Source organism: Carassius auratus, chromosome 41, assembly GCF_003368295.1.
Source record: "Carassius auratus strain Wakin chromosome 41, ASM336829v1, whole genome shotgun sequence".
In the NCBI taxonomy this organism is placed as follows: Eukaryota; Metazoa; Chordata; class Actinopteri; order Cypriniformes; family Cyprinidae; genus Carassius; species Carassius auratus.
The window spans coordinates 25,087,238-25,159,326 of NC_039283.1; the positions used below are offsets into that span (position 1 = coordinate 25,087,238).

General features: G+C 33.5%; 6 protein-coding genes and 1 pseudogene across 6 annotated transcripts in view; 4 read left to right on the forward strand and 3 right to left on the reverse strand.

Annotated features, from left to right (window-relative positions):
* The first annotated feature begins 311 nt into the window (after positions 1–311).
* On the forward strand, positions 312–4,272 carry LOC113059687 (Krueppel-like factor 10). The gene is made up of 4 exons (XM_026228228.1): positions 312–358; positions 1,140–1,262; positions 2,357–2,825; positions 3,923–4,272. Exons 1-4 carry the CDS (start codon positions 338–340, stop codon positions 4,186–4,188), a joined length of 879 nt encoding a protein of 292 aa, XP_026084013.1. The 5' UTR covers positions 312–337; the 3' UTR covers positions 4,189–4,272.
* A 790-nt stretch (positions 4,273–5,062) lies between these two features.
* On the reverse strand, positions 5,063–12,430 carry LOC113059382 (antizyme inhibitor 1-like). The gene is made up of 11 exons (XM_026227847.1): positions 12,242–12,430; positions 11,077–11,235; positions 10,823–10,996; positions 10,523–10,695; positions 9,522–9,656; positions 8,451–8,532; positions 8,281–8,355; positions 8,022–8,187; positions 7,723–7,841; positions 6,499–6,698; positions 5,063–6,421 (listed from the first exon to the last, which is right to left on the reverse strand). Exons 2-11 carry the CDS (start codon positions 11,182–11,184, stop codon positions 6,307–6,309), a joined length of 1,347 nt encoding a protein of 448 aa, XP_026083632.1. The 5' UTR covers positions 11,185–11,235; positions 12,242–12,430; the 3' UTR covers positions 5,063–6,306.
* Positions 12,431–17,514: 5,084 nt separating this feature from the next.
* LOC113059383 (V-type proton ATPase subunit C 1-A-like) lies at positions 17,515–24,421 on the forward strand. The gene is made up of 12 exons (XM_026227849.1): positions 17,515–17,659; positions 17,947–18,014; positions 19,735–19,820; positions 19,894–19,988; positions 20,170–20,261; positions 21,136–21,234; positions 21,689–21,757; positions 22,255–22,347; positions 22,438–22,531; positions 22,614–22,711; positions 23,685–23,811; positions 23,895–24,421. Exons 1-12 carry the CDS (start codon positions 17,528–17,530, stop codon positions 23,991–23,993), a joined length of 1,152 nt encoding a protein of 383 aa, XP_026083634.1. The 5' UTR covers positions 17,515–17,527; the 3' UTR covers positions 23,994–24,421.
* Positions 24,422–24,812: 391 nt separating this feature from the next.
* Positions 24,813–27,092, forward strand: LOC113059606 (brain and acute leukemia cytoplasmic protein-like). The gene is made up of 3 exons (XM_026228157.1): positions 24,813–25,023; positions 26,344–26,468; positions 27,009–27,092. The coding sequence occupies exons 1-3, from the start codon at positions 24,813–24,815 to the stop codon at positions 27,090–27,092; spliced, it is 420 nt and encodes a 139-aa protein (XP_026083942.1).
* A 3,147-nt stretch (positions 27,093–30,239) lies between these two features.
* Positions 30,240–45,008, reverse strand: LOC113059688 (protein spire homolog 1-like; annotated as a pseudogene).
* A 5,843-nt stretch (positions 45,009–50,851) lies between these two features.
* On the reverse strand, positions 50,852–63,636 carry LOC113059384 (tubulin polymerization-promoting protein-like). Its single transcript, XM_026227850.1, has 5 exons — positions 63,469–63,636; positions 57,324–57,407; positions 56,045–56,377; positions 52,435–52,588; positions 50,852–51,181 (listed from the first exon to the last, which is right to left on the reverse strand). The coding sequence occupies exons 1-5, from the start codon at positions 63,519–63,521 to the stop codon at positions 50,975–50,977; spliced, it is 831 nt and encodes a 276-aa protein (XP_026083635.1). The 5' UTR covers positions 63,522–63,636; the 3' UTR covers positions 50,852–50,974.
* Positions 63,637–69,385: 5,749 nt separating this feature from the next.
* LOC113059385 (protein naked cuticle homolog 2-like) overlaps positions 69,386–72,089 on the forward strand; it is a 35,039-nt gene continuing 32,335 nt past the window's right edge. The window contains exons 1-3 of the mRNA XM_026227851.1: positions 69,386–69,615; positions 70,432–70,458; positions 70,569–70,654. Coding sequence (XP_026083636.1) covers positions 69,591–69,615; positions 70,432–70,458; positions 70,569–70,654 — 138 coding nt within the window. The 5' untranslated portion in view covers positions 69,386–69,590. The remainder of the gene's footprint in view (positions 69,616–70,431; positions 70,459–70,568; positions 70,655–72,089) is intronic.

Below are 72,089 nucleotides of genomic sequence, written 5' to 3' on the forward strand. Positions count from 1 at the left end.
AATCACTGAATGCACATATTAACTAAATGCTAAAGAGTAAACACGTGAGTAAATGCCCGAGCTGAATCAGGTTCAGCAGGGATCATCTTAAATATCCGCACATCAGTGTCATACACACAGCTGACCGTCTGTGGACCATCCGCACACACAGCGCCGATCAGCCGCTGATCACGCAGCGACGCGCGCTCCTGATTGGCCCACGCTCTGCACACCTTTGACGCTGATTGGCTGGAGGCGGAACCACGACCTCGACGGCGCGGCTCGGTTTTCTGAAATATGTGAATGAACCCAAGACAGACACAGAGTTGATAACCGAGAGAAATCATGCAGCATCAGAATGGCATCCAGATCTAAATGTGTAAGTAAAAACAACTGTATTTATGCATTTAAGACTTTAATTTGATCTGCTACAAAAAAAAATTAAACCCGCTTCTCATATTAATGCCTTCTTTTCGTCATGTTTCCTATTATATTTTTTAAACATGTTTTTAAAAATCTGAATTTGAATAATACTGGTCAAAGCTATTGAAAAATAATAATTATGAATAGTAGATAATGTACAAACGAATCAATTGATTGAGATGATGACTTTTATTCATTATTTAATAAAACTACATTTTAAGCATTGAAAATAAAACAAATTTTTTCTGTAATTTATATATTTTATACCTACTATCCTGCTATATATATATATATATATATATATATATATATATATATATATATATTATTATTATTATTATTATTATTATAAAAATTTTTTGTGAGATTATGCAAATTGACATTTGACCAATTATCATTATATGTGTGTGTTTGTGTGTGTGTGTGTATATATACATATAAATACACACACACACAAAATTCTGTTACTGATTTTAAATTACAGGACACAAATTTTAGCCATGTAATCTAATCTATTCAAATTTTAAGTCTACTTTTAGATTATTTTGATCTAATTTGCTTATCACATTGATTTCAATAGGATAATCCTTGTACCATATTCATATAAAAATACACAAAGATGACACAACATGAAGTACGTTAAACATTAGATCAAGCTTTCCTAAACTGAGGTTTGTGAAGGAACTGCAGGAGGTTTGTGTGTTTGACATGAATTAGATGTGCTTGATTTGCTTTAGCCTGTGAGGTGCTCAGTCTCAGACCGGAGATATTCAGAAGCTGTGGAAGCGCTGATGTCCATGAACCTCCAGCAGAGAGTGTCCTCTGATGTGTGTGAAGACCCCCTGCAGTCCAGCACACAGGTCAAGCTCACAAACAGATCCAGGTCATGTCCCAAACAACAGCAGAATCTAAACCTCAAATTCTATACCATTTAAACAGATGCATATGTTTTTGCACTGCATTTAATTTGTGCATATTTAAATTAAGACATGCACATTTTTTTTTTCATGCACATCCAAAATATATTTTAAAGTGTTTATTTTATTGCATTTATTTATTTACATCTGTAAATTTCATTTCCAAATCATATCGTTAAATGCAGTGAGTTTGTATATAAACATTTATGCATAAAAACATGTTGAAAATGTACAAAACATATATTTTCAGATTTATGGTAAAAAAGATAATTAAAAACATTCATCCTGGCTTCATCCAAGTGTTCAGATTGATTAAAATCCTGAATTGTAACAATTTTTATAAAACTGCCTTGATTTTTAGAAAGGTGTTAAACATTAATTATTGTTATTACATGAATAATATAATAAAATAATTTTTAAAAGTATTACATTTTGAATTTCTACTTTTGTGAAGTCATGAAAAAATGATATATATGACATAAAAATATTAATAAAATATATATTAAAATCTTGGTGTACAAATAGATAAAAACTTGATGTACTAAAATATCTAAAACTGAAAAAAAAATATATAGACATATTATAAGCATTCTAAATAAGTTAAAAAAAATCATAAAATATAAAAATAAATACTTATTCAAAATAATAATAAAAAATAAAATAACGTGACATTGATGAAAATATTCAGGAAATTAGTGCATATTTAATTAGATGTCTCATTCATGATATTGCAATTTTAAACAGAAATCAGATCTTATCAGCTATAGAGAATATGTTGAGAACTATAAGTTTGATCATCTATTAGTGTGAGGTCCATTAGTAATTTTACCTGTGTGCCGTAAAACTCATTGTAGTACAGTGATAAGATAAATACAGTCTTAATTTCAGTTCTCTATTGAGATTGTTACTGAAATGGGCAAAACTCAAAACTAAGACATGCATGAAAATAATAGCACAATATGACCTGAAGATGTTTTTAGTAAGATTCATCCATAAAGCTGGTTCATTAATAGACATGAACTGGTTGTATTTTCCAGGTTATGTCATGCATGACTCCACCGTCCAGCCCCGACAGCGATCTGCACCTGGGGTCAGAGGTCACGGCTTCACCCGAGGCCAGATCTCAAGCGGTCAGCGTGATCCGGCACACGTCAGACGCCGACCGTGCTCCGCTCAGACCTCCAGCAGATCTCCCATCAGCCCCTGCTGCAGTCTTCCAGATGCTTCCGGTGCCAGCGAGCTCCGGATCTCCTCCGGCGTCGGTGCTGTTCGTGGCCGAATCTTCAGTCCTGGTGATTCTGCCCCCTAAACTAACATCCACAGCACCTTCAGTGGGTTTGAAGTTCCCCGCCATCGCTCCGGCTCCGGCCCGAGACTCGTCCGCAAACAGAGCCGCGTCTGGAGCCGTCCCATCACGGCCCCGCGATCACATCTGCACCCATCCCGACTGTGGGAAGACGTACTTCAAAAGCTCCCACCTGAAAGCACACCTGAGGACACACACAGGTACAGAGAATATCGGCTTCTTTTACACTGACACACGCGCAGCGCTAGTTTCACTGTTAGCATGATTTAGATCAGTGCTTCTCAGCAGATTATTACTTTGGACTGAAAACAGGGTTTCTGCAGGTTTTATGAAATGCAAGACATTTGTAGAGACTTTTTTGTAACACAGTAAATAAAATGTAAAATAAATAAATATATACGGATTGAAAAATACAACAAATCTCCATTTCTTTTTATTTAAAAAATAAAAACAATAAATCTGTATATATATATATATATATATATATATATATATATATATATATATATATACATATATAATTAATTATTTATATTAATCAATTATATTAATTATTAATTAATTATAATTATTATTAATTAAATATATATATTTCATTTAAATAAATTAATATTAATTTTTTTTTTTGCTTAGAGGTTATTCTGATTAAATAAAAATAAAACATTATATATATATATATATATTTTATTTTATTTTTTATTGTTTTTTTTTCTCGCTCAGATAGGTTATCCTGGTTAAATAAAAAATAAAATAATTATACATATATATATATATATATTTTTTTTTTTTTTTCGGGGGGGGGGGGGGTTCTAGAGATAACTTTATTACTGTACCTTCTGAACACACACTGCAAAAAAAAAACAGGTTCAAATATCTCACGATTTCTAAATCAAGATGACATCAGAAATCAAGTGAGTTTGCGATTAAAACAAGATCAAACATCAATCAAAAGGCTCAGAAAAATCCACTTGATTCAAAAGTAAAACATCATTCTCTGGCGCAGATATTTGTTCTCGTCTTCTGCATAAATTCACTTGATTTGTTCAGTTTCTCAGAAACAAGGCTCTGTGTGTTCAGTTTGCATTTCAAGTAGATATATGTTGATTTAAAGATGATTAGATATTTGCTTTGGAACACAAACCACTTACTAAGGAGCAAGATATACATTTTTGCAGGTGTGTGCAACATCTAACACCAAGACTGTATGAATTGAAGACGTTCTGCTTTATTTGAGGACGAGCTGATGATTTTATAAGACCTGCAGAAACAAAGTGAGAGTCTGGTTTACCGTTCTCAGGTGAGAAGCCGTTCAGGTGCTGCTGGGACGGCTGTTTACGGCGGTTTGCCAGATCTGATGAACTGTCTCGTCATCGGCGCTCTCACACAGGAGAGAAGCGCTTCTCCTGTCCTGTTTGCCACAGCCGCTTTGTGCGGAGCGACCACCTGGCAAAACACACACGCCGCCATCTAACCGCCCGGAGAACACCGCTGTGGCAGAAGGAGGTTTACCGTCTTCACAACATCAGAAACCTGCAGCCTCTGGCTCCTAAAACTGAGAGCTGACCCAGTCCTTCACAGCTTCACCTTTAACTGTTTATACATATATATGCACTGCTGTTCCAAAGTTTGGAATCATTAGGACTTTTTTTTTATTGTTTCTGATATGTTTGCTGCATTTGTTTAATAAAAAATACAGTAAAATCAGCAATATTGTGAAATATTATTAGAGTTTAAAACAACTGTTTTCTGTGTGAATCTCTGTTAAACTGTAATTTATTTCTGTGATGCACAGCTGAATTTTCAGCTTCAGTCTTCAGTGTCACATGATCATCAGAAATCAAAAATATATATTTTTGTGGAAACTTTTACTATTAAAGGAACAGCATTTCTTCGAAACCGAAACGTTTGGGATTTCTGAAGATCATGTGACACTGAAGACTGGAGGAATGATGCTGAAAAAAAACTTCATTTAAATTGTTATATTTCACGACAGTACTTCAGAAATCGTTCTAATATGCTGATTTGCTGTTCAAGATGCATTTCTTATTATCAGTTTTATCTTCTTAAATGTTGATGTTTAAATTGGTTTGGATTTGTGCCAAAACGAACAATGAATGAACATTTTATTAACTAATGTTAACAACAGTTCATAAATACTGCAACAGTTGTACTGTTACCTAATGCATCATTATAAAGCATCACTCTTTTGTTAGTCTCTAAATGCCTTTTTTTTTGTTGCATATATTAATAAATATATTTTTTTTAAATAAAAGTTTTCATTTTCAATACTATGAAGAACTCAGATTCATTACTCAGTAACCAATTAGCTTACCAACTTTTTGTAAAACACACTGCATTTGTTTCTAGCTATCGTTTGATAGTGAAGAGTAAATGCAATGTTGTAGCAGACATTAAAAAGGAAATACGACTCCACATGGCCATTAATGACATTTTATTAACAGCAAACCGCTCCGAAACTGAACAAACATTTCTTTCGTCCAATTCTTGTTCCTTGTTGCACAGTGTATTGCTTTCACCTGGATCTTGCAGGTAAAGAGCAACAGAAGAGCTTCCTCTCACTTCAACCAGCAGCACTTGCTCCAGCCGTCTTCAACACATTCTCAGACACTTAAGCAGACACTTCCTAATTTTGTGCATTACTTCATTATGAAATGCAACCGCACTTGTCATCTTTCATTTAAATGCAGAAACAATGCAATGCAATGCAAGTATTTACAACTGGATCAGATCTTTGCACTTACTGTTGTCTGCATTTGCACACTTGTGTTAAAAAATTAGGTTGAAAGCTTTGGATCAGTGTCTCAGCGATGGATGCTCTGCAGTGAATGGGTGCCGTCAGAATGAGAGTTGATAATAACATCATAATAATTACAAAATCAAAGACATTTTTAACTTAATTTCTGGCCATTATTACAAGTACTCTAGACTTAATAACACTTCCTCCAGTGGAAATGTTTTCTCACCTGAATCAGGAGAGAAATATGCACAGATGAAATCATTTTAACGCTGGATTTGTTTCAGTTTTTGTCTTCTCCAGATGTTAACTGGAGTGCTTGGAGATTATTGTGATGTTTTAATCAGCTCTCATTCTGACGGCACCCATTCACTGGTGACTAAGTGATGCAATTCCTCCAAATCTGACGAAGAAACAAACTCTTTTATAACTCGGATGACCTGAGGTCGGGTCCATTAGCAGCAGATTCAGCGTTTTTTCGATGAACCATCCCTTTAATGTGCATCCTGGGCATACGATTTCAACAGTTTATAAAGTTTCCGTTGTATTTTGTCACAGTGTTTCGCTGAACTATTCCTTTAACAGTTCAAACTGGACGAAGATCACAAGTTTCCAGTTCATAACACAAACAACAAAAAACAAGTGCATGTTTCTTTAAAAGCATCTCATGAAACTAGACTGGAGGTTTAATAAATAACTTGGTACATGACTGATTCCTTTAGTAAGAGGAAATATTATGTGTATATATTAATAAAACTGACTTCAATATAATTAAATGCATATGTGTAGAGATCTGTTAAAGCTGATGGCACCCATGGTCAATAACACTTCTTTCCAAACTTCTTCAAAGCAGCTGAAGCTTCATCAGAAGAGCCCAGGTTCTTAAGTGCTTAGTCGAGATAATGATATTAATAAGTGGCTTTATGTCACGCCGGGGTGGAAACGGACGCCTGGGATATGTTTGGTTGCGAGCAGCACAGTACCAGAGAGAGGTTCTTCATCCTCACGTCCAAAGTGAGGCCGCAGTTATGAACCTGTAGCCTGCAGCAGGAAAACAACTGGATTAAGAACCAGAACCAATGCAGTGGGTTCCTGTGACACTGAGATTCACTCTGTACCAGTCAGATTCGGTGATGCTGTAGAAGACGGGTGGTTTGTGTTCCTCTCCATTAGTGAATGTGGCCCCTGTGTTCTTAAAGAGCAGCCAGTCTCCGACACGGAGCTCCGGAAGCAGACATCGCTCCAGCACGTGATCCAGATCGTCATCAGACGGACCCCACAGACTGCTGGAGAACAGCGGCTCTTCTGCGCTCACCTCCTAAAGAGACCCACATTACACATGACCAGCTTTAACAATTCTGTCATTTCCCCCCACAAAATTCAAGTTTTTTTTTTTTTAATCCCGTTTTTTTTTTTACTGTTTTTTCCCCCAAATTCCGTGCCCCACCAAAATCTTGTTTTTGTTTTTTTTTTTGATTGTTTTTTTACATTCTTATTTTTTTATTTTTTCAGTTTTTTTTAACCCACCAAATTCCGTTTTTTTTGTTCTGTTTTTTTGTAATTCAGTTTTTTTACCCCCCCCAAATGTAGTTTTTTTTTATTCTGTATTTTACCCCCCCCCCAATTCCGTTTTTTTTCTTTTGTTTTTTTCTTATTCCATTTTTCTTAAAATTCCATTTTTTTTTAATTCCGTTTTTTTACCCCCCCAAAATTCCGTTTTTTTTATTCTGTTTTTTTTTTTTTTACCCCCCCAATTCGGTTTATTCCGTTTTTTTTTTTTATTAATTTTTTTATCCCCAAAATTTCGTTTTTCTTTTTAAATTCCGTTGTTTTGTTTTTTTTTATTGCGTTTTTTTTTTCACATTGTGTTTTTTTACCACCCAAATTCCGTTTTTTTTTTTTTTAATTGTATTTTTTACCACCCAAATTCCGTTTTTTTTTTTTTACCCCTAATTATTCAAATGCATAAAAACAACTTAATTTGTCAACTTAACTTTTTTCTTACAATAGCCTTATGAAATGTTTTCCCTCTTGGAAATTGTGTTGTGTATTTACATTTTTCTGGATTTCAAATGAACGCATAAAACATTCATTTAATTTCTCTTTTAATTATTGAAAATTAAGCAAACTTGATTTTTTGGTAAACAAGGGATTTACTATTAAAAATAAAACATGGAAGAAATGTTGTGTGATTATTCCTTAAAAAAATAATGTTTATTTGTTTTTAAGTAGTAGTAGGCTATGTGCATTCTGATGAACATTTGTGGCAAATACTTGTCTTTAAATTAAACCGGACTTTTATTTTGACGGGTTAAATATAAGGCAAAGAGTGAGATCTTCACCTTGTGTGCCGAAGGCATCGATATTGAATCTTCACACAGCAGCTTACTGCCAAAACTCCCATAAACCCCATCGTTCATGTAGTAGAGAAACTCAGGCTCGTCGTTCGCAGACAGTGCATCTGAAAAACACAAACATGCGTTTAATAAACACCTTATGATCAGTGCATCACCTACGAGACATGCAGTGGGATTCTATTTGATTTGGACGATATTGCAACATGAAATATTTAGTACTTATCCAAATATATCTCCATCAAAATAAAGCCCATGGTGCATCATAAATATTGACTAGTACTCACTGTGTGCTTGACCACTGAAATCACGAGCCACGCTCTTCTTAGCGATTATATTCACGGCCAGCGTGAAGGCAGACGACACATAATAAACCCCGGGTTCAGCGATGATAGACAAGCCGGTCGAGAGAGGAAAATACACGTCCAGCATGGGCTTCAGCATCTGCTCCACCTGCATACATAAACAACACTAGAAGCTCAACGGCGAGGGGAACAGCATAAAATACAAGAAATAGATTAGAAAAAGCACAGCAGAATACAGTACCTCGTCTAACTGCGCCTCACTTCCGTCAAATCCGCTTCCGACGTCCAGAAGATTCATCTCAAAGCCAAGCTCCTCCTAAGAGCAGATTCATTAAGAACACGTTTCTGAAAAAGGGGGAAATAAACACTAAAAGTGACATTTAGATAAATAAAACTCATTCCCTGACTCACCCCCATATCGAAAACACAGCGGGCGTCACAAACCGCACGAGAGAACGCTTGTGCATCCTGACAACAACTGGGAACGCTGAATCTGTGAGCAGAGCGTGAAATCAAAACATACCTCAGTGACCTCCTTTATAAATGTCTTTGGGTTAATTGTGCACGAGTCATAGAAAAATATCGTTCATTCTCAGAAAAGCTCTACGGACACTAGCTTTAATGTCTAATGCAATCACATGGGAGGTTATATATATATGTATTTACAGATTGCATTGCTTTATGATTTCGGCTTTGCTGTTATTATTGTTTTGTAAAGTGGCCAATCAGAGCCATGTAAGAATCCGCTCAACAGCGCTCAAAAAGCTTCGTGTTAGATATTTGTGCTTTCGACAACACATTTCCAGAGGCATTTTTTTACCTTTATAAGGGCCTTTTATATCCTTGTTAGATCTATGCATCATGTTTTGTGTCAAACTTTTACATTTAATCAAATTCAATTAGAATAATAAGACTCTATAGACTGTTACCAATCAAATGAATCAATATCAACAAAATCTATTTTTTTTAATTGGCACAGAAGCAGCATTGAATAGTATTTACACTGCACTTAAAAATAAAAAATGATATTAAAAAAAAATTATATATATATATATATATAAATTTTTTTTATTAAATTTTTTTTATTTTATAAAATGATATTTTATTTTAACCTAGAACTGCCAGTAGGTGGCAGTAAGTCAAAAAAAAAAATTCTAATACAATATTATTTTAAAAGCATTGATCACATAGTTATATTTATCCAAACAGTTTGCTCAAAGGCTAATTCGTTCCTGAACAAAGCCAGTGTTTGTCTTAACGAATGAATCACTGATCATTGCTGCTTTTTTTTTTTTTTTTTTGTTAACAAAAGTAAAAACAATATATTATCTTCTCGTTTACTGAACTGCTGTACTCATGTTTTTACTAAATCAGAGATATCCTCAACACTATTAAAACAATACTATAACTCACACTCCTACATTAGAAATAGGACCATGTCTAAACACTTTCTGAGGCCACTGTGATTTCTAAAAGACTCACTTGACTCCTGTAACGTGCAGACCGAGCTCTCTGGCTCTCTCCAGCAGATGTCTGCAGTCCTTCAGCGTGGAGCCGAACGGCATGAGCATCTCCTCGCGCTCGCAACAGCTCTCTGAAGTCAACAGCAGCAACACTCTGTTGCAGAAAACCAGTTCATAAAGATGAGGGTTAGTATCAATCGAATCCAGTGCATTAGTGCGAACGCAGCCAATCAGAGCTGCCGCTTTCGATGACATCATCAGCAATAAGACTACTTTGAGACAGTAAAAGCACTTTTTGCTTTCAATGTGCTTCTTTGTTCCCCTTTATGGCTTTATATTTGCTTGTATGTTATGAAGCTCTATTTAGTTTGTAACTGAAGCTTTTTATTTTTTTATTTTAAAGAATAAAAAAAAAAAATTCTCGCAAATCTATATTTATAACAGATATTATTCTAGAAACAAACTCCAGGAAAAAAAGAAGAAGAGAGAACGAATGTGAATATCTTTTTTTTTTTATACTTTTTTTTTTTTATATAATTTTCATGTTTACGATTCTTTGTTGTCGACTTTTTCCCACAATTCTGCATTTTCAGTGATCATTTTATCAGGACTTCAAGGACATTTTGCATTTAACTACAGCTGGAATGAAAGACAACAATCTTTTATATATATATATATAATAAGTAGGATGCATGGGAACCCTGTTCTGTTTTTTTCCAAAAAAAAAAAAATGCTACTTTTTATGTCAGAACTGATACATTTTTCTTTTATTATTGTGGAAAAGTCAGAATTGTGAGATTAAAACTAAGAATTTTGATTTAATTTTTTTTTTTTTTTTTATTGTAAGTCAAATATATATATTTATTTCTTTTTGGCAGAACTACGCTTTGTGTTTTAGTGCACCTATGATAAAACAAATCCACCAACAAACATATAAATCAAGTAATGTTATCGTAACACAGATATCATGTGAGAACTGTGAGATGTTTGTATTGTGATGAGCCTCTCGTAATCGCTCACTTTGCTTTGGGATGACATCGTGCAATCTTCCTCAGCTCTGCCTCGTTATCACACACCAGGACGGAGACGTTGTGTTTGACTGCGTGTTTGATAAGAGACAGCTGTTTACACGTGCCTCCGAGAACGATGTCCTGAGACGGGACGCCAAAGCCCTTCACTAAGTCCAGCTCATGCTGAAAGACAAGCACACACAAAGCTATGAATATAAGGAATAATAGATTTTATAAATACAACTGGAGTGCTATTTTAAGACACTGAGCACAGTAGAGAGGAGATGAGACTTATATTTGATATATTCACCTTGTTTGAACAAACAAAGCCTGTGCCGAGAGCCGCCAGGATTTCAATGACCACAGGGCTGCTGTTGCTCCTGACCGTGTAAAAAGGCCGAATCTGGTCCATTTTGGTTCTCCAGCGAACGTGCTGCCGCACAATCACCCCCAGGTCAGCCACAAAAAATGCACTCTTCAGTGCCTAAAGAAAAAACAACATGCATCATGCTTTGGTATAGAGAGAGAAGACACAATAAAGCAGTATTCCCTTGTTATACTCACAAGAGTTTGATCACGGATGTGTTTATCGATCACATCTCGGAGAGCTGCGCTTCCTTCCAGCAGCTCGACGGAAAAGCGTGGTTCATTCAGAGATCCCTTCATAGTCATCCGTAATCTGACGCTCTGACAGGCATAAAGCAGGTCACCTATTTATGACAACTGCAACAAAATAAATAAATGCAAGCTCATGTAAATGATAGGGCATGAGCAATTATTACATAACTGAACTTTTAAGTCTTTTCTTTAAATGTATAGAGGTTTTATTTGCTTATGCACACTAATAATAACATTATATAGCATCCTCTCCTCACATTATATAAAATTAAAAATAAGCATATATATTTAGATATTAATGCATAATGGAATCATTGTTTTAAGCAATTGTTCATTGTAGCCAAATATCATAACAATAAAATTAAAGCTTGCATTTTTACAACGCCCACCAACAAACAAATTTCTACAACAAAGTAGAAAAAAATAAATAAAAAATACTGTATATAATAATGAATTTTTATACCTAGTTTAGTCTATATTTTCAGGTATTTCAACTGTAGTATTTTATACATTTAGCATAATTTAAATATATTATATAAAACATTGTATTTAAATAAATTACACACACACACACACACACACACACATATATATATATATATATAAACCTAAAATTGCGTATATATTACATAAAAAAGAGGATAAGATAAATTAAAACATTAATTGACGTGTATGAGCTGTATGGATGGACTTACATAAATGTTGTGATGGATAGGCCTTAGAAATATATATTGTCATATATTTATGGATTTAGCAGACGCTTTTATAATTTTTTTTTTTTTTTACAATGAAAATCGAAATTAGACACTGAAACGAATAAAACGTGTCTTTTATATAACGTACATACAAAATGTTTACCATATGTTTTTTTTTTTTTACAAAAACTCCCTGATTTATTAATCAATAATAACATCGCTAGTATTTATTTAATGCTAACCGTCACCAGTATTCAAGTCAAAAGCTATTTATATTAATAACATTAAATCATAACGAGTTCGTTTAGACCGTAAGCAGTCAAGTATTCATAAACAACTCGAATATTTTTGTCAAATATAAACAAGAGGCTAACACGTACATGTTAGCTTGTGAACCCAGAGCTAACGTTACTTACACGGGAGAAAGCGCGGGCATTTGAGGTAAACCGTCTTCTCTTTCTCGGCCGAATGTTTACGAGATGATAAAAGCACAGATAGGAGACGTAACGTTGATGTTTTGAGTCATATATCCGTGTTTTAATCTACTGAGCCTCGGACCATGTGGACAGTTTCGGGTGCTGGATGACGTCTGTTGTGAAGGATGAGGGATGAAGGCGTGAAGTAGGCGGGGCGAAGATTTAAATAAAGCAATGAAGGGGCTGAAAGGGGCGGAGCTTCTGTTTCGAAAATTATGAGAGAGTGAGGAACGGAGGTTAATTTATGCGGTAAAGGGGCGGGGCTTCTGTTTGAATAATTTGATTAGGAGAGCGAAGACCGCGGAACAGACAGTTTTGTTTTGTTTTCCTAATCTGCTTCTTTTAGGCCATCTATATGCTAGTGCAGACATACAAAATATATATTTAAATGCTATCTTAAATTATTTCCAATAAAATCACAGTATAGCAATATTAATCAAATTATTATAGGTAATGCGACAATTTAATTATTACAAAATATACAGACAAATGCTTTACATAGATATTATATACATACATTTTTACATGAGTATTTGTTGATAATCTTCACACGTTGACAAGTGCATGCAGCTGCAAAGCATAAACAACAGCAAATAGAATCCGTTGTAAATATAACTTTTTTAATTTTAACTTTTCGTTTATGTTTGCTATATTCAAATAATGAGTAAGATGTAAGGTGTTCAATTGTAATATTTATATATTAATATATATTGATATTGATAAGAAGGAAGTGTGCCATCTCATACCTTAGAGCCTTCATCGTCTCTTCTACAAAGTTCCTGTCAGAGGATTGTCCATTTAGCACTTTTATAGCATTATTCCAGATAAAACATTATAAATAATTCTCAGTTTATTGACTGATAGAGTATCCTATCCTCAGTATTTTTGCTCTCGTCATATCGATGACCTGCTGTTTCAGTGTCCAGTTTCTGATGAATAGAATCTAGTGACCACACTATCATCCACAGTTTATAGAGGGAGGCGTGTTTACCCTCCTCTCTCTCTCTCTCTCTCTCTCTCTTTCTCTCTTGTTACTTTCCACTTGAGATGACTAACTGATGAAGATGCTGACTTAAATAGCACTTTTGAAATAGTAACACCAAGATGTAGAGATTAGATTTGGAGAAATGTAGCATTGCATCACTTGCTCTGCAGTGAATGGGTGCCGTCAGATTGAGAGTCTGATAAAAACATCACAATAATCCACAGCACTCCAGTTCATCAGTTAACATCTGGAGAAGACAAAAGATGAAACACATCCAGTATTAAGGCATTTTTGCTTGTGGTTTCTGGCTTATACAGTCTATAATCCATGATAACACTTCCTCCAGTGAAAAAGCCCATCTCTTGTTGTCTCTCAAATCAAAGTCCACCCACACCTTTGTTGTTTTGGACTTTTTAGGCTTGTTTTCTCCGTGCAGATCTCTCTCCTGATTCAGACCAGAACACTTTTTAACTGGAAGAAGTTTTATTATGGATTATAGACTCATATTTTAGTCTTATTTGCAACATCTTATTTGCTTCTTACAAACACAGTGCTGTGGAGTGCTGTGGATTATTGCGATGTTTTTATCAGACTCTCATTCTGACGGCACCCATTCACTGCAGAGCAAGCGATGCAATGCTTCATTTCTCCAAATCTGCTCCCATGAAGAGTCAACCTAAACATTTCTTACGTTACAGACACAAATTCCTCTTTTGTGTAGTTCCCTTTTCTCCGATTGCTGAGTCCGTTTACCAAAAATCGTTTCATCAGAATGTCAAATGAGCCAACTGTGCTTCACAATAGCTCTGTTTGTTTTAGTCACGTCAATGTTGCTCGGACTGCTACACTGTCAGTCAAAGTTTCTCTTTTGCGGCACACAAAAACAGTTCCGAGTTTTGTGCCTGCTCCCTCTGGACTATAAATGAGAGTATGGCATCTAATCTAACATCACATCTACAGCGGCTCGGAGTCAACAGAGCTGTTTGATAACCATTGTTCTTGGTATAATGGTGATCTGTGTCTGGAAGGACATGTGGTTCGCCAGTCGTATGCAATAACACCCTACTGCTGTTGAGCAACAAGATTTCTCCTAAAGAAGAGCTTTGAGGCCTAAAATACAAAACAAAATAAAGGAACTCTCCAATAATCTAAAGTATTTCAGATGAGCTGATTGGGAGAAAACATAAAAGATTAAGTAAATGGTAACTTCTTTATGACTTTGCCTCATTCCAACTATATTTAAACACCATTTTAATATGTTGAAAACATGTGAAGGTCATTGGCAGTGGGCTAAATAGATAGACAGTGAGTTCATAACAAAAACAATAGAGCTTATCTTCTGTTTTCTGCCTCTATCTGTCACCTTTCAACTCTCCACCCATGTACATCAGCACCCAAATGAACACCCATTTCCTTAAACCCTTTTCAATAAATATCCACCTTTATCTTGACAAAAAGAACATCAGTTGGATTTTAACTCGATTAGTCTCTCAGTTTGAATACAAAGGACAGAGAAGTTGATTTGAGAACTGTAGCAAAGTATGACTTCAGAAGATTGTTTATCGTTACAGTTCATTTGACAGTTACATGTTGTTTTTATTAATTTTGTAGCTTGTAGATGTGTTCCCAAATATAGGAAGCTCATTTCTGCCACAAAAAAACTTTTTATCTCACAATTCTGAGTTCATGTCTCGCAATTCTATTGTCAGAGTTATTTTCTGTTTGGCTTTAGTTCCGTGTCCCTTGCTTGCAATCTGACTTTCTTAGTTTATGTCTAACGATTCAGATTTTTTTTAAAGTACCAATTTGAGTAAAAAGTGTAATTGAAACTCATCAGCTCACAATTCTAACTTTTCTTTTCAGAATTGCTAGTTTATATCATGCAAACGGCTTTTGTTTTTGTTTGCATGTTGGGAAAGAATGATGAATAAATCATTCATAATATTTACATATATGCAGATGCTTTTATCCAAATCGACTTACAGTGCAATTAGAATATACATTCTTTTATCAGTATGTGTGTTCCCAGGGAATTGAACCCACAACATTTTGTGCTGCTAACGCAATTGCTCTACCACTGAGCCACATTATTTTTGGAAATCAAGCAGTGTTTCTTATTCCCCAGGCACTCGGGCCGGCGGGCAGGTGACCGATTAGAGCGAGCGTGCCCAGACATGTCCCTATCGGTCTGGCCACCGGCCCGTTAGCGGTCAGCCCACCCTGGTGTTTGATCTGGGTGTTTGGCTCCAGCCAGTCCTGGCATTGTATCCCAAACAATGCACCCCAGACCTACTGAACTCCATAAACATATCCCTTTGTGGGCTTTTCCTCAATTTCAGGGTGGGGAACACCCGCTGCCAGGAAGAGGGACTCCTGTCTAAAAAAAGACTGCTGTGCCTCCCTCGCTGGCTGCTGACTGGGCATTCCTGCGTTTAACCTTCAGGGAGAAGTCAGCTTCATAAATACACAGACGACTGGATCATAAAGGGGTGTGTGTGTGTGTGTGTGTTTATATATGTAGTTATTATGCTATGATTAATATTTTAAATAAGCTTTTATTTATATATTAAATAATTCAGGGTTATTATTATTAACTAAAAAAATGGTTAATTGAAATGAAGCTGAAATAAAAATAAACTATAAATATTATATAATAAAAAAATGAATTATTTTCATATTTAATATTTTATTTAGATTAAGTTGAAGAACTAAAATAATTAACTGGAAATAAACTAAAAACTAAAAACTGAACTAATACTGTGAAAAAAAAGAAAAATAACAGTATTTGAAAAAGAAAAATGTATTACAAAAGTACATAACATAGTAAATTATTACGTAAAAAATAAAATAAATATAGTAATAAATTAACATTATATATACTGTAATAGTAGGCCTATATAAATAATATAAATAAATATAATTTACATTTTATAATAATGTATGTTTTTATAATTTATGTATAAGTATAAAGGGAAAAAATTACTTTTTTTCTGCTGTGTAATTATATTTTTATAAACATTTTAAAAAGTATAAGAAAAGCGAGTCTGACTCTGAATATAAGGCTTGGCCTTTGGGGGGTGAAAGAAGACACTAGATGGCTTACTGTTAAATACCCTGTATAATATATTATGTTTTTTGCTTATTTATTTATTCGTGTACTATTTTACATTTTCATTCTGGAAGTGAACTGTTCCTTTAACTGGAAAAAGAAGCTGGACTCCAGACTCCAGGGGTCGCTGTGGCCCGCGGCTGCGCATGCGCAGATCACAGCACCCAATCAGCTGATTCTGAGGGAAGCCTTCGGAAACACTGGAGTGTCATTATGAATATCAAATCCTAAAACTGATCCTTTGAAAACTACTGAGTTTCAAACTACTGAACAAGCATCGCTTCATCTCGTTCGCGGTGAAATCAGGTAAACATCCGCTATTCGTGCGATCGCTCGGCAACGTCTGAATATTTAGCTGTTTTTGCTAATTTGGATTAGAGTTTATTTTTTTTATGTTTATGTGATTTATAACTGCGTTTTTAAGTTGTTAGTTGATATTAAACATCTCATATGTGGCTCTGTGTAGATCTGATAGTGTAGACCAGTTCTCTTGTACTTTATGTATTAAGCACTGCGTGTTAATGCTATGATGCTAATATAAAATCATCATCATCATTAACAGCCTCAAATTCTGATTTATGCAGTGTTCTGTCACTTAAATACATTAGTTGTCAAATAACATGAAGATTAATATTATTCTTATTTAATACTGAGATTTTATGCTTCAAATTGATATGAATCTAAAGGGGAATTCTGTATGTTATGGAAAGCCCTGCAATATTAGTGATTAATGATTATTCACTCACATTTTTAAACTAATGAACATTTCTATTATCAGTATATACGTTTCTAGTTATGCAATTCATCAGTTAGTTATTGCTTCTTGTATATTCTTGTAGAGGAAAACATGTCTGCAAGCTATCTGTTTAATAAATTCTCATTAAAATGTCAGAGTAAAATACAGTAACTCAGCATTAACCTACCCAAACTAGTCCCCAACTATGACTTTTTGTGCCGGAATTGGTGAAAATGTTGGCGAATCTGAATTACTAAACCGATATTATTACTTGTGCTTTTGTAAATTAAAGAACGGTTGCATTTTCTTGATGTATTCGATTGAATGTCTGTTTGTTGGAGCTGGTGTTTGTACATTTCAATCAGTATATGAATGTCTTCTGGCTTCTCAGCAGCCATGACTGAGTTCTGGTTGATTTCGGCTCCTGGAGAGAAAACCTGCCAGCAGACATGGGACACACTAATGACGGCCACGACTCGCACCAACAACCTCTCCACCAACAACAAGTTCAACATCCCCGATCTCAAGGTCACATCACTTCCTCTTCCTCTTTTTACAGTCCCAGCTGGAATTTGTGATTGTGATTGGTCAGTCGTTGACATTGTTGTTTTCAGTAGAGCACAATAGTCAGGTGTCCAGTTGTTTATTTTCTCCATAAGGAAATACATTTTTACCAGTGACTTTTAAGTGAATCCTAAAGTTGTAGATTGTCGTAGCCATTCGTTATTTTTAAAATAGTAATGCTTAATTGCCAAATTTGTGGTGGGAAAAACTACATCTCACATTAAAGTGTTTCTCTTCTCTAAACGCTGTAGGTCGGGACGTTAGATATCCTGGTGGGGCTGTCTGATGAGCTGGCCAAGCTGGACGCGTTTGTCGAGAGGTAAAGTTGTTTTTCTTTCTTTTCTTTACATTCAGCAAAGCAATTCCAATGTAAACGTCATGCAAAATCAACATTCACAGTGTCTGCCAGGATATTTTTGTGTTTAATAAGATGCTATGGGGTGTTGCTTGGGTGCTTTCTGTTCCAAGTAAACATGTCTTTGGATTCTAATCTCTCTTTGGCCCTCATTCAATCTAAGTCTATAGATTTTTTTTCCCGAACCTGTAAGTAAAACAAAGATTAGTGGAGTATGTTTTACAGTAGACTATTTCGGACTGTTTCACATTTAATTCAATGTATTTACATGCCATTTCTTTGTAATTGCTTGTAAAACTTACTAGTAATTTCTGAAAGAGTGATGCTTGACTATAATAATACTAATTTAAAGGATTTTCTGTCTAAGGGAATCAAATGTGTACCTGAACCACAAAACCAGTCACAAGTGTCCATTTTTGGAAATTGAGATGTATACATCATCTGAAAGCTGAATAAAGCTTTCCATTGATGTATGGTTTGTTAGGATAACAATATTTGGTTGAGATTTTGTCACAACTACTTGAAAATGTGGAATCTGAGGGTGCAAAAAAAATCTAAATATTGAGAAAATCATCGTTAAAGTTGTTCAAATGAATTCTTAGCCATGCATATTATTAATACAAAATGAAGTTTTTATATATTTACGGTTGGAAATTTACAAAATATCTTCATGGAACACAATCTTTACTTAATATCCTAATGATTTTTGGCATAAAAGAAAAAGCGATAATTTTGACCCATACAATGTATTTTTGGCTATTGCTACAAATATACCCCAGAGACTTAAGACTGGTTTAGTGCTCAAATATCTTGCAGATTTGAGTTGTTGAGGTTTATAGTAATGCTGTATCAATGTTCAAAATTATGTTTCTTTACTTTTGTGAATTGAGGAATCTCATATAGAGGTGAGGTTACCCCAGCATCTTCCTAAAACGAGTTATTAGCAGTTTGGTGATGCACCAGTGATCATATTTAAATTGCATGACTTATAGCTCGTCCTTAGATGTGAGATTCAATTAAATTGAGTGCTTTTGTCTCGGATAAATCCAGAACCTTGATAAAAGATGGTCAAAGCCAATCAAGTCATTCTGGAGCATGTCCAGACCAAGTGTCTGATATATATTACATGTATTTTATTTTAACTTGGTTTGGCCACACCAGACTGTTGGATGCGAATAGTTATTTTAATCTAAATCTAAAAAATTAGAATTTATCGGCCGATATATCATGCATCCATAACATTTATTAACCTGGAAACCATTTATTTGTTTGGATGCAATGATTTGAATTGATTTCCAAATTAATGCATTGATATTAATTGATTTTTAAGTACAGAATTTATCATGTGTTTTACTAATTTAAAGAAATTTTAAAAAATACAGTGAACTACTCTTTTAAGAAAAAACATATTTAAGGAAAGACTTTGAGAGTCATTGCTTGGGAATCATTTTCCAATGAACCAATGTGATTTTAATCTATAGAATTATTAGATTTCAGTTTTTTAAAACCCTATATTGTGATGTTATCAGAAGCCGTTATACTAAATGAAACTGGGCTTCTTAGACACCTGAATCATCCGATATGTGGCATGTTTTGATGACTTCTGTTTCTCAGAGAATGTCCAATCTTGGCGGATTGGAGATAGTTTTCAGAGGGCTGTGATATCTTTTGATGCCGTTCACAGTGTGGTGAAGAAAGTGGCTCAGTACATGGCTGATGTGTTGGAGGACAGTCGAGATAAAGTCCAGGAAAACCTGCTGGCTAATGGAGGTGAGAGTCACTGGGATCTGTGGCATGAAATGGGATTGTTGAATTAACTCTCATTTTCTGTGCCGTGATTTAGTCGATCTGGTCACCTACGCCACAAGATTCCAGTGGGACATGGCCAAGTACCCTATCAAACAATCCTTGAAAAACATTTCTGAGATTATAACCAAGGCAAGTGATCACATCCAATTATCTCTATATGAATTTTGGGACTAAAATTGGCAATTCGTTTTCCTTTAGCACTGGTTGCTTACAGTAAAATCGCGTAAAAAAAAAGTAATGCTGTTCTGCTGCGTGAATGATGAGTGAGATGCAGTTTTAAATGAAACTCTCTTCTCCTGCTGTTCAACAGCAAGTCACACAGATTGACAACGACCTGAAGGCTCGAGCTTCAGCCTACAACAACCTGAAGGGAAACTTACAGAATCTAGAGAGGAAGAACGCGTGAGTAAACTCAGACATATCCGACTAAATCTTATTTTAGATGTTTTATTTCACATTTATTATTTAGGCTTTATAATTTATTAGGGATGCACCGATATGAAAATTTTGACCGATAACCGATATTTTTGAAAGCCGATAACCGATATTTCGGCTGATAAATCAATATACAAATTTGTATATACTTTTTGAGAGCCTGATTATAAAAAAAGGTCTCATCTTTAAAAGCCACATTCCTAACACTTCATCATAAGCAGCTTGGTTTAAACAGTGTACATTTTAAAAATAGTTTAGCTTTGCCATTACCAAATTTCATCATTAAAAGCCTTTAAAATAAATTAAATAATGCAAACGAGTTGCCTCAGGTCAAGTGTTTCTGAAGCATATAATGCATTATTTATTGGCTTTAAGACATCGGCCAAATTTTCTTATCGGACTGATACCGATAACAGAAAAAGTTTGAATTTATCGGCCGATATATCGTGCATCCATTGGAAAACCATTTATTTGTTTGGATGCAATGATTTGAATTGTTTTCAAAATTAATGCATTGATATAAATTGATTTTTAAGTACGGAATTTATCATGTGTCTTACTAATTTAAAGAAATAAAAAAAAATGTACAATGCAAAATTCAGTTTTTTTTCATGCAACACAAGTAATTTAACTTTTTTTTAACAAATATTCATGCACGTCTTTTCCATTGTACTGTATACATCTGTCAAACTCCAAAAAAGTAGTCCAATATAGTCAATTTGACTAAATGTGTTACAGTGAACTACTCCTTTAAGAAAAACATATTTAAGGAAAGACTTTGAGAGTAATGGCTGGGGAATCATTTTCCAATGAACCAATGTGATTTTCGTTGTGTCGCCAGAGGGAGCCTGCTGACCAGGAGTTTGGCAGATATTGTCAAGAAAGACGACTTTGTGCTTGATTCGGAGTACCTCATTACTATGCTGGTGGTCGTACCAAAGTAAGTGATAGATTCCAAATAGGCCTGGGACATTTTTCTGATTTCATTGATTAATTCGAATGTAATGTTTTGACACGACTTGATTTTTTATAAATCGAAAAATCGCTATTTTAAATAGAAATCCTATCAAATGTTATAATCAGACATGTTGACAATATGCTACTGTTAAGATACAAGAAGAAATCTGACCTCATAAAGCCCCACGTGATTAACCGCCCTTTAATTAGATGGTTTCAAAGAAAATGTTAATTGATTCATGCTGTTGTTAAATAAAAAAAAATATATAGAAATTGAGAATCGTCAAATGTCCTGAAAAAACAAACATTTTATTGTTATTGCCCAGCCCTAATTCCAATTAAAACAGCCTCTCTGAACATCTTTATGGATGCACATAAAGCTACTGTGTTTATTTTTCTCAATGCACATACTAACAGCATGTTTTTTAACCCTTTAGAACCAATTATAACGACTGGCAGCGCACTTACGAGACTCTTGCAGAAATGGTGGTGCCACGATCTACCAAGTAAGAAACTTACAACAATTCCATCAGTCGTTCACTTTTATTTAGGTTCATAATTCTGGAAGTGTATCGCATGTCTAAGGAATTGTGCACTTTGTCCCAGAATAGAAATTAAAGAAAATTGATCAAATGCTATAAGAACACACTCTCTTTTGACTTAAGATGATGAAATGATTCGTATTAAGCAACATATAGGTGTTTTTAAAAGGTGCTTAAAAAAAGATTAAATTGGTTTTTCGGGAAAGTTGATGGACAAAAGGTTGGGGAAATCAATGCGTCTGATTGGCCACTGGTTGAGGAGAACATGTTTAGGACTTTAAGAAACCAATTAACTAATGCAGAAGAACAAACAGACACTATTTACCAATTGATTTTTTCGTTAATCACACTGGTGATTGTCTAAAGCAATGATCATTTTGATAATGAGAACTTTCTTCACTCAAAATTATATTCTCCCTGCCTCCCAACACTAAATATTAGTGTTATTTTCTTCCCTGCAGTTTGCTTTTTGAAGACCAGGACAGCGGGCTGTTTACCGTCACGCTCTTCAGAAAAGCCATCGATGACTTCCGACTCAAGGCCAGAGAAAACAAGTAAGCAGCTGATTCCAGCTCCACCGTGTTGTCGTGAATCAGCGTTTAGAGGATCTTAATGCCTTAGTCATCGTAGTGTCTGCTTCACAGGTTCATGCTCCGGGACTTCCAGTACAACGAGGAGGAAATGAAAGCAGATAAGGAGGAGATGACCAGACTCTCGACTGACAAGAAAAAGCAGTTTGTATGCATCTGCTGTCTGGATGCTCTGAGCAGTCGGCATGTTACTTCATTTGAGCTCATTCATGCATGTGTTTGGTCTGCAGGGTCCGCTTGTTCGATGGCTGAAGGTGAACTTCAGCGAGGCTTTTATCGCTTGGATCCATATTAAAGCTCTGAGGGTCTTTGTGGAATCGGTGTTGAGGTAGAGACACAATACAACATCTCTTGAAGTTCCTAGAGAGCTCATATCATGAGGATTTTTCTGATGGATTATGTGTTATTGTAATACGCCAACCTCAAACCTAGTCCAAAACGAGCATTTATTGAAACTAAACTGCAACTTCTACAATTTGCAGACGTGGTCTAGATGAGTACACAAACATTTTCAACAAATATCAACATTTGTTTTATAAATTTGTAGCTTTACAAAGAGGCTGTTCTTCTTATATAGGATGGGACGGTGAAGAACTAGTTAAAACTACATTAAAATAAGTGATGCACTGAAATTGCGGCAACTGGATATTTTCGTCTAAAAATTCAATTTTTGGTTGCATTTACCTCTGGGAAGAAAAAATCGAAACTCGAAAAAATAACTTTACTTTTTTACAAATTCATTGCATGTTTACCTGAACTGTTGTCTTTGTTATATGATTTATGTTTAAATAAATCAAGTTACACATTATTTTTATTACAGCAATCATTTAAATGTTTATATTTCAACAACAAATTAGAGTAGAAATGTGATTGTTTTTAAAAAGTTATATGCGGTAATTAAAATTTTGTTTTTGTAATTTTGTTTTTATTAAAGTGATTTATTAATAAAAAAAATTATTTTTTTATTTTTTTTTAGGTATCGATTTTCAGTTAGACAAAAACTTGGTTTCTGTAAAAATAAATAATAATCAGCGTAATAATATTAATACATTTACAATATTTAAAAAAAGGTTTTTGGGTTATGCATGTAACCATGTAACAAGACACTGCTTCTTCTAGTAGTGAACACTATTGCATTCCTCACTCTGTTCTAGTTCCCTTGAAAGGGAACACAATTTTTTTTTAAAATTCCAGTTTCGGTTTAAACTGGTGCATCCTAAATTTTAAGATGCGGTTTTTGCCCCAGAGTTTCCCTTTAAGTGCATCACTCATTTAATTTAATTTTTGAATTCTAAACGCAGATATGGATTGCCGGTGAACTTCCAAGCGATGCTCTTGCAGCCCAACAAGAAGAACATGAAGAAGCTGAGGGAGGTTCTGAACGATCTTTACAAGCATCTGGACAGCGGTGCAGCTGCCATTATCGACGTGAGTTTTTGTGTCCTGTGGCTTAAATGCATAGAATTATATTACATTTCATGCAAGCTGTTGACATCTTTTTCCTGTTCCAGCAATCTGCGATGGATATTCCAGGCTTGAACCTCAGCCAGCAGGAATACTATCCCTATGTGTACTACAAAATCGACTGCAACCTGCTGGACTTCAAATAGAAGAACCGCTTGTTTCGTCTCTCGGAATAAATTTAATTTAAATTAAACTGTATACTGTGCTGAACTCTTGTTTTAGTCTCCTCGCTGTGCTCATTCATATTCAGAGATACGTCTCTATTGTCATATCTGCCGGCCATAGTACTTTGTTTACATTTTTGTTTTAAAGAAAAGTCGTTTGTGCATGTGAATGAAATTATGTGTTTTAAGTCATTCTGCTTATGTTTTGTCTGATGTTAGTGATAGATATCAAAATGTGTTTTTAATTAACCTTTATTCTTGAAAATAAACCAGTGGTCCATTTAAAGAAACGAAATGAGAGAAGTGTTACAAAGATGCAATGTAAATGTGATGTTATGTACATTTGGTGTAGATTATATGTGTGAAATTATTGTGTCATGGAACCAAAATATAAAATTATTCTAAGTACATAAACAATGTGTGGTGTTTGTTTGTAAAACACATTAATTAACTAAATTTGCATTTCCAGAAGGCAATCACAATGAGATGTGCAAATAAATGAATGACTGAAGGAAGGATAATTGCGATTGAATTAGGGTGAAAGAGTTTTATTATAATAAAAATAAAATATAAATAAAAACCGGTAGGCTGTTTATGATTAATCACGGTTTGGAAACAGTTATTTTATAAAAGTGCAAAATAAAAAAACAATTATAGATAGATAGATAGATATAAACATATTATATTACTTAAATATTAAATTAATTTTAATAATTAATTGGCTTTAATAATGAATCGCTTTCGTTCCGCTGTGCCTGTGTTTATATGAATGCGCGTTCACGATGAGGAGAATGACCGCAGATGCGCGCGCGTGTGCATGAGGATGCTCCTATGGGCTCGATGGGCTGCGGGGGAAGCAGATCCGCCACGATCGAACCCCGTTATTACGAGAGCAGAGACACCGAGTCGACGTGGCTGACGAGCACGGACACGGACACGCAGCGGGCCGCCGGTACCGGAACCGGAGAGAGCGCGAGCGACGATGACAAGACCGCAGCGGGAGCCGCATCAGGTCAGAGTCACACACGATCATCTGTTTAATACACCGACACAGACGCACACGCTCTTTAACGATGTCACGGTGTTTATATACTTAGGCCTAATGGAATGCATCTTCGCAGTGTATCGTTTATGATTATGAATATGCAATTGTCACCTGAAACACTCTCCGAGGCCCATAACGCAGAACTCACAGATGCAAATAGCAATATATCATATTTCTAACCAAAATTTACCATGGTAACCATAGAGCCGACATCCCATAGTTACACTGCGGCATTAGTCATCAAACTCAGGTCAACACTGAACCAGGGGCCAGGGGCCCATTACAGGACACTTTCAAAATGAAATAAAACAACTAAAAATCAAGATATTTCTTATTTACTGCTCAACAGCTTCTTGGTTACTTTTGAAAATCATGAGGTTTATATATGAAAAATTCATGGAAATTAATAACATTTTTATAGATTTAGAACCATGCTTTAAAATTTTTATAGGGTAGAAATTCTGAGTAAACAATATTTTTATTTATTTATTAGTATTTAGCTTTTTTTTATATAATAGTAAAAACAAACATCAGATAGAACATTAAAACACACACACACAGACAAAGTGAGTAAACAATTTATTTGTTTGTTTGTTTATTACTATTTAGCTTTTTTCAAATATAACAGTAAAAACAAACATCATCAGACATAACATACAACACACACACACACACACAGTGAGTAAACAATTAATTAATTAATTTGTTTATTTATTTGTTTGTTTGCTTATTTATTACTATTTAGCTTTTTTCAGATATAACAGTAAAAACAAACATCAGATAGAACAAAAAATAAAACACACACACACACACACAAAGTGAGTGAACAATTTATTTATTTATTTATTTATTTGTTTGTCTATTACTATTTAGCTTTTTCAAATATAACAGTAAAAACAAACATAATCAGACAGAACATAAAATAAAACACACACAAAAAAAGATTAAACAATATTAATTGTTATCTTTTATTAATATCAATTTATTAATACTAATCTTTTATCCTTGTCTAGTAAATCATGAATAACCAATAAAAAAAATACCATTCAGCTCCTAAAACGTAATTTTATTTACATTATAATATTTACATTTTTATTTATATTATTTTATATTTTAATTTTGACTTGAACTCGTTTTATTTTATTTCATTTTATTTTTTTAACAGAAACTAGAGTCGATTAAAATGAGTTGCTCATGAGTAAAATGAGCAAAACAAAACTAGAGAGAGATCCGCTGGTGTTCATGCATATGAAGCTCTTGTGTGTTGTTGTTGTTGTTGATGTAAAGATCAAAAGGAAGAGAAGCCTGTGACCAGAAGCTCTTCTGCCAAAGAGAAGAAGCTGGTGAACGCTGGCACCCAGTGTGGAAGAAACCCCGGCGGCACCCCGAGGAGACCAGCGCACAGAGACCAGGTCTGACGGGAGGAGATATGGAGAAATGTAGCATTGCATCACTTGCTCTGCAGTGAATGGGTGCCGTCATGACAAGAGCTGATTAAAACATCACAGTAATCCACAGCACTCCAGTCCATCAGTCAACATCTGGAGAAGACAAAAGCTATAATCCATAATAACACTTCCTCCAGTGAAAAAGTGCATCTCCTGTTGTCTCTCACATCAGAATCTGTTTAAACTCTGCTTGATCTGTGCAGATTTCTCTCCTGATTCAGACCGGGACATTTTTTGCATTCGTTTCTCACAAACACACAACGTTTGTCTTCTCCAGATGTTAGCTGACGGACTGAAGCGCATTTTTTAATCAGCTGTTTGGAGTCTCTTTCTGACGGCACCCATTCACTACAAAGCATCCATTTGTAAGCAAGTGATTTGTTATATATATATGTGCCGGACCCTCATCTATTTATCTTCATCTGTTATTATATATAATGTCTTCTCATCATATAGTGCATCTTTATAGACTGATAAATATATATATATTTTTTTTTTTTGCAGGATAAGAGTAAATCAAAGACAACCCCCAGAAAGACGGGGTTAAAAGTGTCCGATCCGACTGTAAACACAGAGGTGATGCCTTGACATGAGTTTGATGCTGTCAAACACGTCTAATTAAATGCATATGTTAAATCGTCTGTTTGTCTGCATGCAAACGCTGAGCGCTGGAGCGGATGCTGACCCTGACCCTGACATGCTGCAACGCCTCATTTGCATCTCTGAAGTGTTATTTATTTCCCACCAGTATTATGTATTTTCATCAGTATTGTGATATTCTAGTGCCTAATGAGTCTGTGTGATAATGCAGATGTCTCAGGTTGTGATGGGATGAAATGAAGACGCAATCAAACACAACATTGTCTTGTTTCTCTGCAGACTGATTTAGTTATGATTCAGTGGAGTAGTATTTATTTTTATTTTTGTTCATGATATCATTATTTACAGGGACTCAAAACAGCACAAGAATATTTTGAATTGATATTTTACTATAAACTAAGGAACTGATTAAAAAAAAACAATAAAAATTCTGAAATGGAAATATTTTCTTGCTTACATCTTTTAAATTGCACCAATGTGTTTGTGACATACTGTGCTGATATGATAGAAAACATTGTAAAATATGATGATTTATCAACTTTTGAGTCATGTGTGGATCATAAAAGCAACAGAAATAACAAAATCAAAAATCATATTACATAAATGTATTTTAATATGGTAAAATTACTGTTTGACATCTAATGAGTTGGAAAGAAATACATATAAATATATATATATATTTTTTTGTGTGTTTAATATTACAGAGAATCTTCACTCTTTATATGAATAAGTAAATTCACAGCCCAATGATTATTATTGTGTTTTATTATTCTATAGATCATCACTGACCGAACTGATTTAAAATAAAATTCACAGCCAAGTTACTGGTCTGTTTTACATGCATGCACATTTTTACACATTTATTTACATGTTCTTAGCTTCCATGATCTCAAGTGATGCTCCAAACATGTCAAGAGATTAAAAATCTACAGCATTTGTGCAGATGTTAAAAATGCATGTGCAGTTATACTGTAAACAGACTATACATTAACTCGACTCGATGGATATTGCAATGCTTAAAAAGGCAGTTTTTCTAAGGCAAATTAATAATGGCTTAAAAGGAATCGAGAGACACTTCAGAGCTAATGAATAAAACATTTTTCCTCTCAGCTGATGAATCCAACTAACAACATCCTCACAACGAGCCCTGGCTCTCATGCTCACTTCATATCAGATTATTAAAGGAAAAAGGCAATGATTTAACAGGTACAAATTCAAGTTTTCTGTATAATTAAACACTGATTGTTACATTATAGGATGAGAGAAATAAAATATTAACAAAACTACTGAACACACAACAGGAAAAAGTTGCATTGAAAACTTCACTTGAATAAATATTATAAAACAACTCTTTAAATAAAGAAATAAAGTATCAAAAAAATGAAATGCAGTATATCAACTGTTCGGATAATAAAAACAGAAATACAATCCCCAGATTAAAAAAAAAAGGTTAAAAATAACTCTTTAAAAAAGCCCTTAAAAAAGCCCTGTGTGATTAACAGATTATATTTAAATGGGGAATGAAGATCACAATGACCTTTGACCCCAGATCATATCGAACGATACAATACTCCATTGTCCAAACGCTTGAAAACTTTCATCATCATCATCGTCCCCGAAAACATGTCATGATTAAACGCTGTACATCCCAGGATATTACTTAACATATCACGCATAAATTATTAATCATTTACTAAAAATAAATGCAACTCTTAATGTTTATAAACTGGGCCTGACATACGACTTGCATTACTCAATCAACTTACGCATAATTTACGGTCATATCTCACCTAGTTATGAGAAACGTGAGCTGTACAAATTTATCCAACATCACAATATTAAAGTCATGAATAAAATAAACTATGTGCTTTGAACCATCAGCTCTGTGTCGAGTGATGTATTTGTGCTTATTGTTTTAATACGACTGTATGTCCATTAACGAGACACGTTGAATATATATCATACATTTATAGTCAAAACGAACTCTTTTAGACGTTCCTGGTCTTATTGTGAATACGTTTTCCAGCACCGTTGGTTCACACAGCTACACAAACGTGAACGAATCCAGCTTCAGCATCAGAGGAAACAGTCCTGCGTTCATCCAATCAGCAACGCCGACACCGCAAATATGCAAATCAGATTTAGGAACGTCCCGTGTTAAACGTGGAAGAAGAAGATAACCCAGGATTGACTCCGACTTAATTATTTCAAGTGTGAAAAGTCCTAGTAAGATACGTTTATGAGTTAATGAAGCAGTAAGCCCTAAGAACCTGTGGTTTACAGTGAATTTATAACAGCTAAGGGGCGTTTACACACCGAGCACCAAACTGTAAATAAACCGTAATTAAGGGCGTGGCCACTTGAGTGCCAGTTGGATTGCCGCAGCCATCAAGCTAGGTGGGCGTGGCTTCAGCAACCAGCTCCCGCCTTTTGCCCATTTTAGATGATCCAGGAGAGACGCCTGGCTCCGCCCACTTTGAGCTTCAAAAACGCTCTTCAGAAAACTACAGGTGACATCACGGATAAACTACATCCATGTTTTTATGCAGTATGGTTTTTATACGTAAGGTAAGCACAGCAATGTTTGTAGAGTAATTTCCAACAGCTTCGAACGTAGCTCAACCAATCAGAATCAAGGACCCGAACTATCTGGTTTTTAAGGAACAGTCATGTTTACGTTTCTCAGCGAAATTGTGCATTAAAATCCTCATTTCAATAGGAATCCATGCAATCAGGAGTTTCACATGAAGGTGATTTCGCTCATGTGTACGAAGACTCAAGAAAAACATATTCGTTTCTCATTACTTATGAATGCGCTTTAAGTAAATAGTTTTAAGTAAATAGTCGCCACGTTGTATTAATTTGATCCTAAAACGAGGGAACAAATTAATACGTCATGAGAACTGATCATTTTGTTCTTATTTAACTAAAACAATGGAACGAATAAATACATTATTGTGACTTATACGGTTCTCTGTACACGAAGTCTGTCACGAATTGGACCAAGACAAAAAGCTGCTTGGTTTGAAACCACGTTTTACAGGACAGAATCCAAAACTTGTGTGTTTCTGTGTGTGGAAGAACTGCTACACATCTATAAGAGTTTATCGGCCCTGTGTATCACAGTCCTAAGATCTAGACCTCATTGATAGTTCTCTCCGAAGGCCGGTATTCTGCGCTCTTCTCTGACGTCGTATCGATGAAGGACTGAGTCTTGCGTTTCAAGCGCGCTCTCTTGTTGGCCAGAGACAGGCTGTGCTTGCTGGAGGCGATGATGTCAGAGATGAACTTCTTGCAGTCGACGCAGACCTCCATGGTGCTCCAGTCTTCCATCAGCTCTTTCGGGAGCCCCATTTCCTCCAGAGACGAGGACGACTGACGCGTGTGCTTGGATAATCTTAGAGAGACACGATAGACATGCTGAATATAAAGAGCAGAGCGGCAGAGATGTGCTGAATGCTGGGTTATTATTGTACCTGGACACTGTGCGCTGTAAGCTGGGCTTCTCTGGCTTTCGGCCGGCTGCGTCCCGTTTCAGAGTCGATGTGGACGGACCCAGAGAGTAAATTGGGAGACTGCCATAAGGCTTCGATGGGAGGCGCATCTAGAGCAATAGAAAAGGAGTGTTATGCAAGCTTGCCACCAATAACATAAAAGATTTAGTAAAGTCAGGGGGCGCATAAACAGGGTGTAACAGATCATACTTTTTTACAGCATTGTGAGCACACCGGCCTGCAAAAGTGGAGAAAAAAATAAAGCAGCCTCACTACTTTTGTCTAAAAAATACAAGTAAGCAAACAAGACTCTGGATATTTCTTACCTTTTACAAAACTGACAGGTGTAGGACCAGGTAAAGAAGGAAAACCGTTTCGTTCGGCAGCAGAAGCACAGCTGGGTGATAAGAGATATATCAGTTCATTAACACAGTCATACTCAATGTGTTTGCAATAACTTTGCTTGCCGAAATAAAAACAAGCATGTGCAATAAAGCAAAATAAATGTACTTGATATTTATCCATTAGGTTTCCTTTAGCTTAAGACTTTAAGAATTTAGCTTAAGTTGTTTTAATAGTTCTATTTTAGCATGTATTCAGTTTTAGTCTTTTAGATCAAATGTTTGCAATATATTTTTGTTTAAAGAAGTCTTTTCTGCTCACCAAGGCTACATTTATTTGATTAAAAATACAGTAAAAATATAAAAAATGTGTAATATTATTACAATTCAAAATAACTGTTTTCTATGTAAGTATGTAGTAAGCTGTAATTTATTTCTGTGATGCACAGCTGTATTTTCAGCATCATTCCTCCAGTCTTCAGTGTCACATGATCTTCAGAAATCATGAAAATATGATGATTTACTGCTCAAGAAACATTTCTGATTATTATAAATATTGAAAACACTTGTGCTATGCTGTTCTTTTATGAACACAAAGTTTAAAAGAACAGAAATCGAAATCTTTTGCAACATTATAAATGTCTTTATTGTCACAAAACAATGCATCCTTTCTAAATAAAATAATTTTACTGTAGTTTATTGAATGCATTAAACTTTTTAAATGACGCTTCCTCTGAAAAAGGTTGCTCTAAATAATAAAAGCAGTTCCCACCTTCCCCTTCTTCATGGCATTGTAGATGTCTTTAAATTGCTGAAACTTCTCCAGTTCAGCTTTAACCAAAACCTGCCGAATGTGCATCACTTCCTCCACGGTCAGAGACAGACACTCCACCGGGAAACAAAACTCCTCCTGTCCAGACACATCGGCCAGACGTCAGCAGAAAGACAGAGGACAAAGTTTGTGGACGTTACCCATCACTTTGTAACTCACTAAGGATTTAGAGCTGTGTCTGGAGGGCGGCAGGAAGTGACGCACACTGGTGGGCGTCTCCTTCTCGATGGAGTGACGGCGCTGAGCGTGCTGTCGTCTCTCCGGCTGCGGCGTGGACGAGATCGGGAGGAACATGGGCGGAGCTGAGAGACAGAGGACGATAGAGACTCTTTAATTATCAATATTATTAGGAGGCACTGCAGTATGAAACCAGTCAGAAACGGGACTTAAATGTCCTCTGGTTTCACTAGATGTCAGAGAGAATAATGGTTTTAAATGAACACTTGCTTTAGTTTACAAGCCAATGTGAAAAGGCAATACAACTTATATATAAATGCTTCAAATCAATTTGTGAAATTGAAATATTTTTTGAAAATATTTTTACAACTACTCAGCAACTGAAAATAAAAAGTAGATTAAATATATATTAAATATAGATTATTTATTAATTTTAAATTCAATTTAAAAGAGAATAGAGGATTTAGTAATATGATGCTTTTATTTTTATAGAGCAGTGTTATTTTAGTTTTAATTATTAATATTTTGAATGAGCTTTTTTTTTAATATATTCTAAATATATCTATTTTGATTTAATGTATTTTTATTTTAGTTTTAGTAATTATGTACTTCAACTGCAAACAAGTTTCTATAAGTGTTTACATTTTCATTTTTAATTTAAATTAAAAATTTAGTAATTTGGTGAAGTGGTTTTGTATTTTTCTATATTTCTATTTAACTTAAATTTATTTTGGTTTTAGTCATTGTTATATTTCAACGTCAACTGTTATTTCAGTTAGTTGTTTTACTGTAAGTTTAACTTTTTCATCTATTTATTTTTTATTTTATTTCAGCTTCTTTTCAGTTACCAAGACAACATTTCATTTAAATTAAAAACATTTAAGAAATCAATTTAAAAAAATAAAAAATAAAAATAAAATCATTAAAATTATTAAAGTAAAAAGATATATTATATATATATATATATATATATATATATATACAGTATATATATATATATATAATTTTAGTTTCTCTAAACAATAATAACAGAATATTGGACATTAAACTATGAGTTGAATTAAAAATAATGCAAGAAACAGTTTCATAAACATGTAAACATAAATAAGTGTGCATCAGGAACGACTCACTTTTCTTGCTCAGGACGGATTCTGGCGACATGTCGTCCATCACAGATGTAGAGATGCTGGAGCAGCTGGCTGACCTTTGACCTAAGGTCTCGTCCTGAACGAGAGAACACATCACTGAAGATAACTGAAGAGTATACGGCCAAAAACGATGTGTAAAACAGTCCTCACGTCTGAATCAGAGCTGTCCAGTTCAGCCAGAGTCGGTGCTTGAAGCCTTTTCCTCTGAAAGCCTCCGGAGCCGTTCTGCTGAAGAGACACGCTATTGGCCAACGGCAGCGTGCTGGAGACCTTCCTCGCATCATCCGAGGAGGAGACGTCTGGAGAAAACAGCACAGAACATGCACGTGAAGAGCAAAAAGAGATGCAAGGAAAATGAAGGATGCAGTTTAGCTTTTTAAAAAGACGTGTTGTGTTTTCATGATCTCTGTCTTCATCCGAGCCGGATTAACTCTCAGCATATATGACATTATTTAATGCCTAATCTTGATTTTAAGGTTTGAGTTATGGTCAGTGACAGTGAAAATGCAAACATGAGCCAGAAGTTTCCTGCTACATCCAAACAGCCACAGAAAATAAATGTTTTTAAACTTACATTTGACATTAAACAGACTATTTAAACAAATTTACCAAAGATTTTAAGGTAAATGATACGTTTAAAACTTATTTTCATCATTTAAAAAACTTTTGAAATTTTTTTCTTTTATATATATATATATATATATATATATATATATATATAAAGCATTAAAACTGATGCATATTTAGAAAAATAAAAAAAATCCTAATTCTAGTTTGGTGTTGGAACGTTTTTAATTGATATTTTTGAACTCAGCATCATCAAAGAAGGTAAAAACATTTTTTTATTATTTGCAAAAAGCTGAATTATTATGATATACAGGTGTTATGATTACCAAAAAATATCAGTTGTTTCTTTAAAAAGAAAAAAAAAACTCTTTAGATATTTACTATTCTACTATTTCAGAATAAAATGCGAGGTGTACAAAAAGATTTAGAAACCTAAAATCCTAGATCCTAAGATACAGCACTACCAGAGTCAATAAGTTGAGTTTGAGTTTTTGGTACAGTGGCTATATATTAGAATATAAATACCATGGGATATTAATATAGCAATCACATATAAACGCAAATGATGCACAAGTTTTTCTCAAAACATACTGCGCTTTTCTAAACGTGTGCTGTTCTTTCCTTAAAATGCATAACAGCTGCTTTGACACTTTGTTATTAATAAGAACACAGCACATAACATTTCACAAGACACTTATTTTAGTGATAAGAAATATGAAATAGTGTCAGAATATGAATAGTGGAAATATGAATGTCAGCTCTTTACTAATGCCATACAGAAATGTATATATTGCTTTATATCAAGAGTGATATTGCCATTTATGTTACCTATACATTCTCTGGATAGATGAAGCTATAAGTTTCTAACAAATATAAAATCACCTGTTTATGTACATAATCATTATATGTAACAACCATATAATCAACAATGCACAGGATATTTTATTTATATATGCAACATTAAAACTAATTCATAATTGATCTACTTTGCCTTGTGCATTTTTCTATGATCATCAATATAATAATAATAATAATAACAACAATCAGTGTTAGCAAGATGACGTCAAATAGGGTTTTTAAAAAATGGACACTTTTTGTTTGAGGGTCTATAAAAATGCAGCACTAGATGTGTGTGTGTGTGTGTGTGTGTGTGTGTAAAGTCTCACCACATTGACTCCTGCGGATCATATCGGGCGACACGGGTCTCAGCTTCCTCTCAGATTTGATCTCCTTCAGAATGCGCTCATGCAGACTCGGAGGACGTTCGGCCTGTGGTTTGAGTTTACGCTCCGCCACCTGTCAATCACACACACACACACACACACACACACCATGGAGTATCTGAGAAAGAATCATGCACATGCTAATCAGCGTGGGTGTATGAAGTGAATGAGCAGCACTCACGGGGTTCAGCGGGGGTCTGGATCTGATGAACTCCAGTATGACTTCATGAGCGCTCTTCTTTAACCTCGGAGGAATATCTCCATTCACCTGAGACAGATAGAGAACACATGCACACACACTGTTCTACACCAGAGAGACTGTCAAAATGCTACTTCAACAGCAACAAAACTAAGTGTATATTTTTCCAAAATGAGATTTATGCATCAGCCGAAAGCTGAATAAACAATCTTTTTTCATTGATGTGTGGTATGTTAGGATCAGACAGTATTTGGTCGAGATACAACTATTTGAAAATCTGGAATCTGAGGGTGCAAAAAAAAAAAAAAATCTAAATATTGAGAAAATTATCTTTAAAGTTGTTCAGATGAAGTTCTTAGCAATGCATATTACTAATCAAAAATTAAGTTTTGAAACATTTACGGTTAGAAATCTACAAAATACCTTCAAGGAACACGATCTTTACTTAATATCCTAATGATTTTTGGGATAAAAGAGAAATAGATCATTTTGACCCATACTATGTATTTTTGGTCATCAATATATTATACAGGCACAAAATAATAAATAATGAAATATATAGTTGTTGTTGTTTTCTACCGCAAATTTAATTCAATCCCAAAATGTTGCAGCCATATTTAACCTCAGATTTCACCGTTTTTTGTTTGTCTTTTTAAACAGTTTAGCAGACACTGTTCGCATTTTTGGTGCAAACATCATTAAACCTCTTATAATTGTGGACACTGTCTATTAATATAGTTTAGATATAGTCAAGAACAGGAAATAGCTATTTAGCAATTACTATTTGTTTTGAATGCAACTTTTGAAATGTTAATTAGATTTCTGTCAATGTGTGGTTTACATGCCTCATTCTATTTTGATGCCACAAACCCATTCTTGTGCAATATTTCAGAAAAGTAGAACAAGGAAGGGAATGCATGAACTTAATTAAATGATGCAATGCAATGCAAGTCACAAAAATGCATAAAATCAAATGCAATGTAAATGAAACATGTTCTTATAAATTAACTGGTTGAGATTGAAATAAACTCTTCTTCTAAATAGATGCATAAGCGTCAGGGCGGCTCACCATGACCTTGCGTAGCTTGTAGCGTTTGGAGCGGATGTCGTCCATGAGCATCTCGTACGGCGTGAGCTGGAACTCGATGGGAAGCAGATTATATTCCCGCTCCTGCACCTTCTTCAGCTTCACGCCGTTCCTCAGATCCCGCATCAGCTGCACCCAGAGCCACGCCTGACCCAAACACACACCCCAGGGCTTTTTCAACACAATATCCATCATAATATTCCCACGGGATGCAAATGTATCATTCTCATTTGTGTTTCTAACTCACAAAAATGTGCTCTTCTGGAAACATTTTTAAAGTTCAGAACATCTGGTATTTTAAGGGTTTTAAAACCTTCGTTACCTGAACATTCCATTTTTTCAAAACATTACAAGAACGTTACTTTTAAATATTCCCCGAACATTCTGAAAGAACTAGAAACATTTAAAAAAATGTTACACTTGCATTCAACTGAAACATTTCAGAAAACAAATTCTGTTTTTCAGCCAGAACATTATTAACGACCAAATAACTTTGAACGAATGCTTGTTTATAACTTTGAGAGAACCTTGCTCGAACGTTAGCCAAAGTTGTTCTCATCTGAAGGGTCTTAACTGTCTTTTAAACTCAACTGGATGAGGAGCAAACAGAGCCAATCAAATGTCTCCATTCTTTGAATGGCAGGTCTCTTACCCAATCAGCATTCTGCAGCTCGTTTAGCTCCCTGCCAGGTTCGTCAACAGCATCCCCCTGCATCTTACACAGGTTCTGTCCAATCAGAGCGAGACACAACATTTCAGAGTCGAGCAGAATCCTCTAGAATCTATAGACACGGCAGTACAGGAAGTCTATTATTACACCTGAGCTGTCAAGAACACATGCAAAATAAAGTTATATTTTGCATAAGGAAAGGAGAGCTGTTTTGAGATTTGTTTGCAATGTGACATTATTTTCCTGACAATTAATGCCTTCTGCACATGCACTTTTATTTTCTGTTTATGAATTTACAGAGAAATGAATTTACAGGTGAGATAAATAAAGGAAAAAAAAAAAGATTTTCCACTTTTTTACTGTTTTAGAACAACAATTAACTTATATTCATTATATATATTCACTTGTCAAGCTAAATTCAAACACATTTGATATATAATATTAAAAACTAAAATTAATAACTGGAAATAAATGTTAAAAACTGAAACTGAAAAAGAAAAGAAAAGAAAAAAAAAACCTTATAAAATGATAACACACATGACAATAAACTATGGTAATATATCATGTAGATAATACTAAAAAACATATATAACTAAAAACAAAAAATATATATATTTCTAACTGAAAATAAAAACAGAAATAAAAACATAAAAATCAAAGTAAAATAATACGTAATTACATTTTGCATAAGAAAAATAAAACCAGTTTTAATGTTTTGTCATTTTAACTAATTTCCCAGAAAATATGAAAATATAAAAAAATACATATAATTCAAAATATTAACCAAAACTACAATAGCATATCAATGATGCTTAAATAACACATTTTATATATAATATAAAAATAAAAATTACTAACTGGAAATAAGAAATGAAATAAAAACATAAAAATAAAAAAAAAAATTAATAGAAATTACATTTTGCATAAATCCTGTTTTAATGGTTTTTTATTATTATTATTATTATTTTTTTTTGCATTGTGACCTTATTTTCCTGCCAATTAATGCCTTCTGCACATGCACTTTTTTTTTTTTTAGGAATTTACAGGTGAGATAAATAAAGGAAAAACTATATATATTTGCTATAATAAATTGTTCACTGATTTACTTTTAAAAAACAAAGAACTGGACAACAGACCCTCCTCATATTCACTTTTCACGCATGTTTAGTTTTCTGGTTTTATTTCAAGTCATTCCTCCCTGCAGCTGAGCCCAAACGGTGGCGTCATTACATCGTTTTGGGAATAAAAGGCTTTACGGTCGGTAACAGTTAACCCTCATGAGAAAGAGCACAGAGCGAGACGCTTTGAGAAAGCTTTGTGATCAACCACAGAACAGAGTTATTATCAACAACTAAAACGTGAATACACAATTAAAGCAAACTAGAATAAAGCTGATAAAATAATAAAATAAAATATTACTTGTAACGCTAATACCCTAAAAAAAAAAAATTACATTTACTTAATAAAAGTAAAAATTTGTTTTACATTTTATTCCAGCTAGTTGCTAATGCAACACTTCATTTTTTTTTGTTTTGGTTTAAACTGAAGTACTAATATAACTAATTAAACAAAATAAACTAAAAACAAAACACTAATAACAATAACAAATAATAGACATCTTAAAAATACTAATAAAAATTACAAACCACCCAAAAAAATTAATAAAACTTTAATTAAAATAAAAAAAGAACATTAGATGAAAAACTAACATTACTAACTGGAAATAAAAACTTTAACTGAAGTAAATATAAATTAAACCTATATATATATAATAGATTCTAAAACCTTATCTACTATAAAAATATAATAGAATATCAATTATACTAAAATAGCATAAATATTAGATGTAAAACTCTAATTACTAACTGAAAATAAATACAAACTAATACCTAACTAAAGCTAATACTGAAAAAAAAAACTATGTAGTAATATATAAAAAAAATAATACAATTACTAAAATAAATGAAACAGAAAATATAAAAATAAAACCTAAGTATAACAAAAACTATAATAGTACACAAATAACACTGTCTCAGATATGAATGTAAATCTAACTACATGAGGAACATTAAATGATGAATGTAGCTTGATTTGCTGGAGTCTCACGTCTTTGGCGTTCTGGATCTTCTCCAGGAAGCTGCGCAGCTCTTTGGTCTCGGCGTACAGAGCTCGACACACGGCCTGGAAATGATCGGCCGCGTCTGCCGGCGTGGACAGGTGAAGAGCACACAGCTACACACACACAACACACATTCATTCAGCTTCACTATAATTAACCTCATGTTACATATGCATCACATAGATGTCCGTGTCGGGAATACACAACGATTGTGTCATAAACGAAATAAATGGACAGAAGGTGTGGCTTCAGCATCTGTCTGCAGCCCATTAGAGCAACAAAAACATCAACACGTACTGGAAGTATTCTGAACATCTCATACAGATGTAAGAACACAGAAGATCTGTGCACAGTACGTATTCTATATAATGCAGGAATGGCGGAAAGATTTAGATCATGTGTGCAGCTGGAACAACAAACAGTTTAAAGCAGCTCAAAGTAAAGAAAACATACTTAATACACACATACATATGTACTGTATATATAGAGAGAGAGAAAGAGAGAGAGAGAGAGAGAGTTTACAAAATGTTTATATATTTTGCACAATGCATGCATTTTTATTTTGCATAAAAGCTAACGATTAAAACAGCTGTGACTCAAAACACCAATCGAATGAAGTGCACCAATGAAAAGAAGTGCAATAATTTGCATCAAACAATATTTCTTGTCAACAATCATATTTATGTTTTAAATTAACAAACTTTTGCTACTTTTTTATATCTTTTATGAAACTTGTTTATTTAAAAAGTCCTGTTTTGTACATAATTTTTTGCACACACAAATGTATAATTAAGATTTTTTAAATGTTTTTTTTTGTCTTACACGAAGGCTGCATTTATTTGATTAAAAATACAGTAAAAACAGTGAAATATTTTTTCTGTTTAAAAAACTGTTTTCCATGTGAATATCTGTTGAAAAACAATATATTTCTGAGACGTTCAGCTGTATTTCCAGCATCACTGTCACATGATCTTCTTAAATCGTTCTAATTATTAAATGAAAACTATTTCAGATTGCGTGATCGTCGACGCAGATGTTAGTCATGTGACATCACTGAAGTCACTACAAATAAACGTAGCCTGTGATACCTTGATGATGTCGCGGTAGCCTCGTATGCGGCAGGGCTCATCCTCGTCTTCCTCAGTGGCGTCGTAGCCTTCATCAGCGCAGGAGTCGCTCTCAGCCTCAGACACGTTCGTCATCAGGTCGATGAGCTTCTCGAGCGGAGGACTCAGCTCTCGCTCCTCGTTCTCCTTCAGCCCGAAATCCAGAGCCTTATAGATCACGACGCCCAGAGACTCGATCGCCTGCAACAAAACAACATCAACCGCAATAAATGGAACCTGAACGAGGTTTAACACACAAGAAGATATTTTAATGAGCGAAGAGTTGACTTCAGTAGTATTTTCTTCCAATCTATTGAAGTCAATGGCTACCGTCAACTCCTTGGTTCCTCAGAATATTGTTCAAGGTTTCTGAGGATGAGTTCACAGTACATTACAGTAACAACTGGAGCCAGAATTGTGTCATGTTTGACTGGAAACGTGACCTTTGACACCATCAAGAAAACATTTTCTTCTGGCTTGTACAAGCGTATAATCAGAACAGTCATGTGACCCATTTTTCACGGTTGTGATGAACCAGTCGAGAACCACGAGGAGATGCTTTCTATTCGGTCACATCACTAAAAGACTGACTAATTAGTGTAGAATTGTAGAACACTAACACACAGAACACTGTCAAAATTGTTAGGGATTTGCAAGATTAAAAAAAAAAATTAATGATAGAAGTCTCTTCTGCTCAGCAAGGCTGCATTTATTTGATCAAAAATACAGTAAAATTGTGAAATATTATTACAATTTAACCTGTTAACTGTCACTCACGTTTTTGAAGATAGACATGAATGTACATGATACAAACATAAATGTTTATAATTCATGACTGAAAACATTTTGTAACATGATTTTGATGTACCATTTACATGGTAATGCAATGTCTGATTTTAAAATGGGTTTTGAAGGATGAATTTTGAGATTTTATGTTTTCAAGTGATATATAACTTCTGATGATTTCTAAAATGTGATAGAGAAAAAGGCAACGAGGAAGTTTTTTTTTTAAACAAAGGTCAAAGCTCCTTTTGTAATGTAGATTTCTGAGGGTGCACTCTTGTCATAAATTCATCTATTACTTTTCCTACATAATTTTTAACAAAAAATATTGGTAAAATATATATTTGGGAGTCTTAGACCTTTCCAACGATATATAGTTTGTCAAGATTAGATAAGATTTGATTGTAATATAGTATAGTCAACGTAGGCGTCCCGTATACGGGACGGGGTGACATTTAACAGGTTAAATCATCTGTTTTCTGTGTGAATCTGTGTTAAAGTGTAATTTATTTCTGTGATGCACAGCTGAATTTTCAGCATCATTCCTCCAGTCTTCAGTGTCACATGATCTTCAGAAATCATGAAAATATACTGCTCAAGAAACATTTCTGATTATTATGAGCGTTTAAAACCATTGTGTTGGCGAATATTTTTATGGAAAGATCAAAAGAACAGCAATGTGCGAATAACAACGCACACCTTCTGTGGATTTAATTTACAAAAGCACTGTAAAAAATAATTCACTCCATGAGATTAGAATTAAGTTGGCTCTAGTGAACACATCATAAACCGGAAAGGTCAAAGATGCTTGGTCTGTATGTCTCTAATTGGCCTTTAAAATGTCACCAGCTGTAGACATCCAATTAATGAACTTGTGGAGTGACAAGACAGCCGAGAAAAAACATTTATTTAGAAGAACACAGATGGACCGCAATCGTCTCTGAGCTGCAGGAAATAATGTGGTCAGAGAGCTGCCTTTCACCAGTTAAATATTAAAAACATGTGTTCATCGAAATAAAGCTGATAAAAAATATATATATATATTACTTAATTAGGTGACATTTCTAATTTTCATTTAGTGTAAGTTGAAGCAATAAAATTACTAACTGGAAATGAATACAAAAAAAAAAAACTAAAACTGAAAAAAAAAAAAAAAACTAAAAAGCAATAAAAAAAGTGTTAATTTAAATAAAGTTGAAAAAAAAATTTTGACAAAAAAACAAAACAAGTAAACTTATTTATGCAACATTTCTAATTTTTTTTTGTTGAAGTTAAAGCACTAAAATGACTAACTGGAAATAAATAAAATTAAAAAAAACCTAAAACTGAAAAAAAAAAAAAAAAAACCTAAAAAGCAATAAAAAAGTGTTCATTTTAATAAACCTGAGATAAAATAAAAGATAAATATCATACAAAACAAAACTTAAACTTATTTATGTAACATTTCTATTTTCTGTTTAGTTTAAGTTGAAGCACTAAAATTACTAACTTGAAATAAATACAATTAAAAAATAAATACAAAATTAATAAATAAAATTGAAATAATAAAAAACTAAAAAGCAATTTAAAAAAAATTGTTCATTTAAATAAAGTTGAAATAAAATAAAAAATAAATATTAGACAATAAAAAAAAGTTAATTATTTATGCAACAATTTTTGTTTAGTTTAAGCTGAAGCACTAAAATTACTTGGTGATAAAATCAATAAAATATAAAACTAATCTAAAACTTGAATGAATACAATTAAATCCTAAAAAGGAATCTTAAAAATAAAAATAAAATATTGAAATAAAATAGATTTAAAAAAATCCTTAAGATGCAAAACATTTCTAATTTTTAATTTCGGTTGAAGCAGTAAAATAAATAAAATCTAAAATTCAACTTAAAATTAAACCTTAAAGGCAATATTACAAAAATGTAAAATAAAACAAAATAACAAAAAATTTAAGACAAATATCACAAAATTAAAATAAAAACAATATATAAAATATTTTAACAAGCAGTTATAGCAGTAACATCTGGAAACAGTGAAGAGCTGTGAAACATTTCTAAACTAGACTGAATTAACAAACGTATTTCTGCTCCTTCACCGAAGCTGTCATGAGGAATCACTCACCTGTGTGAAGGATCGGCTGGGATTACACACACCTGAGGGAGAACAGAAGAGAAGATGAAGAACAACTACACATCCATCTAACAATCCTCAGCGCTGTTTGTTCTCACAGAAAAACACACTACAGACTGCTGCAAACGGGACGCAGATCATCTTTATGCATCTGATGACTATTAACACAATAGTTCACCAAAAAAGATGATTTAAAGAAAATGTGCTCAACGTTCAGGAGATTCAAGATTAGGATGAGTTTGTTTCTTCATCAGATTTGGAGAGTTGTAGCATTGCATGACTTGCTCTGCAGTGAATGGGTGCCGTCAGAATGAGATCTGATAAAAACATCACAATAATCCACAGCACTCAGGGTCAGTTTCAGACCAGTGTTTTAGTATCATTATATTAATAGTTTTTTATTAGTATTTTGAATTAGGTTTTATTTTAATACTTTCCATTTTCATTTGCATTTTTGTTAGTTTTCGTAATTTTTTGTTGTTTTTATTAGTACGTATATATAGTTTTCCTTAATTATTATTTCTGTTTTAGTTATATTTAGTACTTTTTTTACTTAATAAAAAAATGAGAAATGTTGTTATTATAGATAATTAAAACCATCAACCAACTTTTTCATGTCTTTAAATAAAATAAACTTTTACTGAAATAAAATTAAATTAAAACGACTTAAAATTATTTTCTATTATAGTTGCCAATGCAACATATCTCATTTTAATTTGGTTTTATTAGTTTAAACAGAAAGAAAAAAGAAAAAAGAATAAATAAGATAAAAACGCACACACAATTTTTTTGAACAAATTAAATCAGAACATATAAATATTAATTTAAATAATAAAATATTAATAAAAACTAAAATAGTATCTCAATTATATTAAAATAACACTGATTGGCAACTAGCTGAATTAAAATAAGTTTAAATAAGTTTGACATTTTTATGTTATTTTATTTCAGTTCATAATTATTTTATTTCAAGTAATGAAATTAAATATTTATTTATGTATGCATTTGTATGCATTTATTTTTTTAATGGTTTTAGTTTTAATTAATCATCATAACTCTGTTTTATACATACCCAAAACAAATCCTAAATGCAACTGGATAATTTTAGCCAACAATGTCAATAAAGTCACACACTGAGCAAACAGCAAACATATTTCATTTGAACCTGTAGTGCAACATTTTACAAAGAAAAAGTATTATATATATGGATTTCTGATCAAGAGTTTGTGTTTATCAGCATGTTTGTTTATTTGTGCATCAGAGAGCATGTAAACAACGGTGACTGTGAGCACTTACATGCTTAAATGCTTCATTAATGCTGTCTTATGATTATTTTAGACTAATGCATGCTCGATATTAAATCTGACCTGCAGATAAAAGCCTATTTCACAATATCATGCCATATATATAAGTGCTGTCGAAAATGTACAATGCAAAAAATGCATGACACAATTATATCCAATTCTTGCACATAAGGTGATGCATTCAATATGATGCACATTTTGTGATGCAGAACCCTACTAGAAGGCAAAAAAGGGAATTATATAAGCCGTTTCAAAACATCTGCACCCAAATCTATCAGTTTATCATCTGTATAGGAATGCAATAAAGGTGTTGATTTGTCACCTGATCTGACTCCGGAATGAAAGCGCACTGATCCGTCTTTATAAATCCTCACATGTTCCTCTCCTCCAGAAGCAGCAGAATCCTCCAGAAGAGAGCGACAGCACTGGTAACACACAGCCCACGCCTGCTCCTCGTTGATGGGCTGCTTGTATAGATGTAAAATCTCGTCCAGGGACAGATGGTCCTCATCATCGCTGTCCATGATGGAGCGCGCATCCTCATTATCATCAGCATCCTCTTCCTCTATCAGCTTGTGTCTGGCATCATCTTCATCTTCATCTCTCCTGCGAGCCATCGTCTCATCCTATCCAGCAGGGATGAGAGGAGAGGAATGCTGTGGACCAATGCACCGCTGCTGATGATGCTCACTGCTGATTCTGCATCAGAAACGCTACGTCAAGCGAGGATGTAAAGGTAGGCGGGGCTTATTTATATTACGTCACAAAAAAAAAGAAAAAGAAAAGGGTTTACGTTTAAAATTAAATTCTAAAGTCATTTTATATTTATTTATCAAAGTGTAGATTTTCTACTTTGCATATCGAGATGTCGCTTATTTTAAAATTTTTAATCACATTTTAAATATATATATTTTTAAACACATATAATTAACAATAAAATAATCTGTAAGTATGGTCAATTATTATACAAATGTTTTATATTTAAATTATTTATTTAAAGCATCGCGATGTCACGTGTTGTTTGTTACTTTTCTCAGCGCTGGCCTGGACGGACCAATCAGAGTCGTTTATATAGACGGGTACGTTTTTTTTTTTTTTTTTTAATAAATTAATTTAATTAGTGTGATTTTAAAAAAAAATATGTCAGATAAAAAACTAATGTAATTAATACATTTAGAGAGAGAGAATAAACATCTCAAACATCCTGAGAATTGAATGCAGCTCAATGTAGACTTCGGTCCTCTGAGCCCTTAAGCGCCCCTTTGTGGAAAAACAACAGTTTAGGGATAATTATGCTGCCAAATGTTTGATATTCTTTGAAAATTCACATCGTTTTGAGAATCAAATTTCATATCAGTTATATATGAGTGGCCTGAGGTAGCGTTGATTTGCCGCCAGAGGACGACACGCAAACATCTCTTTACATGCTTCAACATTTGAACGCTTTACTTGTTTAATGACCTGTTTAAGGACATTTCCACAACTTTCCTTTGATTAAATTTATTTATTGTGTAGTCGTCCTCACCTATGTGTCCACAAATTAATCATAAATAAATACACGGTAGTAACTTAACTGTCGCTGTTGCTCCGACAAACGTTTAAACAAGTTTACGTAATTAATATTCACAAGCTAAGCCGTTAGCAAAGTTTGATTGGGTAATTCACTAACTGACTCGCAAACGTCTGGTTTTCAGCGAATCAGACGCGCCTACGTCGTAATGCATATTTAATATTCATAAGCCATCATATTTAAAAAAAACAAAAAAACAAAAAAAAAACATGTCTTGTAATGTCTTTTTATTTAAAAATTATTATTTATGGTTTTATTAGTATTTGTTATTCTAATTTTAGTGCCAATTGCTTGTTCTTGCATGTAAAGCACTTTAAACCGCATTGATTTGTTTCGAAAAAGTGCTATATAAATATTTTTATATTTATTTAAAAAAAGTTAAAATAGAATCTGAACATACAAAAAATTAAAACTTATTCAAAAATGTTAGATGCTATGATACCAAAGATAAACACTATAAATTGCAAAAAAAAATAATATTTCACCCAGCCATTAATGCATAACACTTATATATTTAATAATAAATGACTAATATGCTTTACTGTTTGTGAACTATTATCTATGCTTGTAATTGTTTTTCTTTTCTTTTTTTGTATTTAGAAAATCCTTCTGAATCTGATATCATACATTTAATCGATCCTTCGTGTGAAAGTGTATATAGTTATATACATTATATTAATTATATCAATTTATTTCAAATATATTTTGTTTTATTCATTGTAAAAAGGAATATTTGTTATTCAACTTCTGTCCACAAGGGGGTGACATTTCACGCACTTTGTTGTAGAAGTGAATTAATGTCTAATGTTTAACCTTCAACCTTATATCTACACGAAATTGCCGTGGAATAATAATTTTTATTACCCCTTTCGAGGAGAAAGTGTCTTTACATCACACCCTGCACACAGTACTTCAGGACTATACCCTTTTCAGATAATAAAATACTTTTAAAATAGCTGTTTAACAAACATGGCATTGCATGTTATGAATATTGTCGGCACTGTGATGTATTGTTTTTGATAAAAGCATCTTTCAAATGCATGAATGTAATTGCAAAAATACATTCATATCAAACAAGGTTTAACAACTTGACAAATTTTTTTTTGGAAGTATAAACATTACATTTATGATTTTTTTTCACACACTCATTTCGACAAAAAAACGGAATGATTTTTAGTAATGTGACAGTCTCGTTTTTATAGCGTCATGCATATTTCAATTATTTGCAAATGAGGTTTTGCATAGTAAAACTAAGTGTGGATAGCTCAGCTTTTTTGGGGATGCATGTAAGAAAATCTTAATTCAACTCTTCCATAGATTAAGCCAAATACAGAAAGTATTTAATTCATAAAGTCATGGCATTAAATGTTGCATGTGCTACAAAACAAATAAACAAAAAAATATATATATATATATATATCTAAACGTTCTTAAATCAAGATACATTTACTTGCAATCCGAAATGAGGATAATTTATGTCTTATTTTTTGAGAAATAGAACAAAATTAATTGATCTTATGCTTAAAACAAGAACAAGCATCTGTCAATGAGGTATATGGAAATGAATTATTTCATATAAATGAAGTTATTGTTCTTGTTTTAATCATAAATTTGATGAATTTCTCAGAAAATTTGACTTCTTATCTTGTCATTTTGCTTTTGAATGCATCTTAATTTTAGAAACGCTTCAATTTGGTTCTTAAAATTTCATTTTTTGGTCTTAATGTCTTAAACTGACCTTTGTCATATGCATTGGAAATAAATGAGAAACAGGCAGTTTTTTTTTCTTTTTTATTCAATACGATGCTACAAAACACCGACACGTTAAAATCGTTTTACCATCACCGTATGGCATGCATATCAGGATACTGCAGAACATTAAAAAACATTGTTTAAAAAATAAGTCAGTATTGTTCCTCAAAACGGATGGTTAACAGTATTTGGCATTAAGCACACAAAACATTAAAATCATATATTAAATACAACAACATATATACTTATTTATGGTTTGTTCTCATAAATAGGAGTCACTTTCTGCAGGAGAGCTTGACATTTATGATCTGTAACCACTGGTCTTTTCTGAAAATAGATGTTCTGTAGAAGAATATGTCTGTCCTCCCTTCTTTGCTCCATGGACACGGACAATATCATCTATTACAAAGTTCAGGGTTCCCACCATCACATCGTTTAAAATATGTGATTTTCAGATCTGGAAAAGTCATAAAATCTTTTAAAAATTTGCTCTACGTCTAAAATATCAAACTGGCTCAAGTTAAACTGAATTGGGTGAATCGTTCCTGAGTTGATTCAGTGAATCAGTGGTTCACAAATCAGTTTATCACGTAAAAAAATGTTAGGGAATTTTATATTTGTGTTTTCTAGATCTAGAAAAGTCTCCTTAAAGGTGCTTTTAAAAAAAAGCACTACACTCTAAAATATTAAACTGGCTCAAGTAAAAATGAATTGAGTGAATCATTCTTTTGAGTTGATTCAGTGAATCAGTGGTTCACAATTCATTTTATCACGTAAAAAATGTTATGGCATTTTACATTTATGTTTTCTAGATCTATAAAAGTCATAAAATCTTAAAATTTATTTAAAAAATCTGCGCTATACTATTTTAAACTTGTTCAAGTAAAACTGAATTGGGTGAATCATTATTTTGAGTTGATTCAGTGAATGAGTGGTTCGCAAATCAGTTAATTATGTAAAAAATGTTAGGGCCTTTTACAATTGTTTTCTAGATTTGGAAAAGTCATAAAATCTTAAAAGTTCTTCTAACAGTCTGCTCTATGCTCTAAAATATTAAATTGGCTCAAGTGAAACTGAATTGAGTGAATCATTCTTTTGAGTTGATTCAGTGAATCAGTGTTTCAAAAATCTATTTATCACGCAAAAAAATGTTAGGAAATGTTACATTTGTGTTTTCTAGATCTGAGAAAGTCAAAAATCATAATTTTGTTAAAAGATTTGCTCTATGCTCTAAAATATTAAAATGGCTCAAGTGACAATGAATTGAGCAAATCATTCAGTGAATCAGTGGTTCACAAATCAGTTAATTATGTAAAAAAATGTTAGGGCATTTTACATTTATGTTTTCTAGATCTGGAAAAGTCATAAAATCTTAAAAGTTCTTTAAACAATCTTCTCTATGCTCTAAAATATTAAACTGGTTCAAGTGAAACTGAATTGAGTGAATCATTCTTTTGAGTCGATTCAGTGAATCAGTGATTCACAATTCAGTTTCTCGCGTTAAAAAAAATGTTTTAAAAAATGCGTATAATGAATATAGATTTTGGTAGTAATGTTCCATTTAAAATATATTATCTCAGTATTGGGCTTGCATCGATTAAACATGTTTGTGAGCCATAAAGCAGTGTGTTTGAATGATTCATTAGTGATTATTTATCTGTTCTGGAAGTCTGAGGGAAAGTGTGGGAACCCTGAGGGCTGGATCCTGTCCAGTGTGTTCAGATGGCAGTGCATTTATAAATAAATCCGAACACTAGTTATGGTAAAGGGAATGTATTCATTTAGATCTACTGTATGTCATGCCAGCATTAGTTACAGCATGTCACTTCTCTTGTAAACATTGTAAAGTAGGCAAAAACACGAGTGCATGAATTGTTTTGAGGTATAACGCTTCATGCATTGGGTCAGATATTGTGATGCAGAGCAAACGGATATAACAAGAACATCCTGAACTTTTGCTGATGGTGTTTCCATTTACACACTAGTTAATCATTCCACAATTAAAACACACAGACAGTGCTTCATATTAGGCCATTATAGCATTAGAAATACATAGAAACTTTAAAAAACATCGAACAAACTACTAGATATACAATCTTGAGCACCAGCAGTCAATTCTTTATGCATCAAACAATGCATTCGGTTATTATAAAATATATGTGAAATGCCAACGAAATCAGTAGATTTTTTAGTTTTAGCATAAAATGTTGGCGAATGTGACGAGGGAAGCTGAACCAGACGACTATCAGGTCAAGCCATAAATGCATCCAAATGAATTCACCGAAGAAATACGATTTTGCTGCAAATGTGACGTCAAAGATGAGGATGAGATCGTCATATTGTGATGTTTTTATCAGACTCTTATTCTGACGGCACCCATTCACTGCAGAGCAAGTGATGCAATGCTACATTTCTCCAAATCTGATAAAGAAACAAACTCATCCTCATCTTGGATCGCCTGAGAGTGAGGACATTTACATAAGATTTCCATTTTTGGGTGAACTAGTCCTTCAAATTACAGTATTTTCCGGACTATAATTTGCACTTTTTTTCATAGTTTGGCTGGTCCTTCGACTTATAGTCAGGTGCGACTTATTTATCAAAATTAATTTGACATGAACAAGAGAAAACATTACCATCTCCAGCCGCCAGAGGGCGCTCTATGCTGCTCAGTGCTGCTGTAATCTACACTGAACACATAGAGCGCCCTCTCGTGGCTGGAGACGGTAATGTTCTAAATGTCTCTTGGTTCTTTGTTCTAAATAAATGCGACTTATAGTCAGAAAAATACAATATGCATAATTTATATAAAGACAAATATATTTATTGTAGGCCTGAAACATAAGCTCAGTAAATAGCATTTCTAAATAAACCTAATACTGGTAATTTTACGGTAATTTACCAGGATTGCTGTGTGAAAGGGGCTCTACAAACATGGTGTTAGAAATGCCAAGATCATGGGCTTGATTCCCAGGGAATGCATGAACTGATCACATTTAGATCTGAAATGCAATGCAAGTTGCTTCGGATAAAAGCATCTGCCAAATGCACTAAAACATAAATTGGAAATGTTTTGTGTGTTTTTGCAACGCAAATTATGGACTTGCACTGCATTAATCAAGTCTGATTCAACTGCATCATTAGAGAAGCCATAACATGACAATCGATTCATTTCAGATTCAACCGTGCCATACTGTAGTCACATGTCTTTCTCGTGGCATCATCGTGTTTGTTAGGAACGTACCAGCTGGTGATGTAAACAGCGTTCCAGTTAGAAATAAAACACTTATAGGAAGAGGAACAAACTCAATGTTATTCACAGAACAACGGGATCTGTTTGTGCTTTATAGACTCCGTTTGCTGGACGGAGAATCTCACATGGGTTTTTGAGGAGGTTTTTGAACTTTCTTCTCGTATGATCCTGCGTGCTTGTATCCAGACACGTATCCGGACGTGTCCACCACTTCCACTCGCCCCGCCTTGCCCTTCCCGCGGCCCGTCTCGTCAAAACGCTCCTTGTGCGATCCGGTGAACTTGGTGGTGTCCGTTAAACGGGACACGGTCGGGGAAGCCACAGCTCTCTGTGAGTCCAGAAAGAGACTTGTGATCAACTGTGTTTTATAAATTAGTCTCTTCTGCTCACCAAGGCTGCATTTATTTGATCAAAAATACAGCAAAATTAGGAAATATTTTTACAATTTAAAATAACTGTATTCTATGTGAGTATCTGTTAAAATATAATTTATTTCTTTGATGCACAGCTGTATTTTCAGCATCATTCCTCCAGTCTTCAGTGTCACATGATCTTCAGAAATCATGATAATATGATGATTTACTGCTCAAGAAACATTTCTGATTATTATTATCAAAGTGGAAAAGAGTTTCCCAGACATTTTAAGTTAATGTTTTAATAATTTAATAAATACAAAATAAAAAAACATTTGAATGATTGCAGTTCTCTGATTTCAGTTCATGGTAACATTATATAAAAGTGAAAAAAATAAAATATTAAAGATAAAATTAATAAAAAATATAAAGATAAAATGCAGGTTTTATTTTTATTATACATATATTATAAAAAAAATTATAAGCTTTTTTATCAACACATAAATCCCAGTTTGCATTTATGCATTTAGTAAATAATAAAATATCTTATATTATTAAAGATAATATAAATAAAAAATCCAAATACGAAAAAAAAAAAATATATATATGTGTACATTTTTATATATATATATTATGATTAATTATAAGCTTTAAATATTTTAAATATATTTAAATTATTTTTAATATATTTTAAATATTAAAGATAATATTAATTAAAAAATATATAATATAAAAAAATATATAAACAATATATATAATTGTTAAAAATACAGGTTTTATTTGTATGATTTTATTATATATATTATTAAAATTATATAATTAATTATAACACATGAAACCCAATTTACATTTACATATTTAGCAAAAAATAAAATATTTGAAATATTAAAGATAATATTAATAAAAAATATAATGATTAAAAATACAGGTTTTATTTTTTATCATATATATTATTTATATTTTATTTGGTTAATTATATGCTTTTTATCAGCACAGGAACCCTAGTTAATATTAATGCATTTAGCAAAAAAAAAATTGTTTTTAATATTATAAATCATATTAATTAAAAATATAAATATTAAAAATACAGGTTTTCTTATATATATTATAAAAAATATGTATGATTAATTATATGCTTTTTTATCAGCACATGATCCTCAGTTCAGCGTTTGAGAAAACAGAATCTATCAGCATTTATTGATGTAGAGCCAGAAGCTGTGTGCTTTACCGTGACTCCAGCTATAACGGGCGACTTCCCTTCGATCATCTTGTAAAGCTCTTGCGCGGCGTCCTCGCTGCTCTTATCTTTGAAGCGTTTCCCGGCCAGCTCCGCCAGCGCTTCTTTAAACTGGCTGTATGTAATCGTGCGTGCAGATTTGTTCCTAGAAAACAATGACAAACGGATGATAAATCCGTGGCATCAAATATAAATACAGAGCAGAGCATGCATGCAACACCTGATTAAAAGAGCTCTTTTCAAACACCACTGGAGTGACAATGAAATCTTCTCATTCTACAATTTCCTCTGCTCTTGACTCCAGGCATGCACTTACGGCCCGTAAAGAACGGTGCATGGTAACACGAATACAAACAGCCTTTAACATAGTGTTCAAAAGCCATAAAGCTGGCCGTTTCATGGGAACAAGCTCTGGGTAAACACGCCTGTGTGGATTTATAATGAAGTTGATTTCTTTGCGGAGCAGTTTTGTTTGTGTGATCCTTCAGTGCTGCTGTCTAACGTCAGCCGCGGTTCTCTCTCACTGCTCATGTGCAGAATGCTAGCAACATTACCCTACATATGCATTTATTAACACATGAACTAAACAGCAATATTACCCTACATATGCATTTATTAACACATGAACTAAACAGCAATATTACCCTACATATGCATTTATTAACACATGAACTAAACAGCAATATTACCCTACATATGCATTTATTAACACATGAACTAAACAGCAATATTACCCTACATATGCATTTATTAACACATGAACTAAACAGCAATATTACCCTACATATGCATTTATTAACACATGCACACATCACAACAGATACAACAGGCTCCGTTTGGCTCATGCATTAAAAAAACAGCCGAGAAGCATCAAAACATTTCTTTTTCATAAAATTTGACACATATTGTTGCATTTTTGCTTTTAACGAGCACTTAATCAGCTGATGAAGTCATGATTTCTGTCTGAATCTGAGCTGGAATGCACTGATTAGTTAAATTAATATTTAATGTTTTATTTTTTTCTGCATTGAAACAGCCAGAGAAAATTACAGATTTAATGGAAAAACTTATTTTTTAAAGTTTTTAATTGACATTTGAATGCATTTATTTAAATACGTGCATTAAAGCAGATATACATTAAGGCTTGTTTGTAATGTGCTAAATTTTTTTAAATTCTAATTTTGTAAAAAACTTAGGATTTTTAATGAGATGTTTGAACTCTGCATCATCTAATTAGGTAATATTATATATGCAAATTATATGCACATTTTTTTCAAGATGCAAGGAGATTTGAGTTAATATTTCAATAATGTAACGAGTTCACATGACCTTTGCTCTCTGATGGTCATGTGATATGCAACTATTTCATTTTCTTTATTAGTTGGTGTTTAATTTATATATTACATTTTAAAAACTATGCATTATTATTTTTTCATGATATATTAATTGTAAGCTTTTAATCAACTAATGAACCCCAGTTTAAATTTAGATTTACATTCATTCATTCATTTAGCAGATGCTTTTATCCAAAGCGACTCACAAACGTTTTTTTTTTAAAAACAGGATTATATTTTTTAATTATATATTTGAACTCAGCATCATCAAATTAGGTAATAATACATGTGCAGATATGAGGAAAAAGCTTTATCAAGCATCATTAACATCATTCGGAGGGGTTTTAATGTGTGCCTTTAGTTCTGATGCTTTATGACTGTAGTCTTGATCTTTGGCTTGAGCCTCTGAGCACACACACACACACACACACACACACACACATTGGCTCATGCAGTCAGGCTCAAATAGGTCAGAGAACAGCTGAGAAGCATCAAAACATTTTACTAAAATAACTTAATTTTTGCTTGCTCGCTTTAACATAACACAAGAGCTGGTTGAACTACAGTCATGATATTTTCATGGTGTTTTTTCTCACTTTATAGGAAAAGACCTGCATTAAAATGTGTAATAAATAACATTCAGGTTTGGAATGACTTCTTTTTTTGGTTGCACTTTTCCTTTAAATAAAAATGCATGTCACATATTGCATGCATTCATTCGTCTGCCTCTCGTTTCTGCTCAGCCACATTGTTCTGACGCTGTCTGGCAGAATAATCTTTACTCTCGGTCAGTGAATCTCTTCACCACTGTGGGCTTGATAAAAGGCAGATGATATTCTCTGTGCATGAGTACTACAAAGATTTGGATTTGGATAAACCAGCACTACTATCTAAACATCTGAAGACTGGATGTTTAGGGCACGTTATTAAAATCTGGCCCTACTGAAGCAGCGATGACTCTCTCTGTCCTGAAGTCATCAGGGTTATTCAGCATGAGCCATCATGACCTGTGGCTGTGGGGGAAGAACCAGAAAAACATCAACACAGCACCACTCCTCTTCACCGCACAGTATTTCTCAGGCTTGTTACATTTTAAATTTAATAATAATAATTAATTAATTTAAATAAATCATTTAAAAAGCTTAAATAACATTTACAATTATTTATTTAATTTTCTTTTCTTTTTTTAAGAATTTATGCTTGCCTTGGCAACTACCTGAAATAAAATTATATTATATATATATATATATATATATATATATATATATATATATATATATATATATATATATATATATATATATATATATATACAATTTTTTTCTTATATATATATATATATATATATATATATATCATATATTTTATTTCTGGTTTTTTATTTCTGTTTTTTTATGTTTATTAATTAGTATTTTATTATTTCGAAAATACTGCATGCACAGATTAAAAGCAAATATTTTACTGTTAAAGGAAATTATGACGGTTACACTCCTACACGGAAAAACAAGCCTTTTGCACTTATTTAATATTTTGACACATACTCATCTATTAACATGCACATATTGCATAATGCACAGATTAGCTGAGAAATGCAATTGTATCCCTCCTTTGGAGCAGTCTGCCTCTGATACAGCTGATTTCTGATGTAATTTGACATGCACATGAAAGGGATGACTAAATGCACACATTTTAATCTGTCACTCACTCACGTCTTCCCTGAAGCTGCTGTGAAACAGTGATGCATTAACAGGACAATCAAATGTGAGTGTGTAAAAGTGGGTCAGATGACCAGGTGTGATTTAAAACCACATTTGAACACAGTCCAAATCAGATCTCACAGCGTCTTTGCTGTTTACACGCATGCAACATCTGTGTTTATCTGTATGCCACACACTGTGCCAGATGTCTGCAAGAAAATTCATTTGATTGACAGTATAATCACATCCTACGTAGATAACACGGAGCTTTTAAGGCACAATGTTTAGGCCAAAATCAGACAACATCGCATGCATGCTTCAAAGACAATGCAATCCCAGGATGCATTGCAAAAAACAGGAATGCATGCACTGCATGTATAAAATATATACTGCTTTGAATGCATTAATGCTCCTGCATAAAAGTGCATGAATGTAAAATGTAACTGCATGTATATTTGCATGGTGTGCATCTCAAGTCTTAACCTGTGCGTCAAGAAATGATTGTTACTTTTACTTCCACAGCCTAATTGTTGTGCTCTAGTCTTAAATGTGGTGCAAATGCTGCCTTACTTGACTTTGGAGAAGACTATGTCCACGTCTGTGAGGGTGATGCCCTTGCCATCGATGACGCCGCAGTCTTTACACAGTTTGGACCAGTTCTTGCCGTTCATGTCTCTGCCGGTGGCTCGTGTGTCTCCGTGGATGGCGAAGCGGCGGAAGGACTCCTCCAGCGCGGTGATCTCCACAGGTGTTTTAGCTCCCGCTCCTCCGTCGCTCGTGCCGTTGGAGGCGGAGGACAGGCGTTTGGCCGCGTGATCCTTCGGGTGCTCGCTGTGCGGACGCATGGGTGAACTGTTGGGTACGGTGTGTTTGGCGGTCTGGACTTTGAACTCCTCCATGTTGCTGGTGAAGATTGTGAACATTTATAGTTAATATTGTGTGTTTGCGCATCGTCCTTTATAAATGACACGCTGTGTTAAAAATATATTTAGTTATTGGCTCAATTCAGTACATTGCATGAAATGGAAACATTTATGGTAAAATGTGCATGGTCCCTTTAAAAAAAAAATATAATTAGCTATAATTAGCATAATTGACATCATATGTAGTAAATTATCAAATTATAATTTGAGTAATATATATATTATATATATATCTCTCTCTCTCTCTCTCTCTCTCTCTCTCTCTCTATATATATATATATATATATATATATATATATATATATATAGAGAGAGAGAGAGAGAGAGAGAGAGAGAAATTCTATAATATAATAAAAAATATACATTTAAACATGATAAATTTTCATATAAATATATATATATATATATATATATATATATATATATATATATATATATATATATATATATATATATATATATAAATATAATGAACATAATTATATAGTACATATATAATAAATATAATATATAAAGTGTATATATATATATATATATATATATACATATATATATATATATATATATATGTGTTAATTAAAATGTATACATAAATTATAATATATATAAATTTATTTTTTTATGTATTTAAGAGATGAATCTCCCATAATTCCCCTAATTCACCCCAAACTCCTGAAAATGGAGCCAAACAACATTAAGAAGCTTTACAGGATGTACAAGTTTGCAAACCTTAAAAAGTAATTTTATGTGAATTTCTTAGCCAAATCCATTCCTGTTTTCCCAACTCGATGTCCATCTGTTGTGGCCAAATCAATTTTCAAAATCACAAGCTTTTCAGGTGTATCCTACATAATGTTTACTCAAGAGCATGTGTTCTCACATGTGTGTAAGCATGACATAGCTTAGCTTAGCATCTCTAGTCTGACCTTTGCCCTCTGTTGCTCCTCCAGTGCCTCGACCCCACGTCTGCGTCGTTCGCTTTAATTTGCTCTTCGTTCTTCTTGATGCAGCTGAAATGAAAATGTGAGTATTTAGCTGCTTAAAAGTAAAGAGCAAAACAACAACGATACTAATATTAGTTTGACATAATGTCTTATTTCCACCACTGTGATTATGTAGATATGTGCTGCAAGCTTTCATCTCAATAACGAAATAAACACACAGCCAAAATGACAGCGGTGAGAAAGCAGCAGTTCAGAAAGCATCTGATCATAGCGATGTGGATAGGTATGGACCAGATCTGCAATCGGCTCTACAGTCACGTCACGTTTAAAGCTTGATCTAGCTCAGACCTGTTTTAAGAAAGCTAATGTTATAAATTAAATAATTTATCGGGAAAAAAATGGAGTCAAATCCTAGCACCACAAGTCGGAAGCAAGCCAACTAACTAGAAGCATGAACAGCTTTCAACATTAAAACAAAAGAACAATTATTGATAATTCCAATTCGGAAAAGAGATTGTCAAATTTGGGACAAGTAATTTAGATTGATGGTCAAAGAGATGAAAAGAAACACCACCTAGTCTCGTCAAACTTTACTTTTATTCTATTCTTTTACTTTTCTTTTCTGTTGAAAGTTTTGTGTTCTGAGTTAAGTATTGCCAATCGCTCTGTCTCCGAGTCTGACCTGGTGCTTTTAATATAAAGTTTAAGCTCACTGAGGAACTCCATGCGAGGGTTAATTAAATGATTGATGTATGTTCATGTCTATGCATTTTCACGTATTGCTGTAAACTTGGGATTCCACATTTCAATTCTCTTAAACTCATCTTTCCCTAACTTTCGATCTTCCTGCAACTTGTGTGAATGTGTGTGTGCGTGTGTTTATGTGTTAGATTAGTTTATATGTCTTAGATTTATCTAATAAAGCCGTATCCATATTGAAAAGAGAAGTATCTTGTGTTTTGTGCTTACAAGTTAATGTCTTAAACAGTCGATCTTGTTACTGTGCTGATTGATAATGTTTTGACTATACTTAAAATATTAATATCCATCGCAGAGTTGATGTTATGTTGCAATTGTACAATATTTATAATTGTTTGACACTCTTGTTTCGTTTATCATTTAGACTATTTGTAACTCAGTATTTTAACTAATTGTAAAAGTAGAATAATAGAACAAAGCCTACAGATTAATCGGCGAAATAATCGACAAGTAGTCGATTAATCGATGAAATAACCATTAGTTGCAGCACTAAACTCGAATGTATGTATGTTCTGTACTATAATTGCCACGGTTTGCTTTAATTTAATGCATTGAACTTGAACGCTTTTGTTCTTTAAATATATATATTAGTGCTGTCAAATGATTAATCGCAATTAATCGCATCCAAAATAAAGGTTATTGTTTACATAATATATGTGTGTGTGCTGTGTATATTTATTATGTATATATAAATACAAACACATGCATGTATATATTTAAGAAAAATATGTAATATATATATATATATATATATATATATATATATATATATATATATATATATGTATATATATATATATATATATATATATATATATATATATATATATATAAAACGTGTATTTTGGATGCGATTAATCGCAATTAATCGTTTGACAGCACTAATATATATATATATATATACACACACACACAAACACACACACACATGCACACACACACACACACACACACACACACATTTACACACATTTTAAACTAAAAGAAAATCTTGAAATATAATGTAACGTTGTTGAACATTGTTGTGTAATCATAAGCCGAAATGGTGACAAAAACTTGATTATTAAAAAATAACATCGTTCTCGTTAAACCTCATTTAAATAAACAAAAATTTGTTTTTTTATGAGCCCAAATAAATACAATGTTCTTGAGAAATGCCCATCCCTATGAACACAGACTACATCAGACAACGGTGCTCACCTCCCCGAAGCTCCCATAATGCACTGCAGCACCAACCGCATTAACCCTGCGATGCCATGGCAAACACTCTTCAAGGCCAAAGCTTTTCTATGTTTCAAACCACTAAGTCAAATGTTATGGAGCACAGTCTGGCCCTCCACTAGCAGTTTCTTCAGTCCCGAGCCAAACGAGGGTTACGTCATGCATCCGTAACGCCGGACACTCGGGCTACAGGAGCTGTATCTGTCTTTATGGTCACACAACAGAGCTCTGTAGGCCCAAGTGAACTCCTCGAGTACAGTCAATGTACAAGAGGACCCTCAAAATCCACTTAAAGATGTCCCCATTCAAGAGCATTGTGTTTTACTTGTCTTTCAACAGAGAAACAAACCTTTCTGAGTTCGTCTCAATCATGTCATTCAGCTCTATGAGCCCATTGTGCCGTCTAGTGTACTACACACACTCGTGACATCGCCACTATCTCTGGTGTGAGTGACGCGGCCTCAATAAATGATAACATTCTTATCTTTCTGCTAAAAAAAGAGTGGCCAGAGAAACATGGAGGAATGTTTTAGTCGGCTGGTGTTTTTGCATTGATTTCAGACGGATTCATTCATTTGTTTGGAAAATAATATTTTGCTTTGGGTCCATCAAGTTACAAATAGAGAAAATAATAATCGAATTGAATGAAGCATGTTTTATTTGTATTTATAAAATTGTATTATTATATTAATATTATTTTATATAATTTAAGTATATATTAATTTACTTTTGTAAGAATGTATATATTATATATGCACAATAAATGTATGGTTTTTCCACATAATGACATTACTATCACAGATTTTTATCATAATAACAATATAATATTTTAGGATAAAACTTTAGCTCTTTCTAACAATTTATTATTATATGCCTTCTGGATGTTAACGGGTCAGCCTGCATGTTTTCTGTAAAAATACTTAAAAGTTTTCTGTAAAATAAAATGCATTAATTATTAATAATAATAACAATATATTCTAATTACAATATTTTTTTATATGAAATTAATTCTTATATACTTCATTATTTTCTAGTGTTATTTTTATTACAATAGTAATATTTGTCATTTACATTTGCATTTAGTAATAATAATCATTATTAATTATTATTAGTCATATTGAAACTTGTGGAGCCCTGCAAACAAGCACAGCAAACCATATATATAAATACATTTTAAATCTATTTTGTGATATATATATATATACACACACACACACACACACACACAATAAAAGTGACGCTTTCTATGAAAAGTGTCAGTCTAAATGACCATACTATTGTCATATTAGTCAAAAAAACATATTTACAAAAATGAAACGAGTGTTGCTTTAAATACTCTTATGAACACACCCAGTCAATATCACTCCTGCTATCATTAATGTAATAAACCAGACACTGTTAATAACTGAAGTGATAACAACAGAGTGCTGTCTGATGCTGGAGGAGGCTCTGGGAGAAAGATGGAGCATTGCTTGTTTGCATCTGCACAGACCTCAAGAGAATCTGTGATTGGTGGAGCACATGATGACATGCATTCGCCTTCTGGTCATGCATTGCACAGATGAGAGCGCGCACAATAACCTGACCTATTTAAAACAAAACAAAACTATTTATGTGCGCGATATAATGGAATTAAAAAAAAAACCTATAGATGGATGAATGATTAGAAATATAGATGGATGGATGGATGGATCAACAGACCTATGGATGGATGGATAAACTATAGATGGATGGATGAATAGAAATATAGATGGATGGATGAACAGACCTATGGATGAATGGATAGACTATAGATGGATGGATGAATAGAAATATAGACGGATGAATGGATTAACAGACCTATAGATGGATGATTAGAAATATAGATGGATGAATCAACACTGATAGATGGATGGATGGATAGACTACAGATGGATGGATGGATGATTAGAAATATAGATGGATGGATGGATCAACAGACTGATAGATGGATGGATGGATAGACTACAGATTGATGGATGGATGGATTAACAGACCTATGGATGGATAGACTATAGATGGATGGATGAATAGAAATATAGATGGATGGATGGATCAACAGACTGATAGATGGATGGATGGATAGACTACAGATTGATGGATGGATGGATCAACAGACCTATGGATGGATAGACTATAGATGGATGGATGAATAGAAATATAGATGGATGGATTGATAGATGGATCAATAGACCTATGGATGGATGGATGATCGGATCAACACTGATAGATGGATGGATGGATAGACTACAGATGGATGGATGGATGATTAGAAATATAGATGGATGGATGGATCAACAGACTGATAGATGGATGAATGGATAGACTATAGATGGATGGATGAATAGAAATATAGATGGATGAATGGATCAACAGACTGATAGATGGATGAATGGATAGACTATAGATGGATGGATGAATAGAAATATAGATGGATGGATGGATCAACAGACTGATAGATGGATGAATGGATAGACTATAGATGGATGGATGAATAGAAATATAGATGGATGAATGGATCAACAGACTGATAGATGGATGAATGGATAGACTATAGATGGATGGATGAATAGAAATATAGATGGATGAATGGATCAACAGACTGATAGATGGATGAATGGATAGACTATAGATGGATGGATGAATAGAAATATAGATGGATGGATGGATCAACAGACTGATAGATGGATGAATGGATAGACTATAGATGGATGGATGAATAGAAATATAGATGGATGAATGGATCAACAGACTGATAGATGGATGAATGGATAGACTATAGATGGATGGATGAATAGAAATATAGATGGATGAATGGATCAACAGACTGATAGATGGATGGATAGACTACAGACTGATGGATGGATTAACAGACCTATAGATGGATGATTAGAAATATAGATGGATGGATGGATCAACAGACTGATAGATGGATGGATGGATAGACTACAGATGGATGGATGATTAGAAATATAGATGGATGGATGGATCAACAGACTGATAGATGGATGAATGGATAGACTATAGATGGATGGATGAATAGAAATATAGATGGATGAATGGATCAACAGACTGATAGATGGATGAATGGATAGACTATAGATGGATGGATGAATAGAAATATAGATGGATGAATGGATCAACAGACTGATAGATGGATGAATGGATAGACTATAGATGGATGGATGAATAGAAATATAGATGGATGGATGGATCAACAGACTGATAGATGGATGAATGGATAGACTATAGATGGATGGATGAATAGAAATATAGATGGATGAATGGATCAACAGACTGATAGATGGATGAATGGATAGACTATAGATGGATGGATGAATAGAAATATAGATGGATGGATGGATCAACAGACTGATGGATGGATGGATAGACTACAGACTGATGGATGGATTAACAGACCTATAGATGGATGATTAGAAATATAGATGGATGGATGGATCAACAGACTGATAGATGGATGGATGGATAGACTACAGATGGATGGATGATTAGAAATATAGATGGATGGATGGATCAACAGACCTATGGATGGATGGATGAATGGATAGACATGGACGGATTGATGTATAAATAGACATATAGATGGATGGATGAATAGACATATAGAAGGATGGATAATGGATGGGTAAACTTGGATGGATTGATGGATGGATGGTGGAGACAGATGAATAGATAGACTTATAGATGGATTGATGGACAGACGATAGATAGATTTCATCTATATGTTAAGTTCTATATTTCAGATCTCTACTTCTGTAGATCTTCTCAGCTGGTGTTTATGTAAGTGCTCTGCAGCATAGCAGCGTTATATAAACTCAGCTCGAGCATCCTGAAGAAACACGTGACCACTGTTATTGTCCTGAGCGCGCGGCGACGCTCACAAACACAACAAACCCGCGCGCAATTACGCAACAAGGCAAAAATGAAAGTAAAACGAACGGACTTCCGTGACAACCGTTAATAACAAAGCGATACATCTGCACGGTCTGTTTTTTGTTTGTATGTTTTAGGTAAAATTATAAAACCATAAACACGCTCGCGTTCAATCTCGTAATATTAGAGTTTTAAACGCGATGAGGAGAAACGCGCGGCTGTAGCGCGGTCTTACCTGAATGACGCCTCTGTCGTGTTCTTCTTTCTGTCGGTGTTTACAGTAGACATCCGCGGGAACGAGATGCGCGACGCGACGCTCGCTGCGATCCTCGCGTTATGTGCGCGGTGCTGGTGCGCGCACTCGAGGATGATCAAACGCCGCGCGATGATTGGCTGTCACCTCAAACTAGTTCACACGAGGAAAATGTTTGTTAATAATAAACAAAAACCTTTTACTATGAGCTAATGTATAAACCAACAATAACAACTTTATTCCACGCTTTTCTGTGCAAAGTCCCCAACTGCTTATATTGCACCACATCTAACTTTCTAAACTGATTAATTATTAATAAGGTGCTTGAATATGGAAGCATCCAGATCCAGTGTGTTTGTCCCTAAACATGATTCTAAACAAATGAATGGAAAAACTGAATGCAGGAAACATAAGTTAATAAACAGCGATGCATAATTTCACTGGGATTGAGAATAAAATTTAAAATCCACGAAATTGTTACAGAACTACATAATAATATAAGGGAGATCAGGACTAGATGACACACTCTTTATTTTGAGCCAGGAATTTCAGACGTTAAATAAATAAATAAATAAGTAAATTTTTACAAATAGCAAAAAAAAAAAAAAAAAGTGCCAGACATGTACGTATATGTTAATGTTTTGGTCTGAAATATGTTATTATTATTAATATTATTATTGAATAATTATACATTTATATACATATAATTATTAACCTTTTACACACATACACACACACACACACACACACACACACACAGTCAAAAAGCTGTTTTGAGCAACAAATATGTAATGAATTAAATAAATTAGGCGAAACTGGATTTAATTTATCATCATCATCACCCAACAGCGCCATCTAGTGCTGCATCAAACACACAAAATTGTGAAATATTTTTGCAATTTAAAATAATGGTTTTCTGTTTTAATATCTTTTAAAGTGTAATTTATTTCTGTGATGCACAGCTGTATTTTCAGCATCATTCCTCCAGTCTTCACTGTCACATGATCTTCAGAAATCATTAAATTTTTTTTAATACATTGTTTTATAAATTTAATACATCCTTTCTGAATAAAAGCATTGATTTCTTAAAAAAAAGTAAATAAAAATGACAAACCCCAAACTTGAAAAGTCATGTACATTGTTCCAAAAAAAAGCTTTTTTTTATATTTTTTTTTTTACTTTTTATTAATCAAAGAATCCTGCAAAAAAAGTATCACCAGTTCCAAAAACATTTTAAGCCACAAAAACAGTAATAAATCCTCATCATACTTTCATGATTTCTGAAGATCATGTGACACTGAAGACTGGAGGAATGATGCTGAAAATACAGCGGAGCATCACAGAAATAAATTACACTAAATTACACTTTAAATTATTTTTAAAACAGAAAGACGTTGTTTTAAATTAAAATATTGTTTCTGTATTATAATGAAGATGATCATGCACATTACTGATGTCCAGCACCTGAGGGGGACAAAGATGAGACATTCTTTACAGAGATTTATGAATTATTTATTTTATATTATGATTCTTTGCATTGCTAGGTAACATTTAATGTCCTTAATCCGAGTTCGAAACATGAAATATAGCAGCTGCTATGTGCATTTTATTATGAATAAAATAAAGTTTTTTTAAATATTATATATGTATATATTTAAAGCAATTAATTTAAATGAGGGGGAAAAATAAATTAATTTGATTCTTTTTTTCTGAATTCCTAGCTGCCTAATTTAATTTATACATTGCAACCAGTAGGTGGCATAATGATGCTACAGGAAAAAAAACAGCTTGCATGAATGCAAGAAATGCCTCTGATATCATGAAATCACATAAAACCTTTAACATCTGAAGAACCTTTCTGTTTCACAAAAGCCTCTTTGTCGCAAAAGAATGTTCTTCAGATTATAAAAAAGGTAAGAAATCGATTTTTTGATGTCTGTCTGAGCAAAACCTGCCTAAATATTCAGGGCTTCTGTGGGTCTTAAGTCTTAATTAACCCTTCCACAACCTTAAAAAGCTTTGAAATCAGAGCAGAAAGTCTTCAAATTCAGATTCATGGCACTGAATGTTGCTTGCACATTTTTGTTTTCAAGGATAAATATATAAACATCTTTAAATCAAGATACATATACTTGAGACAGTAAAAAGACTTATTATCTTTAGAAATTGAACAAAATGAAGTGAGTTTACGCTTAAAACATACATCCGTCAGCGGGGTATGAACGTTTCTTTTTCATTTGATTATTGTTGTTTTGAGCCCATTGACAGATATTTGTTCTTCTTTTAATCGTGAAAATGTTGATGCATTTCTCAGAAAATGTTCATTTGCTTCTCAAGTAAATGCATAACCAAAACATAAAACCTGCAGAAACCGATTGTTTTGTGTCATTTCACAGAGATTAAAGTGACATGTGCATTCATTCAGAGTCTGTTCGTCATTTAGAAACCAGTTTGACCCCATGTTTAAAGCGGCCTGCTTTGATGTGCAGTCAGGAAAGATTCGAGTTGTGAGAATTTGTTTTATGCGAATCCCACAATCACAAAGAGCTTCTTGATGTGTATCATCATCAGCCGCTGATCCCGGATCAAACAGGTAAACACCTGCGAGCCATCATTGTGCAGGTATCTGTAGCACATTCTTCTGATATGATGTGAGATTAAAATGTGTCAGGCTGCACACCAGATAAACAAACCCGTAATTGCAATGTCTGCGGGCCTTTTTCTCTTCCTGACAGTTCCTCGTCCAAAAACAAGCAGCTGTTTGAATCTAATCAGGAACAAAAAATGGTCAAAAGCCTTATTGTTTCAGTGTTTGATACCACTTTTGTGGTTAAAAACTGTCAGGGAATTCCGAAACAAAGCAAACATTATAATGCCGCTGAATTTCATGGGTTTCTGGCCTGAAGCGCTGGAATATCAATAGAGCTGCCAATATTAATACATTAGTTGAAGAGTTAATAACATGAGACGTTTAAGGCTGTTCAGCAAGACTGCAGAGAGATACATGAGCTCTTTCTGGCAAAGCAGTATTGCAAATCTCTCCCCTCTTTAAGTATTGCAACAGATATTTTCCACAAGTGCAAACACAATATGCTTTCATCTCTGTTTTTTTGTCTTGTCTTTATCAAACTAATTGCATATGAAAAATGTTCTTGTGGGGATCGTGCATGTTTGAATTACCAACTAGCTTTTTTTGCTTTTCTGAAGAATGTGGTTGCTGTCTGGCTTAAGTAAGAAATAAAATAAAAAATTAAAAACACCTTTTTAATATATATATATATTTTTTTTACCAAGATATTGCAATTTTTCTTGACTTATTGAAAATAACATTTAAAATTCAATTTAAGCACAGAAGCTAATTATTTTCGTTTTTAGTGTTGTTTGTTTATTTAAAGAACATACAATGTAAAATAAAATATTTTTTAAAACAATTGTTCACAAAACAGATTATAAGAGTATGCATGTATATGTATATATATATATATATATATATATATATATATATATATAATTAGAAATCAATTAGAAATAAAAACTAATTCAGTTTTATATAGTTGATTTTTAATAATTGCCATTTATTTATTATTGGCCTTAATTTGAAAATGATTATTTCTTTGGCCGATATTTATTATTTAATTTGAATTAAAAACAGTTTATTTTAGCATGTATACATTTTCTTTAAGTAGTATAGATTTATAATATCGGCCATTTATCGGTAATTAGCCTTAATATGAAAATGATTACTTAGTGGCGATATTTATTATTTAATGCTAAATAAATCAATTTACTTTAGTTTTAGAGTATCAACTTTCTTTAAGCAGTACAGATTTATAATATCGGCCATTTATCGGTAATTAGCCTTAATATGAAAATGATTACTTAGTGGCGATATTTATTATTTAATGCTAAATAAATCAATTTACTTTAGTTTTAGAGTATCAACTTTCTTTAAGCAGTACAGATTTATAATATCGGCCATTTATCGGTGATTAGCCTTAATTTGAAAATTATTATTTAGTGGCCAATATTTATTATTTAATGCTAAATAAATCTATTTACTTTAGTTTTAGAGTATCAATTTTCTTTAAGCAGTACAGATTTATAATATCGGCCATTTATCGGTAATTAGCCTTAATATGAAAATGATTACTTAGTGGCGATATTTATTATTTAATGCTAAATAAATCAATTTACTTTAGTTTTAGAGTGTCAGTTTTCTTTAAGCAGTATAGATTTATAATATCGGCCATTTATCGGTAATTGGCCATAATCAGGAAAATACTACTTCTAGTAGTTTAATACCATTTAGTAGTTAAAAATCTGCTTTCTCTGTCCCAATCACAAAGGGGTTATTCAGCTGTTGTTTCTAGTATCATATGTCAGTGTGAAACAAGTTCAGTTTCTCAGTCTTTGGGTTCAGGTCTGGTGTCATGCTTCATATGCATCTGCAGAATGACTAACATACTAAATGTGACGATACCATCAGGAAAGAGAAAGACGCAACCCTGGAGGAGCCGGCTTTGGATTACAGCATCTGTGTTACTCATCAGAGACGTTAAACCACAAGCTGTCACAGGTTAAGAGTTTGTGAAGTCCCAGAGACGAATATGTGGAACAACATCACAAGCATGCTGAGGAGAGAGAGTAATAACAGAGTTTCAGCTGAGCTGTCATCAAGTGGGTGATTACATGTCATCAGCGGCGCCTGAAGAGTGATGATCTTTCCATTGTACTGCCTTCAAATCTGAATTTGCATTTTTGTTCTGAAGTGCAACATAATCATTGCATTCAGCATTAGTCATGTCAATGTTCAACTAGATGCAGACTGAGCTTGTGCTGGTGTTTAAAGAGCTCCAGAAGTTGAAAAAATCCATCATCAAACACGAGATATTTTTACTTTTTGTAGAGAAAATGTGTGTTGTTTGACCGTGTCTCTCTGGTGTTGATGTCGGTCAGATCCCTCTGTCAATGCAAGAAAAGTAAAACCTTTGCATTTTGATTGATAGACCAAAGTTAAATACTTGGATTAATAAGTTCATACCACACATCTACGTTGTGTAGACATGCAAGTAATTTGAAATTTAAATACCATTGCCTTTAGGGAAAATATGAGAGAAATGCTGCTTTTCTCTTCACTAACATCACTTTTATTCATCAATTTGCTCAGTGTTTTTGAATCCTAGTCGATGTTTTAAGTCGTTCTCCTAAAGTGTCTCTCAAGACATAGTTTTGCCTGTAATGTCTTGCAAAACACTGAACAACAAAGGGTTTGAAATGCTAAAAAAACAAGTGTTTCAATCGTGAGATATAAACTTGAGTTTGCGATTAGAAAAGAATATGCAATATGCAACATAAATGTTTCTTGAGCAGAATCATCATATTTTCATGATTTCTGAAGATCATGTGACACTGAAGACTGGAGGAATGATGCTGAAAATACAGCGGAGCATCACAGGAATAAATTACACTTTAACAGATATTCACATAAATAAACAGTTATTTTAATAGTAAAATATTTCACATTTTTTGGATCAAATAAATGCAGGCTTGGTGAGGAGAAGTTTTATTTTAAATACTGTTCAAAAACTTTCATGCACTTGATATGTATTTAACATTTTGTTATAAAAAGATTCCCCCTCTATGAAATCGTATCGTAACTCTAAAAATATAGACAAAATGAAACCTGGATTCATTTTTTGATTCAGTAAATGAGTGCATATTTAATTAGTTAATTTAGCATTTCAGAGAAGTACTGTGACGAGTCAACTGAGGAAGTAATGCGATGTCTGTGAGATTTGTGCTGGGTTCAGCTGGAGTCCTGTGTTGATGTGGCTCGTGTCCAGCAGGGGGCAGCAGGGATACTGAAGGGGGCCGGACTGAAGGAGCGCGTTTCTCCAGCTTTTCACTTCGCTTCACATCTTCATCTGCAGCGGATCATCCACTCGTGAGGTCCAGAGACAGACGCTTTTCTTTCCTCCTCTCTGTATTAAAGCTCGTGTGTTTGCGGAACCTGCAGGATCTGCTTTTTAATTCCTCTGAACTGGATATGATGTGCAACTGTGAGCGAGAGATGCACGAGCTCTCTTAACCACAGCAGTGATACAATGGGGAAACTTCACTCAAAACATGGTGAGTTACACATCTACGAGTCCGAAATATGTGTGCACGCGCATGTTCATAGCTGATTGCTGAGTTAAAATAACTTCTCTGTCTGATTTTATGATTTTAATCTAGTTCTAAAATATAAGATAGATAGCTTTTAACTTTTTGTTTTGTTTCTTTAATTACTTTTCACTAACCTTTTTAAGGGTTGAAAAGCAAAAATGGCCATCTATTATTATTATTATTGTTGTTGTTATATAAAATCGAATTAATTTCTTACAGACCAACATAATAAAAGTTCTAAGATCAGAAATGTCATTATTTTTACATAATAAAAGTAGCTTCGTTAGGTGTATTTGTGCATTAAAAAAAAATGTAATCTTTTTTTTTTGTTTTTTTGTTTTAATCTATCTGTGTCCACAAAACCAGTCATAATAAGGGGTCATTAAAAAAAATCTGTATTCTGAGGGTGCAAAAAAAATCTAAATTTTGAGAAAATCATCTTTAAAGTTGTCCAAATGAATTCTTAGCAATGCATATTACTAATCAAAAATTATGTTTTTGTATATTTACGGTAATAAGTTTACAAAATATATTCATGGAACATGATCTGTACTTAATATCCTAATGATTTTTGGCATAAAATTAAAATCTATAATTTTGACCCATGCAATGTATTTTTGTCTGTTGCTACAAATACACCCCAGATACTTAAGACTGATTTTGTGCTCCATGAACACATTCATATGTTCTGATCCTATCCATGAATGTTCTTGAAATGCACAAACATTAATGTTACTGTGCATAATACTCTGATTTTTTGTCTTTGTCATTGAGGTGCAGCTAGCAGACGTCGGGAAAATCCTGAGGGTGAGTTTTGCTTTTGACACAGTTTTGAGTCAGTTTTTTTGTTATACATGAACTATTAATGGATTTAATGTTGCAGAACATTTCCTAATGCTATTCAAATACTCTTTCAGGGGACAGTTTTGTTGTGAATGGCTTTATTTCAAGAAGAGGAGCTGAAGAAGGCGAGAGATACGACACAAATCTGAAAGATTACAAGGTAAGAAATGGCTGATTTTGATAGATTCTTATTAAATCAATTTTTAAATGCCAATAATCAATCTATGCTGTATTCAGTCGATATGTGAACAAAACGTAATGAAACATTATTTGTAGCGCCTCCCCTGCAGGAAAGTTCAAAAAACTTTGTTACTTTTGAAATGAAACATAGTCTCAGTTTTCAAATTCTATCATGAATCGATCAAGTCTTCCTATTTACTACTAGTTATAGCACCAAATAAACATGAATGAACATTAAGAAAGTGCTGAAAGAAACCGAACAACTTACTGAAACGAATCCTGTCTCATGTAATGACTCAAACAGTGTTTCAGGTGTGGAAAAATGTCCATAAAACAGTCCAAATGTCCAAAAAAATAAAAAATTAACTCTAGAAAGGGGTATTTAGCTAAATATGTGCAGTATATGACATATTCATTATATTTTGACTTAACCTGTATCTTAAATATCTAATGCATGTTTGAAAAAATGAAAACTATTTATGACATCCACGGTTTAAATTTTTATATTTCAGCAACAAACTGGTGTAGAAACATAATTATATCATTAAAAATTTATTTTAAATATATTATAAATTATAATAATTTTATTATAAAAATGGCCTCATGTGCAATTTTTATTACATTTTTTTAATTTTATAATATATATATATATATATTTTATAAAAAAACTGTCTAATTTTTTAAATGTTTGTTTACAACATTGTCACTTTAATTTAATAATGTACCAACTGACAAGGTTTGGTTTCAAGTATTAGTATATCTATATATCCAAATGAATCGAGATCGGAATTGAATCGAATAGCAAGTTAGTGAATCAACCTCAAATTGAATCATGAAATCTGTCCTAGTTTGCATGCTCTTATAAGCATTAATATACACCGCAGCAACTAATACTAAGAAAAACTGTCGTTTCATTTGTGGTGCTGCATTATGGGATCGCTTACTTCTTCTCAATATTTGATGCTGGCCCATAAATGTTATCTTTTAGACTTAGATTCGCTATGCTTTTATAAACGTAACCCATGCGATCCCAGAAGCGTCTCAGACTGGACTATTCATCTGTAAGAGAGACGCTGCTGCAGCTTTTTCCCAGTATCTTGGTCAAATCGCTCAAGAATCCAGACGGGAGCTGCACCACAGAAGGAACAACTTGCGGTGAGCCGTGTGCCATCCCGCTGCCAAAGACCACATTCCCACTCCTGAGAAATCATCATCATTACAGCGGCTGAAACGAACAGACAGGAGTGTGCTGGGTGTTCTCAGGGCACGTCCAGCGCTTGGCGATGTGTTTTTGTCGTGTTTGGCTGTGGGATTGTTCCCCGGTGGGATTGATGGGTTTTGACGTGCAGTTTCTAACAGCTGAGAGTCGCGGTTAATCCTGGACAGTCGTGCATTACATCTGTGTGAACGGCGCT

Bases quoted from the DNA above. Each gene is read 5' to 3' on its own strand.
- LOC113059384 (XM_026227850.1), bottom strand. From the start codon at position 63,521: ATGTCTACTGTAAACACCGACAGAAAGAAGAACACGACAGAGGCGTCA. The intron at 52,589-56,044 runs GTAAGGCAGCAT...ATTGTTTTCTAG, and splicing joins ATAGTCTTCTCCAAAGTCAA to GAACAAATCTGCACGCACGA. The intron at 51,182-52,434 runs GTAAAGCACACA...CTGGACTCACAG, and splicing joins CCGTTATAGCTGGAGTCACG to AGAGCTGTGGCTTCCCCGAC.
- LOC113059383 (XM_026227849.1), top strand. From the start codon at position 17,528: ATGACTGAGTTCTGGTTGATTTCGGCTCCTGGAGAGAAAACCTGCCAG. The intron at 18,015-19,734 runs GTAAAGTTGTTT...TGCCGTTCACAG, and splicing joins CTGGACGCGTTTGTCGAGAG to TGTGGTGAAGAAAGTGGCTC. The intron at 21,758-22,254 runs GTAAGAAACTTA...TCTTCCCTGCAG, and splicing joins GTGGTGCCACGATCTACCAA to TTTGCTTTTTGAAGACCAGG.
- LOC113059382 (XM_026227847.1), bottom strand. From the start codon at position 11,184: ATGACTATGAAGGGATCTCTGAATGAACCACGCTTTTCCGTCGAGCTG. The intron at 8,356-8,450 runs GTGAGTCAGGGA...ATCTGCTCTTAG, and splicing joins GCTGTGTTTTCGATATGGGG to GAGGAGCTTGGCTTTGAGAT. The intron at 8,188-8,280 runs GTACTGTATTCT...TTATGTATGCAG, and splicing joins GTGAGGCGCAGTTAGACGAG to GTGGAGCAGATGCTGAAGCC.
- LOC113059606 (XM_026228157.1), top strand. From the start codon at position 24,813: ATGCGCGCGCGTGTGCATGAGGATGCTCCTATGGGCTCGATGGGCTGC. The intron at 25,024-26,343 runs GTCAGAGTCACA...GTTGATGTAAAG, and splicing joins CGCAGCGGGAGCCGCATCAG to ATCAAAAGGAAGAGAAGCCT. The intron at 26,469-27,008 runs GTCTGACGGGAG...TTTTTTTTGCAG, and splicing joins GACCAGCGCACAGAGACCAG to GATAAGAGTAAATCAAAGAC.
- LOC113059687 (XM_026228228.1), top strand. From the start codon at position 338: ATGGCATCCAGATCTAAATGT. The intron at 359-1,139 runs GTAAGTAAAAAC...GATTTGCTTTAG, and splicing joins TGGCATCCAGATCTAAATGT to CCTGTGAGGTGCTCAGTCTC. The intron at 1,263-2,356 runs GTCAAGCTCACA...TGTATTTTCCAG, and splicing joins CCCTGCAGTCCAGCACACAG to GTTATGTCATGCATGACTCC.